Source organism: Haemaphysalis longicornis, unplaced genomic scaffold (assembly GCF_048455015.1).
Source record: "Haemaphysalis longicornis isolate Haplotype H1 unplaced genomic scaffold, Haemaphysalis longicornis Haplotype H1 scaffold_8, whole genome shotgun sequence".
Classification (NCBI taxonomy): Eukaryota; Metazoa; Arthropoda; class Arachnida; order Ixodida; family Ixodidae; genus Haemaphysalis; species Haemaphysalis longicornis.
The window spans coordinates 35,360,949-35,432,439 of NW_027526445.1; the positions used below are offsets into that span (position 1 = coordinate 35,360,949).

The following is a 71,491-nucleotide window of genomic DNA, read 5'->3' on the forward strand; positions in this document are numbered from 1 at the left end:
TACTTGCACCTCTTCACGGCAAGAGCCGACGCCATGTTGCCGCCGCCTGTCACATGCGCGGCACTGTTCCATTTTTTCTCGTTTTCTGGTGATACGAATTTTCGGGTGATACGAATATTTTTGCCGTCCCTTGAGATTCGTATGACCGAGATTCCACTGTATTTCCAAAATAAGGAAACTCGGCTGTTCAGATCACTTTTTTGCATTTGTGAACTTTGTTCAATTCCTGCACGATGGTTCTTAAGCCCATGGGTCAAGAAGTAATTTTCACATCAATGCAATCAGGAGAGTCCGCCTGAAATCCGTGAAAAAAAAAAAAGACAATTCGGCTACCAGCTCATAAAACCGTTTGACGTTTACCCCAATACAAATGGTTTAGATTCCTGCCCGAGCCCTGTAATTACAACTTATCAAAGCACGGCAAACACTCATCCCACAGCCACAAGGTATACATGCAGTTTATTTTAGAGTCGAGCCTCAAAGGCCCGAACTCATCATGACTGTACAGCTGCATTCAAGAGTGGATCTCGCCGACACGCTCACTCCTGCGTCTTGACGTTCTTCAGCTCGCGGAGGAACATCTTGCACTTGGACATGAGCACCTTGATGGACTCCTTGACAAGCAGGTCTGGTGTGTAGGCACCCGTGGATTCCACCGAGACTGCAAACAGGGGAAAAAACATGCACATTTCAGTGTCATTGTCGTATTCCACTGGAACTTCTTTGGGCATAGCTCGCAGCCGAGTAGAGAAGTCCCATGCTAGTTATAATGCTTTTACCCGAAAGAACTTCAAAGAAGGTAGACTATCTTGACAGATAACAGGTAAGCCTTCCCACGGCCAGTGTTGGCAAAAGTGCCTTCTCAGAGACACTTCCAAAAGGCCTTGTCAGGCATGCGTACCTGCCACGTTTGCCGGGATGGCATTAGGGAGATCTTACCGGGGGAAAGGGGGGGGTAGTGGCAACAACAGAATGGGCAACTTTACACACATCATTTTTTTATTTACTTGCAACTTATCAGGAAATGAACTGTTTCTTCGCCCAAACTACCAACAAGCTACACCACTTAAATGTCCGACGTTGCTAACGCCGCCCTTTTCAGAAAGTCCTGGAAATAGTAGTGCAAGTGCAATACAAAACAGCTGGAACTGAACTGTTTTGTTCTTTCGTCTGAACCAACAACAAGCTACACCACTGGAGACTTGCTAAATCTTCAGAACGGCTGTGCTCGTGCATAAATGAAAGCGGCGACGGCGCTGCGTTTCTTTAAACAGTAAACTAACAATGGCACGAACAGGTTCACCGTCTGCGCATGGCCGACTAGGCTTTTTAAGCACTTCACTGATAACGATGCGAACTGGTGTTGGGTTGGATTGTCAGGTACACCCCCGACGCATTGTGGCCATACTGAAAAAAGGATTAAGCCACAGACGGGTGCGTTTTCGGGAGATTTTTGTTTCGGTCGTACAATCGTACAAAACCATGCAAATTCGGGAGTCTCCCGAAAAATTCGGGAAACCTGGCATGAGCCAACACACGGATGAGTATTATATACACCTACCCAGCTGCCACAAGCTTTCACATGTTCACGCTGAAAGCACAGACACAAACACACACACTTTGCTCAATTTCATTGCAGCAACAACATCACCATCTTCTTCACAACTGCCATTATCCACCATCATGACACTGTTCCACACCATCCCCTTTTAAACTGCGATAAAATTCTTTTCACACACTTAGTAAATTGCATCTTGGATTTCTTAGTATCGTGAATTCGCTTCAAGTCTTCATGCCGTGACATGGGACCACAATATGAAGCCAAGCTTCACGTACGTGTGCCAGCATCTTCCTGCATGCCTTCAGCCCTAAAACGAAAGCTTCCTCCTTTCCACTGGTTTTGTCTTCGCACCGATATCCCACTCCCAGCAATCCATTACTGTCATTATGACTCCTACTACTACCAGTAATACTACTATTTGTATTTACTGTGGTTTTACCACAACGTTTACAAAACACATTTTGTTTGGACGCCCAAAAATAATCAATTCATGACACCTATTTCCAAAGCGCACACGCACAGTTTTGAGGCTGCAGACAACACTCCAAATGTGTCCGAAAATTTTGAAACCTAATCACAGACGCTTATCCCGTAGAGCTTATGTTTAAAAGCAATTTCAGCGGCACGTCAGGTCACAGATATCCGCGCTAACACTGAGACAGCTACATCCTTGGGGTGCGGGAGGAATGAGCATGTTGGACTAGGGACCCAGCTGGGACGAAATACATCCCTGCTCAAGTTGAGAGAAAGAAGCGGAGTAATTAAGGGGGCACATGGGTCTTTGGTACAAAGAAATTGCCCAAAAAAACATTTTTTAGGCATCACTTTTCTCTTGATTTGCACAGTTTTTCCTCCAAAAATTCCATAGTTGGAAAAGTAAAAAACATTTTTTAGGTATCGCTTTTCTCTTGATTTGCACAGTTTTTCCTCCAAAAATTCCATAGTTGGAAAAGTACCAGGTACTTATAAAAGCCATAGATGCCTAATTTAAAGGGACAGACAACCGATTTTTTTCGCGTATATGTTCTCTAGCTCATATGAAAGCCAGCATTTTATATAGACCAGCAACCACAAGCAATTTCTAAGCAAATTGGCAGAAATAATTTTAATTTGCCAGCAAACTTCCTGAAATCGGAAGGGTGGCGGTTCATAGTGTCGAAACTTGACACTACAATATGTGTCCCTGTCACGTGACCTGCAAACCTAGCAGCTGCTGTAGCTGCTTTATTTACGTTTATTTACGTATTGAAAACCTTTTAACAGAAGTATTTGTGCAAGGTTAAATTGTATATGCATTTCTAAACATTATTTTGAAATTTTTAAAGACACGCCGCCCGCCGTCGCTGGGTGGCTCTCAGTGAGGCTAACTGAGCCTCAATGCCCAGAATCAACGGCAGCGTTCAGTAAGCAGTCCCAGTGAAGGAGCTTTGGCGATTCTGCCTGAGTCAGGGGCATTTGTTCTGACAAAATATTTGATTCCAGCTTCCAAATACGCCAACAGCCGCTTAAAAAAAAAAAAAAAAAAAAAGAACTGTGGCGCCCGGGGAGAATCGAACTTCCCACCACCACAATGTGAAGCCAGATTCTACCTATCGTCTATCCCAACAGATGGCGCATTCATGCAAAATAGACCGTTGCATTAAAAAAAACACATAAAGGAACAGGAAAGCCTGCGATTCAAACTTTTATGGCTGGGGACACGTTTTAAAATTTGTTTTTTCATTGCGCATACAGACAAAAGTATGTTGCCGAGCTACTCTATGTCATGGTTGCCAACGTTAGTTTTAGGACGAATCCGGCTCGTAGATTTAAAAACTTCGATTTAAGACGTTCTAGGGCGTTATCAGCAATACCGTTTCTCATCAAGGTGCTTGAAGTGATGCCCTTTCATTTGGGATTGAGAATAAATGCTCGACAAAAATCGGTTGTCTGTGCCTTTAAGTTTGGCGTGTTTTTCGGAGAACTGGCAACTCGTGGACCAGTAGGGTTAGAGTGTGGCTGTTGCTAGACAGGGCTCGAAGTTGGGGAGAAAACAGATAACTCAAAAGAAGGATGAGATAAGAAAATTTTGAGAACACAGAATGGATTGGGACAGCACAGGATAACAGTGGTTAGAAGTTTGTGGGAGAGACCTTCATCGTGCAGCAGGCATACAATAATACAAAATCTAGGAGCAGTATTTGGAGCAGAAGAACAAAAAAAAAATGCTGTTTGGATCATATACCAAAAAGGTGCCAATATGTCACTTGGGTGTGAAAACAGACTGGAGCCGAATCTGAAGAGCAGCTGCTATAAATTATACTGCACAAACTGCTTAAACTTTGGTGTTCGAAATGGGCACTCAAAATGGTTCCTTGCTACTCATGCCACCAAAGTTCAATGAGCTGTAAAATTAGTTCCAAGCGGTGCATCAAGAAACCAATTCTCTTATTCTATTCACCAGGGTTCATAGCATTGGAAAATGTAAAGATTACAGTTTTATGACCAACACTGTCCTGTCTATTGTTCCTCGAAAAATCACTAATTATCTCTAATTATTTTGGGAAAACATCGCCCGACTCAAAAAATAATACATTTGCAATCAGTGGGGAAAAAGTACCAACATTGGCGTGTTTCACACAGTTCACTTAAAAAGTAAAGGGAGCTGTTTAAAGGGAACTAGAACACGAACAGACAAGGACACGAAAGTGACAGGAGAGGCATTGACATCCAAACTACATTACATGGACAACCTAGATGCTTTACAACAGCAGACATGCGAAGACGTAGAGTTTATGGCAACAAAACAAAACACTCATTCCCAGGCACATTGTTCCTACTCTTGCGGCAGTAAGATGCTTTATTCTCTTGCCCATTTGTGACCTAAGAACCGTGATGATTACACAGCAACTGATTAATTAACCAATCAGCCTGAAGAATGACCAAAGTATCGTGCATCAAGAATGGACCACAATGAGTTAGCAAGTCCCCTTTGCACAAAAACGAGTGCTGTTTCTGAGAAGTGATCGAGTGATTGATTACAAGCTTTGCACATCTGCCGTAGTACTTGCAAGTTTGCAAATGATTCGAAAGAGATCGTTGGGAATTAGCGCCGGTCGTATCCATATCACGTCTTACCTTCTTTTTTTGGCTAGCGTTAAACAAAGCCCTATGTTGTGAGTCAAGGCACACGGGACTCTAACCACCACTTCTGGGGACACAAGCATAATTTATAGCCCTCCAGAGCTTTTCACATTCAGGCACTGCTATGCAAAATAAAAGTAGCACAACTGTCCAATTTATTATACCCGAACTCTAGAATTATCTGAACGCTAATTTTAATAGAGCATAGAACTTTGAAAAAGCACAGGTTCGACAGTTGCGGAACCCAACAAAACCAATTAAACCCTATGGCTGTCAACTTCAGAGACTAATACTAATGCAGTTAAGAAAGCAACCATTGAGGGAACTACATCGTAGAAAAAAAAAAAAATCACGTGCTTCAACTGCAATCAGCGTGAAGGTTAGATGAGCGCCACGCAGGTCATCTTACCGGTGACCTTTGACCTAGCAGATAAACACATGCACGCAACACTATTACAAAACGTCAAGAGGAGAGATAGCAGCACTCATTCTACCTGGAAATAACAGCCTTTTGCACATTTTATTTACTGATACTCTCACTTTTCACAGGCCGGTGAAAGCGATATTTGAGCGGCAAAGCAAGTGGCGTAAACTTGGGCAAAAAATGTACCAAAAGATGCGATAACGTTGGACGAAAATCGTTTAGATCCACACGACATGATCGACCGATATATATGTCCCAACGAATACAACTCATTGGAAGTGATGACAAACCCTGGGGGGGAACGTAGTGAGAAAACCCAGACTTGGCAGTAGGCCGAGGTTATGCATATAAAATGTTGCACTGCACATACCACTCGAATACAAACTATGCTCGTTACAGCGGATCCGGCAACAACAGACCTCTGGTTACAACAGACCATTTTTGTTAGTTTGTTTAGTCCCCTCACATTTTAAGTGCAGCCCACTTCGCTCGTAACAGACCTGGCCATAGCAGACTATCGGCTAAAACCGACTAAATTTTGAGGCGAAAACTGTTTTGACTGAATGTTAATAGCCGACTTCCGCAGTGCCTGCATCTTGTAGCTGTTTTTGTTTATTTTGGCGAGGAAACAAATATGTCTGGCAACACTGTCGGTGTAGAACGTGTGGTCGGTGAAGCCAAGCCAAGCCAGTGCCGGTAGCCATTTACTTGTGCGACCAGCGGCATGAGCGGCAGGGTAGCTGATTTCACAGTTGGATAAACTAAGCATAATTCACGCTGTCAAACATGGAGAAGAACAGGCTGACATCGTCACAAGTACAGGCCTGTCTGAGCAGACGGTCCGCTAGACAGTCAAGAACTAGGCCGCTGCCGACAGATGCGACTCCAGTGAGATTGAAGAACAGCGCTATCGAATACACAAAGCGGCACACCCAAAGGTCGAGATGGCCCTAGTCACAGTTGTTTTATGTAATAAAGAATTCAGGTTCGGTGAAGTTCAGCATTTACTATTGCCACGTGTGCATCGTTCCCGTTGCGTTTGATGAAAATGGTGAGAAATGCCTCAAACAGGGGATGGTTCCCATCCATCGCGTGCAAACTGCTTCAACTTTCAATTTCACAGCTGCCCTTCATCAGATTATTTCGTATCAGCCGTTTTACAGACCAGACTTAGATCATTAAAATGCGGAAGCTGCCTTGGAGGAACGTAAGACAGCGATCTGAATTGTTCGACAAACAGTTTCTGGTAAACCTGCTTCGTCACAAAGGGATTGAAAAGTGCCTGGCTGATTCAGCTCGCCACGAATGATTTTTATAGCTGGTTGGTGAGTGCTCCCAGTTATATGCTGGCTTTATTTGCTCAAATTAGCATGTGTTTCTATGCATTCGGCCGCATGTGGTGAGCGTTTTCCAAGTGGCGGTGCCAAAAAGCTTCAAAAAGAGTGTTAGGTGGTTCTGTTACCAAGCCTGAATCCTGGGCAGGGATGATGCTGCCCCTGTGTACAAAAGTATGAACTGCATGCAGCATTTATAAACAATACTGGTCAAAGTTCCCACTTTACAATTATACACCCCCCCTTCCCGCCACCTTCGTTCGGATACTGCACACTTCAGATACAGCCAACTTTTTTTTTTCCCCCGGATTCAGAGGGTTCGTTGTAACGGGCCTAATCTATAACGTGGCCTTGATGGTAACATGCACTTGATTTTCGTGACCAGAAAAAAGAAGAAGAATAAAAAAAAAGCACAGAAGTGCTCTTCACACGGCACGCTGTTTAGGTGTGAAAGAACTGCATTTATTATCATGTTAGGATGACTCCCAACCCCCTCCAGTCGCTGCAAATTTTATCTCAAATTACCCATGGGGCCCCCACTCTTTGAAACTCAGGTCGTGAAAACAGAAAAAATGTAATAAAATGCTCAGCGAGAAGCTGTCACAGAGCGGCAACTTTCTGTAGAAGATCGCCCACTGCACGATACCACATACGTGATCTCGCTCTTCTTCCTTCGTCACGGCAAAGTTTGGAAAGCATGGGCTTGCTATCTTGGATTCGTTACCTGAAGAATGGTGCCTGCTATCTGCTAGTGCTTCTTTTTTCTGCACAAGAAGTATTTGAAAGGCCAGACGGAACGCGAGGATGCACACAACCTTTGTACTACCTTGAAAAAACCTTGAACGTGGCATGACCATCTTAGAAAACCACCACGCCGGAACGCACGCCGATCAACGAACACCCGCGCAGCTCCCCTGCCGTGGTTTGAACCGTGGCGACACCGACCAGAGCGGGCGGAAACTATACTGGCAAACTGTTCGCATGGCAACGCAGTGAAACATCCCCCTCGCGAGGGGCACGATGAAATGCAGAGCATTTCCGGGGGCGCACGACGTTAAGTAGTTTGCGTTACGTTAATGTTGTTGCACTTGTGGCAACTGCTGACGAGAGAGCGCTCGTCAGCAGTAATTTGAATGAGTCAAGGATATAAGGCGTGTTCATAGCCTTCCATTCTGTGTCGGCTTTGTGGCGCAGTGGGTAGAGCACCATGTACATTGCGTTCCGCCCGCAGAGTCGAGGGATCGAAACCAGGCGCCGGATGGTATTTTTTTTTATATAGTGTAGGGGGAGGGGTGCGGACTACGACTACGGACGCCTACGGACGTCAACGTGGGTGACATCGTGAGTTACTGAAATGCTCTGCATTTAAAAGCACAGCTCCCCCCCCCCCCTTCCGAGGGTACAATTGCCTCTCACGTTCTTCCCTTCTTTTTTTCCTTTTTTTTTTTTTTTGCGTGTGTGCATGCGTCCATATACGCTGCAGGCAGTAGGTGCCTTTGTTCAGCACAACGAGATAAAAGTGTCACAGATATTTTTCTTGTTATTTCAGTGTTGCTGCTGGCCACACAATTTTTGACGCTTTCCTTGCACAAATGTGTCCTCATGGTTGCACTGCTACATTGATAGTGACAAGCAAACATTAGCGCTGTTTCGGCTGGTACTTGGTTCTAATGCGCATGCAGTTTTAGGGCATAATTTCGGGGGAAAAAGTGCGCAAAGTTAGGTAAACATGGCAAGCCCTCCTCCTTTTTTTTTAAAATCAGACAACTCGCTGCCATTCTGAACGATTTGCCTCATCGCGCAAGTCCTTCTTCAAGGTCATGTTTTTTCCTCTGCTTTCTGAAACACTATTTTTGTGCAACATGCAGCAGCAGCAGCACCGTTCTCGCCTTTGCACTGTTTGGTACAGTTTGACGCAGCACTTTCGGGACTGCAATCATAGGCCATCGTTCACGGGTGAACGATGCTTTTCAAACCTCCCACGAAAGGCGAAAACGACGCTTTGCAGACAACTAACCCCACCTGGTGTTTTATTGGCAACTCATTTTTTCCCCATTTGATTACTGTTTGTTTTTATTTGGCGAACGTAGGCGGCGTCAGGAGTGAAATTTAAACCCAAGGTAAAGGTAAGTTGGGCAAAAATGGCATCCTGTCTGACTGCGCAATGCACAAAGGCAGACAGCTCTTTGTCCACTACTGCTGCTGCTGTTTTTTTTTTTTTTACCCCAGCAGCAGCAGCAATAACTCCAGCAACAATGCGGATTCGTCAGATTTTAGTTCTGATGAAGACGCTCCCATGCAACGGCCTCAGGCTTTGACAGGTGCCGATAGGCAAGGTTCGTTTTTGACTTCCGGCTGTATTTATAAATAAAACTTGCTTCCTATCTGATTACTGTGGTTTTACTTTCCTGCGTAGGGTCTGGACAACGTGCGGCTGGGATGTTTTGCCAAAATGCGCCGCACCGTATCGCGTTATCACCTTTAAGATAACATAGCGCTCATATCAGATTAGCGCTGCAGAGCGCCGCGCGCCGCTTCTCAAGAGTGGTGGATGTTTTTTCTTGCTTTTTTATCACTGAAGTGATAATGATTTTGTGTCAGAACACAACCAGGTATGCTTGGATGCCTATTTTAGAGAGACCAGCTTACTCTCGAGTTGCTTCGCGTAGTGCCACAGCCGTCGGGGCCGTTAGGTTGGTGGGCCCACAAAAATCCAAAATTTGGTGCACAGGGTTGATCTACATATTTAATGGTAGCTTAGGATTTTTAAAAACAACTTGTAGATCTAAGAATTCCTAAAATAATTTTTAGGTTCAGTACAATCGCCTATATGTACTGCGGGTGTGCTTTTTTGCACATTTTTTTCTGTTTATTTGAAACTGTCACTAATTACATGTCCCACAACACTGCTATTAGGTGTTTGAAACAGCAATCTATAGGCTACAATTTCAGCCATAGAAATGCTAAATGTGTCGAGTAGCTCAAGAGAAAAAAATGTTCCGTGGAAGCACTCAAAATCGGCCATTTTTTCACGGTCACGAAAGACTTAATGGGCTGATGATGACCACGATAGTAATAAAAATGCTAAAACCTATGGGCAGTTTGAGCGCTCACAACATTATCAGAACACTGCAGCAGGTTACTGGAGATGAGAATCGACCGGAAAAACTGTACCTCACACACAAGCATTTTTACTTTGTGCACTAGCCATGAGCAACATCGCTGTCACAAGTGTAGACACTCACTAACTGCCCCAGTATCGGCCAGTGCCACTGCGTACAAAAAAAGCTCACAATGGCTTCGCACAAGGAAGAGCAAATGCAATGTGAAGAGAAATGCCCAGGAAAAGATGGTCAGTGGAGGGGACAGGGGGAGAAACGAAAGTGTGTGCCCTCACAGATGAAGTGGTTCTTGACCCGCGTCAGCTCCACGGCATCCTTGAGGTCGTCAAAGCGGAACACGTTGCGGCTGCACATGTCCGCCCTGGCATTGGCCACCCTCGCCACCTTGTGACCTGCGCCAACACACATGGGGGGAAGAGGAGGGATCAGGAAACATTTCTCGCAGCTCGAAAAACAACGAAAAGGAAAAAGAAATTGGTGGGCCCCAGCCACCAGGAGCAAAACATGCGGCTAAGATACAGAGCAACGCATGTGCCGTATTTTCGCGCATGTAGCCCGCATCTGCGCACAACAACACAAAACTCTCTGTTGTGCTCAGGGAGAAAACCAAGAAATATCCCTGAACATCTCCTCCACAAATGCACCCTTTCAGTCTTCGCAAAAAGAAAACACTGAGATAGTATGTTGTGTTTACTCAGATGAATGTACGAGTCGTCGGCAAGCTTTCTTTTTTTAACCGCACGTACAGCACACAGATAGCCACTCTCTTCCAATCAAAAAACCAATGCACCCAAAACCGATATTGTATGTAACGAGGCACGTACACCAAACTGATAACATTTAAACAACTGCTAGGTTATAAAAGGCTCCCCTCTTGCTCGATGTCCCAAGAGACCTCCATAATCTGATCTTCTGCAATGCTGCCGCTGCATAGCAACACATGAACCTCGAACGGCAAGCGTACTCGCGATAAAGATGAAATAACGTCAGGTCGCAGACTGAACAACAAAACTTCACTTTCTTTTTTTTTGCTTTCTACAGTACGCCGGCAGTAAGCCGGCAGTAAGAACAAAATGACGGCAGTGACAACACATGCATCACGGCACACATTGCAGTAAGCCTGCAGAGTTGAAAAATTGGCATGTCGCCTGCACTTCATTTTTACCATCAAAATTATAACTGGTGCAGATTATACGTTAAAATGTACAGTAAGCCGAAGAGACTGGTTCGCCTTTCATTTCCTTTCAAGATGATAAAACTCCCACCAGGTAAATCATGCCCCCAACATTATTCTGCTTGTGCATCACAGACTGTAAGTTGTCAAACACTACAGCCGCAAGAAATCAGTTAAGGGGGCAGACTGGCCTTAGAGCTATATTTTTTATTTACCAACCAATTTTAATGAAACTGCACTGCGTTATAGAGTTTTTTGTGCTGATTTCAAATCTCCTATTAGATTTTTTGTAAGCTGATTATATTTTGAGTTAATTAATGATTAATTGCCATTATTTTGGGACGCAGTTACAAAATAACCACTCCATTCAGAATGGCAATTACCACGTGGCTAGGCAGACAAATGACTAAAGAATACAACATAGGAAGAACTTTTTTTGATTTAACTATTTTTGGTCGTTTTACAACACAGGGAACTTCGCTTCTCCCGCACTCTGCCAGAAATGGCTCGCAGGTGGTGCCAATTGAACACAATAATAATTTTCCAAAGCCTCCATTTAAAAAATTTGTTTCCTATATTGTATTCTCCACACATTTTGGTATCAGAAGCAAAAAGAATTAAATTTGTACCTGCTCTGGGTGCCAAGATATCTGAGGATGAAATGCTAGCTTTGCATTGCAAGAAAAGTGCCGTTTCACCATCGAATTCTGTGCTAACTGAGCTGTAGAGTGCACTTTAAAATGCTATTATAATATAATAACAACAAAATATGATGCCTTTTGATGAGGAAATTTACAGACTGTGAGAAAAATGGCCGTGGAGGCCAAAAATTCCATTTTTGAGAAAACGCTTTTTTTGACCGTTTTTCGGCCCCAAAGACCCAACTGCCCCCTTAAGCACGGTGGCAAGAAGAGCCGAGATACCACGAAAGCTGTACATGGGTTTCAAATAATACTATCTCCAATATATCTTTCGATGCTCTGTATTCACATTAGCATTTAATGCTCATCACATGTTAACCAACCGTCTCAAGTAGGAAGCTCAGTATTATGCAGGGCCGACCTCTTCCGTCACATTAAAGAATTCCCTCTTGTTGTTTCTCTCCAATGCCTTGTAAGCAAAATTATTCGTATGCATGCATATTTGATTCGACTGGCATTCAATTTTTGTTATCTGTAAATGATTAAACAGCAAAGAATTTGATAATTAAGCCCTTCTCACAGCATCCAGCATACCTTTTCCAGGGCAGACGAACTTCCGTAGTGATACAATGGAACCCCGATTGTATGTCCCCCGGTCTTACGATCACCCGCTTTTTACGACGGATCACTCCGGTCCCGGCAAACTCCCCACACAAACAATGCACGAGGAACCCGCATTACGCAACGCCCGGGTGCATGTGGTCTGCTTCGTATGATAAACGGTGGGGGGGGGGGGGGTAAACCTCCACTTTTCCCACCTTTGACACCGTTTCGCCTTGCCGTCCCAACCTTTGTTTCGTAACCCCCCTTTGGTGCAAACGGGGTTACGAAACGGGGTTACAAAACCCCGTTTCGTAACCCCGTTTGCGCATCGTAACCCCGTTGATGTGCAACAAGCACTTGTTGAGCAACCTCAAGCAAGCAAGTGGGTACTGGTGGGCGGGAGCTAAACTTCGACCGCCCCATGCGGCAACAGGCGCCAACGGGCAAACTGTGAGAAGTCAAAGCATCTTGGGGAACAGCGCAAACTAACAGGGACACAAATAAGAAAAAAGTGAACAGGACAAGCGCTGACATACAACTAGATTTATTGGAAAAGACGTAACTACTTATGCACACACAGAATCCTCCTCCCCTACGCCAGTCCAGTGGGGGAGTCCAGGCAGCCCCCGGACCGCAAATTTGAACCTCCCATCGAGCCAAACTGACAAACGCGATACAGAATACCCCATGGTGATGAGTGAACTCCCGCTTTCCTTACCTGCTTGCCCTCCCCTGTATAACTTCCCTGCGACTTTGGCCACAGTGTTGCCTTTTGCCCTCTTGTATTGCTTGTCGGCCATGTTACCTGCCTTCCCAGCTTATCTCGCACGTGCAACGCACAGGGCTGGCGGCTAGCACAGACGTCGAGTAGGAGAGGGGTGCCAAAATTTTAGAAACTTGAGACTCTATCTAGGGGTTTGTAACTAACTTACGCGAGAACCTGCTAAGCAGAGTAATGTGGATACGTTCTTGGCCCGCCTGCCGTGCAAGTGTTAGGGCAGCATTTAGCCATCACACGACACTTCGCACGGTCCATTGAAAATTCCATTGTAGGGGCTCCGCAGTATTCCGTGTCTTTCAGGCTGTGTGACTCGCGCATTGTATGCCTCCCCTGATCACACACTCCTTTCAAGTGATGTGGTGGTAGTCACACCCAGTGTAGGTTTTCTGCCAAATTAAGGACCCGGTAACTCGTGAGATCACTTTTTAAATGCAGAGCATTTCAGTAACTCACGATGTCACCCGCGTTGACGTCCGTAGTCGTAGTCCGCACCCCTCCCCCTACACTATATAAAAAAAATACCATCCGGCGCCTGGTTTCAACCCATCGACCCTGCGGGCGGAACGCAATGTACATGGTGCTCTACCCACTGCGCCACAAAGCCGACACAGAATGGGAGGCTACGAACGCGCCTTATATCCTTTACTCGTTCAAACTACGTCAAGAAGCTGCTGATACAACGCATTCGCTACCACCAACTCCCCAAACACTAAACGTTAACGCAATACACCCACCCCCTATGCGACGCATTTACTCGAGTCCCCCTCGCGGGGAGATGGGCCCAATTTTTCAATGCAGTCTGCTCTAAAAATTTTTTCTTCAATTAGCCAATCAAAACAATTTACAACTTTGTAATGGTGCTATTAAAGGTACGCACTGGAACTCTGCCCCCTCCCTCGAGTTGTAATTTTGCACAAGGAAGCATTTTCATATTCCACTTTCACCACGAATGTGGCACCTATGACTGGGAACTAAACGCACAACGCCCCCCTCCCTATCGGCATAGTAATGGAAACTAGCCCCGTATTCCTCAGCTATTCAATGATTGGGCAATACAACTCCTGCAATGCATTAATCCTGTCAAGCAACCAGGCGGGCTGAAATTCAGGTGACTGAATCTGCGATGTGTCCTCATCGGTGCCGAAGTAGCCGAGAGTTCGAGGCAGAGATAAAACGGTTGAAAAGTTACGGTGGCAGGGTACAACCAATGTTCATTAAAAAAAGTGAACTGAAAGCACTCCATTATTTTGCCTACCCAAACCCAAAGATGCCAACCCTACGACTAGGTAAACCTGAGGAGCAATCTCAACTTCTCTGTTCTTCTTCTTCTCTTTCTTGAAATGTGGAAGAAATTATTGCCACAGAAACTTGGGTTTGTTTACGAGAAGATTTGAAGTTGCAATGTGAAATTGGCAGAGGGGCCCAGAATCCAGGGAGGCTCCTAAACGATTCTGGAGACTGGACCGGTGTCACGGAGCACGCAAACTATCAGCGAGCATAGCAGTGGCAGGTTTTGCAAAACACGATAAAAAAAAAGTGCCCAGAGGAGAACAAAGTGAAAACCCTGAGGGCAAAAAAGAAGACAGCAACAACCAAAGCGCTTCGATAGAGACAAGACGCGCCAAGGTACCGTATAAACCGGTATATAGGTCAAGTTTTTTTCCAAAAAAATCCGCACAGAAGTCACCCCTCGTCTTATACAGTGTAGACCATTTATAACGTAACCGCTTATAGTGCGGGCCTGGATATAACACGGGTTTTTGTGGCCACCGGTTCACCTCCCATAGAACTCAATGCATAAGCATACCGCTTAGGATGCGGTTGGCCGAAGCACAATACTGTTTACAGTGCGGTTTTCTGGCGGGGCTGCTGATCGACCGGCACAGCTGGGACATCGTTTTATGGTAGCAAAAGAAAAAAACAGGGATGAAAGCGGCCATCTGACGCAGTGCGCACCCCTTGCTCTCCTCTAACTTCGAAACACAACAAAAGAATAGGCACCCTTTAGTTCACGCGTACGTGATAACCACAAATGACCTTGACGCACCTTGGAAGATAGCAACCCCCATTCCCGTCCACGCGCGGCAAGTTGTTTCTATTAACCATTAACCGCATGGCCCGTTTTCGCACGATTCAGGCGAAAACGGCGTTGCGCATGCGTTTTTTTTCACGCTCGTGTCGACGATTTTGCGCTCGCGGTGGCTTCTTCGCGTGGCAGTGCATGGCAATGGGAGGAGCCTGACGACTTGCACCAATGGGGAGACACGCACCTAATGGCGGGAGATCCGAAAAGCTCCGACAAGCCGGCTGGCCGCGTCAGAGATGTTTAGGCCTACCACCGCGGTGTTTTTTTGATGGGCGCTTTCACAAGCAACGTGAATGGCAGTTTATATTCCTCTTTTCGCCGATGTTAGCAGCTCTTTTCTTGCATGAGCACCCTCGCTTGCGCTTCGTGCGGCATTTCAGCAAGCAGTTAGAAGCGGTCGCTGGAGCTGCCTGCACCACTTCGCGGCCAGGGCCGACGCCATGTTGCTGCCTCTCAATGCGCCGCACACCACGCCAGTTGTAACCGGGCCGGTGTCACAGCCGGCGTCGCCGCGCCTGCGGCGTGCACCGCATGTTCCATGCGTGCACTGCAATCGCTCCATGCAGTTCACGCTTTAGAACATTGCGCAGATAAGCCACCGCTCCTTCCCTTTCCGAACAAGCGAGCCGCACGAAGCCGCCCTCCAGTACGCTGCGCTGATAAGCAGCCGCCTTCGGCATCGTGAACACAAGATGGGGTTAAAAAAAAAAAAAAAAAAAAAAGTCCTGCTGGCGTTCTTATCACGTTCCGCGGCATCTGTTCACAGACGCTAAAAACGCAGCCACGATCCTCCGAAACACAAACACAACGGAAGTTAAAGCCGTGCTCGCTGTTGGTAACACCGCGCTTGCAGTGACCCTGCAGAGCGGCTGATGAAAATAAAAAAATACGATATACAGACCAGGCCTTTGCTTTTAAGTGCCGTGCGTTTGAGGGATGATAAATAAAGGATGATTTGGGAGTTTGGTGGCAATGTGGTTGGATTCGCGCATGTTTTGGTTATAGTGCGGTACCGCTTATAGTGCGGATTTTTACGGCTCCCGCGACATATGTTATAAGCGGTCTACACTGTATAGCTGGAAACAAAAAATTTTTGTCGACTTAAAGTAAACCGGCAGTGCTCAGCAGGGCAAAGTCAAGAAACGTTCTCATCATAGTCTTACACTCTGACAATAAAAAAAGTATGCAGCAGGTGGCAACGGATAAACTTAGATCCCCCGACACCTTTCAAGGTGCCCCGAAATCTCTTGCGTCATAAAAAATAGCTGCCATGGCCCCGAATCCATCCCCGTGACTTCATACCTACACTGCGAGTCCTCACCACAACAGACTGCGAGAGGAAACTACTCACCGTCCTCTGTTTCGTCCAGCTCGATGACACCGTCGGAGAAGCAGGTCTGGAGGCGTTCCGCCTGTTCGTCCATCACCGGACGCAGGAGTCGGATCTCCGGCAGAAGACGGTACGAGGCAGTGGCTGCGCCGTCGAGAGCAGTAAGAAACGTGACTACTGCAACTACTACCATCACGTGACTTCTGTCGTGACTACAGCACTTCTGTCAGACTTCTACACTCTCGTGACTACTAAACTGTCGTGACTTCTGTCGTGGCTAGATCGGGACATTCTTAGTCGGTATAAAAGATTGCTGCTGAGTTTTATCACTTTAGCCCAATTCCGCACTGTCAAGAAATTTCGTCCCAGACAAGAGTTTTACTTTGTCATTACGAGTACATTACTAGATGGCACATTTTCGAGGATTAAAAATCCAGTTTTTGTAGCTATTGTATTGGGAGACAAAGGGGGGATATCAAATTTAAGAGCGGTGTAAAAAACCACACGATATAAGCAGAACTACCACCAGTTTCTTGTTGCTCAACCGTAACAAACTAAGACTTGGCTTCTGATACTAGAAGATAAATGATATGTGACAACCTGCTTTTGGACGTGCATACATTTTCATTTATGCAAAAAACTGATTGCAGCACAGACATTACACCTGTATGGCCTACACTGGGGAAAAAAAAAGTGTGTATCAACGCAAAGAGATGATTCCAGGGAGAGATAGTTCCGTTGCACACGAAATCACTAAAATAAGAGTCCCTTTGTTGCTTTGAATGCCTGCAATATTCACAACATGGAACATCCATCCAACTTGAGGAAGAGTTGTGCACTGCTACCTCTGTTTTGATGTCAGACCTGCTCTTGACATCAAACGCGGAAAACTTTTCTGTTTAAAGCACTACAGCAAAGGGTTGCTCGTGAGTGGAAGTGGTCATAATTGGGAAGAATGCACCATGTTATGCAAAATGCCTCCGCGATTGAAGTACAGTTCAACCCCTTTATACAAGACACATACTGGCGAGCAGTTTCTGTCTGTCATATATAGGCAGGGAACCATGTTTTCGCTAACTGATCAACCTGTAGTTGAGCGTGCGCACGCTAAGCCTAAAATAAGCTCAAGAGAATGCTACAGCATGTTGCTAAAGGTTCATTCTAATTTATGTTTGGCCCCCAGAATTTATGAAATACTTCTGAATCGTTGCTTACTCCATGACTGCATTTGCACTGTTTTTTTTACAACAGCATCTACAAGCTTTCTCTCTTCTTTTACTGTCTGCAGAAGATGAAGAATCATATATGTTGAGTCCCACAAGCATGATGAATAGCCAGAGCGCGCAGCTTCTTCCGCTGTGTGCTCTGGCTATTCATCACTCTTGTGGGACTCAACATTTATGATGCTTCTTGAATGGGAGCTCTGTGGAGCCCACATGTGCAGTCGCGCTTGTATGCATGGTGGTAAGCTTTGGCCACTTCTGTATGTTGCATTTCCATTGGCGGGGCTTCTCGGCATCGTTTCATAGCTGACTGAACCACTGTGTGTTTGCTAAGTTATAATAAATAGCGACTGCAGGCGTCTGACGTCCCCTTTGTTTCCACAACAGACACAACTGCAGTTAGTGACTGGTGGCACTAGATCTGAAGTTAGAATGTCTGTTACAAGCAAGATCGTTGACCAAAATTCAAGGATAACTTGTCCCTTATAACCAACTGTCTTCTACATCCGATGTCTGTTATAAAAGAGGTCAACTTAATGGGAAAGATAGGGTGGCCATCCATGTGGGTGAATAGTGTCTCTCATACCCGATTGTCTCTTACATCCATGCCTCTTATGACGAGAACCAACGGTAAAAGTAAATTGCAACAAGCACGAACCACTCGCTCAGGTTCACGAACTAAGATGTGCTTCACACATAAAAGTGGAACGGGCATTCGAAACAGGTTGCCATATCGAGATGCGGTCACAGCTACGAAACCTGTGCTGGGAAAAAAAGGGCACTCGCCATGAAACTGGAACTGGAAACATTGACAAAACGTGGCTGACACGACTTACCGACGGGTGAAAACTTTGCGTGGACTTGGCCTGTGCCCTTCATGCAGTGCAGCTTCAGGTCGATTTCCTGAATGCAAGGTAGAGGGGAGGGAGAAATAGACAGTGTACAGTTCATTTATTTTTACAGAGAGTACCTGTACCAAGTTACTCTTTCTCTTCCCGCATCGCAATGGCTTGATTAGCTGTGTTTCTAGCAGCCCACTTACTGACTTCTAAGAAACAAACTAAAAAAATAAATGATAAATAAATGATGAAAGGTGTTTCATCTTGAAAATTCATCAACAAAAAATTGGCACACGTTTTACTCTGTTGTTACTTTCCTCCTTCTTAGCATAAAACTTTGTTCTGCTTTAGCCCGTCAGCTGGTGGTATTTAAATATACAAAACCTCATTCACAACAATAACAAGATTATCACGGGAACAGGCAATTATTTTTGCTCACACAAAACAAAAACCTTGGTTTCAACAAGAGTGAAGCCGTGCTTCACCCATTCGATCCACACCAACTGCTGGTGTTTCATGAACTAAAGCTCCATATGGCCAGAGTCCTTCAATGCTTTACTGGTCACGAAACTGCTCCTTAACTCAATGGGAGAGCTTCATATGCTGCGTTTGGCCGCCGCGCGGTGGCGCCGCCCTCTCGCTGAGGTCACTCGGGCAGCATTGCGCTGGCTCGAACGGCGGAGCCGCAGCAAGTTGTGTTTGTTTTGTACGGGAAAAAAATGTAACATGCATCTCGCGCTCTTGTGATGCGACTGAAGTAGTGCAACGACGATGCCGAACATGTGTTGCGTCCCGGGATGTCGTTCCTTGTACAACGATACCACAGAAAAAGTTTCCTTGTTCTGTTGACCGAGCGACGGGGAGCTGCGTGAGAAATGCACTGTGTGTGAGAATGAAAAAAGCAATGTACCCTTTTGAGAACATCGTGGACCTAGAACTGTGCAAGGATAACTTAAAGCCGGATTTTTCTCATAACAGTCAGGTTGTAGCGGTGTTCATTACCTGTTTGCAAACTTGTATTACCTTGTGCTCAGGCTCTCGTGTAAAAAAGCTTTGAGATGTCCTTGTGCTTTTCCTTTTCATATTTCCGTGAATTATCCCTTAGGGTTCACTTTGTTTGTTTTGTAACCGCGCGTGGCCGATTCCGGTTTCTTATCTGGCGTTTCAACCGGAGCGCCCGTTTGTTGTACATCCCGTCGGGCAATATTGTTTGATATGGAAAGAGTGTCACCTTGTTGCTAACTTGATTTTTGTTTCTTCGACAATGTTCCCGATCCTATTTCCATGGATTTGAAATTAATAACGTTCTGAGAGTAATGCATGCATAGCACACGCCGTACAACTCACTTTATCGACGTTCATCTGTTCACGTCACACTGCGGACTGCTTCTTCGACGTTTGTGTTTCATTCCAGTCTTTTGTAGAGCAGGAGCTCGCTAGCTTTCTGCATTCAGAAAAGCTATGCGTCGTTCTTGGCTACGCGGTAATATTCTGTTTCCTCAGTGTGCTGAACATCGCAGCGCGAGAAAATAAATTTTTGTACGCTGGACCACGCTCTTTTTTGTCCCTTCGTAACATTAAAATTTTTTGTTGCTTCCTGTTTTTGCAAAGATTGCAAAGCGTGGAAGCAGAAAGACACATGGTGCAACATATATCATATATCTCTTCGTGTTTTGATCCTTCGCGTTTCTGCAGCGTTTTTAGAAGTACAGTTAAACCTCGATGTAACGAAACCCTCGATGTAACGAACCACGGAATTTTTTGTAACTTCAAGTGTATGCACACCATGTATTTTCACCCTCTGTGTAACGAAGTCCCGTTTGCCGGAATTTCAATGTAACGAAGTTTCATGGAGAACGAGGCACGATATTTAAGTTGTAGAAGTAGATTTTGGGAGACGCAAGCGCCGAAATGGGGTCCCAATAAAACGCGAACGGCGACACGGGTCGCCCAATGCCGCGGATGCAGCCAGCCACGGAGTCTTTGATTAAGTCCCTTGCCTACAAACTGCGTGGCGTGCATACACGGCTGGCGCACTGTTTCTGTCGGAGCTTAATCGTCTACTGCTTAATCGGCATCAGCGTGAACCGCACGCAGCGTTTTCTCCCGGCAAAAACGCAAAACGCGCCCCGCAAGCCACAGGCGCGCTGACGCAGCCGCGGAGACCACCCGCACGATGCGGGTAGCTCCAGCGACCGCTTCTAACCTCTCGCTGAAACGCAACTCGAGGGGCATATGAGAGGGGCGTGCGAGAAAAAAAGCGGATAACGTGGGCGAAATTTTCATTGTAAAACGTGACACGCGCCGCTTACGAAAGCGTCCATCAAATATCCTCCGCGGTGGTAAGCCTACTCGCCGCTGGCGTTGCCGCCGCCGCCGCAAGCCGCCGCTTTGCACTTCGTTCGAGTTCGCTCATGCTTGTTGGGTTTCGTCGTCCCAGCAAGCATTTGTGAATCTTTATAAACCTTGCACGCGCGTTTTTTTTTTTTTTTTTTTTTTCACACTGGCGTCCGCGATTGCGTGCCGGCGGCGGGAAGTGACTCGCGCTGCGCGCAGCGGTGGGAGGAGCCTGAGCAGTTTCGCCATGGTTTCGCCAATGGGGAGGCGCGCACCCTACGGCGGGAGCTTCGAAGCGCTCGGGGATGCTGGCTGGCTAGACGATAAGGCCGCCGCGAAGGATATTTGATGGGCGCTCTCGTAAGCGGCGTGTATGACGTTTTACAGTGAAAATTTCGCCCACGTTATCCGCTTTTTTTTCTCCATACCCCTCTCGTTTGCCCCTTGAGTTGCGTTTCAGCGAGCGGTTAGAATCGGTCGCTGGAGCTACCCGCATCGTGCGGGTGGTCTCCGCGGCTGCGTCAGCGCGCCTGTGGCTTGCGGGGCGCGTTTTTGCGGGAAGAAAACGCTCCATGCGGATCACGCTGATGCCCGCGTAGACGATTAAGCACCGATAGAAACAGAAACAGTGCGCCGGCCGTGTATGAGCGCCACGTTTTCTTTTTCAGGAAACGCTTCACGGGATGAACACTTCATTATAACCGCGAATTTCAATGTAGCGAAATTTCAATGTAACGAAGTAAATTACGAATTTTACCCACTTCGTTACATCGAGATTTAACTGTATGTACCCACTCATTGAAACGACAATACTATTGAGCTATCTCTTTTAGCGTTCTGTGCATTCCAGAGCAATCAACAGATTCATTAAGCATAGTCTGAACAACGCGTACTTGGTTTCTTTCAGTTTTTTTATTGTATTATCGATAGGCCCGCAGCAGTACGTGACTACGCAGCTACCGTATGTGTGGTATTTACAACTTTTGCTTTAAGAAAAGAAGCAATAGAGATTTAAAAATCCGTAAACACGACGGCGCAGCACTTGTTCCAGAGCACACAGAAGACATTGCCATTCGCAGCTGAAGTACGTAGGTAATTTACTTCGAAAAATAAAACCCCATTGAAGGCAGGTATATACACTATGACTGGACTATTCATCACTAACTACAGTCGAATCTTGCTACAACGAAATTGACGGGACGTGCGAAAAATTTCGTTGAAGCGAAAATTCGTTGAGGTGAAATCTGCCCCAACACACCACGGAAAGGCCAGAAAAATAGCCCGGTACATTTCCGCAACACTGGCAGCATAATACAATGTTTAGAAAAAGGAGTGACGCGCAAGAACTCATGTTTATTTGGATAACAAACATACCAATGGTTATCTGTTTTTTCACCGCCCAAAGAACGCGTTGGGGGTGAAGATATGCAGGCCCAAAACGTATCGCTGTACAACAAGGCGTGCCCACCGAGCTGATTACTTGCAGATAACTGCTAGGCCGTCGGAAGCCCCCCTCTTGCTTGTGGTAGGAGCAGTGCCATTATCATATCCTCCGACAGGGCACGGCAGCTGCTGACCTTGGCAGGCAAGACGCGCGCGCTTGCATTTAACATGACCGCGCGCCCGCGACTAAGATAGGATGACTAGGCTTCAAGACCAAACACGCAAACATGATTTTTGCTCTTGGCTATGAAGAATGGTAGAAGGAAAACGGCAAGGACAGCTGCTCACAAATGACGGCACCGCGCCAGCAGCGGAGCACATTCATGCAATTTCAACTGGATACGGATTGGCTGTAGCTCTGGGGCTCCACCTTGGCGAAGCGGGCCTGCGCCTCGTGTAAAGACGGCCAGCCACATCGTTATCACCATCAAGCAATGGCGTGCGCCTATGAGTTATTTTTTTGTTTTGTTTTGGGTGGCGGTGTGGTCGCAACGCGCATGTTTTCGGTGAAACTAAGCGTCCTGAATGTATAAAAAGTTACAGATAGCTGGCGCTATGCTTATTTTATTGTAAAATAATTTTTTGAACCCAGCCCAAATCATCTAAAATTTCGTTGAAGCGAAAGCAAGCCAGACAAATGGTTCGTTGTGGCGAGGACTTTGTTGCATTGACTTCTATGGCTAGCTGACGGGGAATTGGAAATATTTCGTTGAAGCGGCGTTCGTTGTAGCGGGGTTCGACTGTACTACGAATAAAAACCCACTTAATCAGCGCGCAGACACCAAAAGCAGCGAGCGTTTGCACGGCAAGAGCTGGGCAATGCGCCGCACGCGGCTGGATGCCCTTCGTGCGGTGGTGGCGCCTGTAGTGGCGCGCGCGGTCCCTATATGAAACGAGCGCCGAAGTTTCGTGACCAGTAAAGCATTGAAGGACTCTGATATGGCCCAGGAGGTCTGACTTACAGAAAAGCTCTCTACAGATGGGCTGTTGGGACCTAAACACGGTCAAAAATTATTTTCTGAAAAATGGCATTTTCGGCATCCACAGCCATTTTGCTATCAGTCTTCAAATTTTCTCATCAAAAGGCCCCGTATTTTACTGTAATTTTCATTTTAAAGTGCACTCTCCAGCTCAGCTTGCTCAAAATTAGATGGTAAAATGGTACCTTTCTTGCGACGCGAAGGTAGCATTTTGCCAACTGGTATCTGGGAACTCATAACAGGTACAATAGACCCTATGCAAAATGCGCCCCGCCATCTCACGTCGACTCCGGTAACTAGGTCCGCCATTTTGGTACGGTCGTTTGAAACCGAAACCAATTAGCAAAACATAGAAGTCGGGCATTGACCGCTCTTGTTGATGGGCTACAATGCCGGAACATTGCTTCGTGCCGCAGTGCACGCAATGCGGAAATACCGGTCCAAATGAAGAAAAGGTACGTGAAGTTCCACGCCCTTGAACGAACTTTCTGACGCGGACTATGCCGGCGCGAGCAACCTTTGTGACACGCCGGGCGGGGTGCACTGGGAGCGAATATTTGTCGTTGGTTCGCTAAGCGCGGGATCCCGTAGTCGCTGTCCGGATGAAAAATACAGCTGAGTTGGAGTTCTGTGGTTCAACCTTTGTATTCTAAACGAAGCCTGAGCGTGCACCACCTATTCATGCGACTGACAGAGGCGCTCGACCGGGAGAAGTGCCACACGTTGCCAAAATTAGGCTGTTTCTTTACTCGTCCCTGTGACTCTGCGCCCGCGTCATTTCATTGTTAAATGGTACCGCTTAGCCCCTACACGAGCCTTAATCTTACCTATGGCTGTAAACAAACTTTTCTTGCCGCACTACGCCGTCACGGGGCGGTTGAAAATTTCTTCTGTGGCGGGCGCGCACGGTATGGGAGTGTGTTGTTGGTTTCTTTTACGTTGCATTTAGCCGCGTGCCGGTGCAGAAGTGGCGTACCGTGTTTTATGATGATCTAACGGTGGAAAATTCGAGCTTTTGTACTTGGTTCCTGATTTGCCGGGCTGAAAGGTTTGTTGTTACGTCAAGTTAACTTGGTGCCCATTGTCATTTCAGCCGCGATGTATTTACTGTCGAATATTTTGCGACTAAAATACACACTCACTCCTCTAGTTTGTCACATGCTGCATGCATGCCTCCGACGTAATGATAGTGGCCATTGGTGTAGGTAGCTCAGACAATTTTCAAGTTTTATTCGAAAAAAAGAAAACGGCCAGAGTGCATCAGGCCGCCGCGCATCAGCTTGAGTGCTTTTGCATTTGTTGTATCCACAGTGAAAATCCCAGTAAATTAAACTACTTCGCTGATTTATAGCGCGTGCAGTATAGCAAACTGTGGATATAAATAAAACAAAGGGAAGCATTCGCGCACCCCTGCATGCCACGGTCTAGTAAACACGACGTTGTCCAGCCTCTGCGTGCTCGCGAGATGACCACGGCGAAATGTGGCATGAATGCTTGCTGGTAGCTGATAGGTGACCCTTCAGGTGCCATGCCAGTCCTTGTTTCTGTCACTGTGGGGGGTGAAGCCATCACAACTGGGGCAAAAAACCCATTCCCAAGGCTACCAAGTTTTCTCCAAAGCGCCTGCACGGACTTTGTTGCTGCTCGCATTGCTCCTGTACTCGACCTGCATCGAACAGACGCATTGGCAAGGGAAGGGAGGGGCCATTTTCTCGCGGGCTTCTCCAGTCAATGTCTTGGGCACTCGCTGGCTTGATGCCCTGCTGTCTCGGACGTCCGCACTGTTGCGGCAGCTCAGTGCACGCAAGCTCCGGTGGCGCCTCTTAAAACCTTCGGCTTGCAAAAGGGCCAGTAGGTGTACAGCAGCCAGAATGTGACTCCATGCTTCACTGCAATCCGCCGGGCACTCGCACGCTGCCTCCACAATCGCCCCACTGTCTGTCTCAAACGTGAGGCACACAACATAGGGCCGGCCACTTTTCTTCTGGGAGCGAAAGCAGCTGCTGAGCACATGGATGAGGCCCAACCTGCAATAATAGTGAGAGTAACAGTAAATAGCACTCAGGGAAGAACGGACTAGTCCGCTACAGTTTATAGTAAAGGGACAGAGCAGAAAGAAGTGGCCGCAAGGAACGGACTCAAAATGACCAGATTTTGTGTCTTGCTTAACACTGTTGCAAGGGCAATAATCTACACCTCAAACAGGAATGATATCAAAATTGTTTGTCAAGTTCGAGCGTGCAAGTATCTCTGCATGCTTTGTTAATGCATTTTCAAGAGAAGGAAGTTTAACATTTAAAAACCTCACCGTGGGTAATGATACCAGTACCGCATAATCGTGTTCGTCATAACTTAAGCAAGCAATAATATGATTATCTGGAACTCACTTCTACAACCTTTCGAGATAAACAGGTAAACATTCGGGCTATACCAGTGACTCTTCGAAATAAAAAAAAATCTTCTAGTTCAGTGAGTTCGAGCTAACGAGGTTTTACTGTATTATCTACTCGTGCACACCAAAAACATGCGCTTTAGAAACAAACACAACCAACCCACCGCCAAAAAAGGAGAAGAAAGACACACAAACAGATTTTTGCGGCAGAACATGCGCAATAAATAATGAAAACACACACAAAAAAAATTCCCCCGCATTTCCCCGAGGGGGAGAATGTGAAAGTGCGAATGCACGGTTGTCGGCCTGCTTGCGGCGCTTGCGCTCGGCCCCCGCAGCCCACCGCCTCGCCGCCTTCTCTTCCATCTCTTCCATCGGATTTGTAGTATCACGTGTACACCACGCAGTTATCAAGCCGCTATAACGCCGCTGAGTCGCCAACGCACGCCGCTGACGACGTAGTTTGAATGCGTTAAAGATATAAGGCGCGTCACTAACACTGATATCAGCGTCGCGTCCGTGGCTTGGTCGGTAGAGCATCGCGCTGCGGCCGCAAAGTCCTCGGATCGAAACCTGGCGCCGGATGCTGTTTCTTTTTTAAATATAGAGGAGCACTGCGGACGCCGCCGCCGCCGCCGCCGCCGCCGGTGGATGGTTTGGGGTCGCTTATAAAGTGCATACATATAAAGTATACATATACTTTACATATACATAAGTATACATAAAGTATACATAAAGTATACATAAAGTATACATAAGTATACATAAGTATACATAAAGTAAGTATACATAAAGTATACATAAAGTGCATACATATAAAGTGCATATAAAGTGCATATAAAGCGCACATACGCCTTGGATTTTCTTTTTAAGTGCATTCGCACTTAAAAAGAAAATCCAAGGCGTATGTGCGCTTCTGTAGTTGACTTCGCCGCAAAGCGCGATTGCTTTGCGGCAAACGCGCGGGCAGACGACCGTCACGGAAAACGGCCGCAACCTTTCCGTAAACTTCTTCGCCAAAAATCATCCCGTAAATTCGATGTACAGCATTTGAAAATACCGAATCCACTCACTAGTGGTACGGTCTGGCGATTGTCGCTTTCCTCTTTCAAGGTTACTGCAACAGAATCGCCGCTACGCATTTGCATGATAAACAACGGTGAACAAAGTGCTATACAAATGCCCATACCGGTTAAATCGCGTCAAGTAAAAAACAAAGAAGGATTTACTTACTGCGAGTCGCATGTGTTTGTCCGCACCGATGAAGGCGAGCAATGCGCCTCTGTGGCTAGGCGGCATGCCCTGCTCCGCTACCGCTCGGATGGGTCTTTGGCGCGGCACCCCGAGTGGTATGAGTCTTCAGACACAGTCGGCAGCGCAGACAAGTCCTTCGTCCACAATGCGCGGTCGGGAGCCGGAAAACGCCGTCCAGTTTGAGCCATACCGCGTTACCGTCACCTACTCTTCCACAGTAAACAATACGAGACTTCCCGATCGGCGCCCGTACCAATATGGCCGACGGTCTCGTTTACATCAGTGTTGCTAGATCACCAAGCAATTTCGCATGGGGTCTATTGTAATCTTTGTTGGTTCTGATGCCTAAACGTGCGGAGAATACAATGCTGAAAACAAATTTTCATGCGGAGGCTTTGGAAAATTATTATTGTGCTCAACTGACACCACCTGTGAGGCATTTCTGGCAGAGCGTGGGAGGAGTGAAGTACACTGTGTTGCCCGGCCGTACCCAGAAATTTTTTTCGGGGGGGGGTTATGAATTTTGGGAAGGGGGTAGTTTTGCTGAAACAACAGTAACACAGTAACTAGTGTTTATGTGCTGCCTGGAAAAGATTTCGGGAGGGGTTTGAACCCCCAAACCCCCCCTCTGGGTACGGCCCTGCTGTGTTGCAAAACGACCAAAAATAGCTAAATAAAAAAGTTCTTCCAACGTTGTATTCTTTGGTCATCATGCTTAGCCATGCGGTTTTTGTAGTTACTCATTAATTATCTAAAAAAATAATCAACTTGTAAAAAATCGCATTGAAGATTCGAAATCAGCACAAAAACTCCGTAATGCTGTGCAGTATCATGAATATTGGTTAGTAAATAAAATGAATACCTCTGGCCCCTTAAAAGGGTTTAAAGTAACCCTGTAGCAGATAATGCTGCATTTTCCAACAGAACTCCACCCAGGTGGCTCCAGCTCTATGCAGTGTGCTTCTCCCAAGGCTGCCAGGCACACGAGAGGTGGCCCATAGAGTTTCATACCAATATATGGCAGAGGGAAATCTGGCGCTGCATTGACGGGCCGCCGTGGGCGGCGCCATTGCCGCTAGCGACGTTCCTCACCTCCTTGGCTTGGTTAGCCACATGGCTTCTTTTTAGATGCGACGCTGAGAGCATCTCTTGTCGGCGGCCCTGACCTCCCTGCGTGCGTCCGTCGTCGTCGGCGTTTGCACTCTCCTCCGCTCACCCCCTCTCCTCTCCGATAGCGAACACTCTCTCGCGAGGGGCATTGGATTGGATTGGCTTGGATTGGATTAAAGTGGATTGTGTTGCGTCATAGCCATGGCACTCTCTCTCTCTCCACGGTCTCCTCCTCTCCTTCGGGCGTGCTGCGCATATAACCGGTGTGCCGCTCTCCGGCAGCCTTTCGGTCGACGGTTGCTCTCCGCTTGCACTTGAACCCCCCTCAGCGTCGCATCACACCAGGGTTCCCGCGAGGGGAGGTGGGCGTAATTTTTTCGTCATAAAGCCAAAAGGGGTAACATTGTTTTTTTTGTTCATCTTCCATGAAGCTTCTAAATAATCCCTGACAAATAAATTTTTCTGGAGCTTTAATTTTATAATAACAGAACAAATTCGATTAACTTTCTGCAGTAATATTGTTGCATTTTTGCAGCCAAAGCCAAATTTTGCAGCCAAAGCCAAAGCTGTCATGTGCCTGCCCGGTACATGACAGCACGCTCGCTGAAGCGCGGCTCCCCTAGACAGTGGCGCCAGATTTCCCTCTAGTATACGCCTCGAGCTTCGCGATCACTGCGCCGCCTGCCGCCGCTTCTCCGCGACGTTGACGGGATGTGCGCTGCGTGGCTCGTAGGGGCTCTGCAGTGTTGTGGCTCTTTTTCACTTCTTTCACCTTTCCGCGCCCTAAAAAAAACTTGATATGGTGACGTCTATAAGCAAAGAGTACATTTAGGACACTTAAAAAGCAGCTGCGTCTTCGTAGAGCACGCGATCACCTGCAAGAGCTACCCGGGAACGCGGTTCTGCGCGCTTCGTCGCCGCACTTCCGGGCGTCGGCGACGGCAGCAGCATATCAGCCATATCACCTCCAAAACATCAGGCACAAATGAATTCTGCTCTTGCCTCGTTTGGACCTGATCCAGGCACAATGAGAGGTTGGCTTCATTTTGCAGCGTGGACAACGAATGCGGCTTCATTTCGAATACCATATTTACTCGCGTAATGATCGCACTTTTTTTCCAAAACTATGATGCAAAGTTAGAGGTGTGATCTTTACATGAGGTAAGTTTTTCGGGAAAAAGTTTCACCGCAGAAAACGCAAGTTGCAGGTCAGAATATTTACGATAAGTCCCATGAACGTAATAAACATAACAAATAAAAACAATAAAAACTCCACTGACCACCGAATGAGACCGAGTGATGCAAAATGCTGTGTTTTCAATACGGAAGCGGCCGGAATTAGTGAATTACGGAACACGCCGGAACGAGTTTGCTGTGAGCTGAGAACGGTTGACCAATAAGTGGCTGCTGCTGTCGCAGTGTGGGACATCAAAACACAGCTGCCGACACAGAAAGCCGAGCGCGTTTTTTTGTTTTGTGAGTACATTATGTGCATTTAGTGAGGGTTTCTTTCACACCAATAATGAACTCACGCTTGCAGATATCGCTAATATCATGAAGTCCGCAGCAATAACGTAGCCATGTCCGCTTTGAAAGAGGAGGAAACTAACGTAAGTACGACCATCGTCGTCTAGACTTGGCACACATACGACATATGGCTGCGGCAAGTTCAGGTTGCTATCATTGCGCGGGAAATAAAAAGCGTCATATTTTGACGACGAACTTCAGGGGTGCGATCATTACGCGAGTGCGATCATTATGCGAGTAAATACGGTATATACGCCGCAAAAAAATATGTTTCGGAGATGTGATTAGCCAATCCTGGACAATAACTTATGCCTTTTATAAGAATATAAACCATGCGAAAATGTTAAGCCTGTACGTCATTAAATATGTGCCCGCACACGCCTTATAGCAAGAACCAAGGCAATCTAATATGAAACAACGGAAAAATAAATGATGGGCAAGTGCGGAAGAAACATAATAGCTCTAACAGAAATGAGAAAAAAAAAAAAAAAAAAAACAGTGCAGCTTCTGACATGTTAAAGACGTTCGTCAAAACTTAAGGCAGGTAGGGCTGCACTGCTATTTTGTGAGGCATAGGTAAGGGGTAGGGGAAGGGGACGCTGTGTACAAATGCGGAGCGGAATCGAGCAATGGACGTTTCAGTAATCACACACAAATCTCACGTTCTGTTGTTTTGTTTTTCGACTTCAACGAACAGCTGATCGTTCGGTGGACGCATTTTTGGAAGTATACAGGGTAGGCAGTTCACAAGCGATGAACGTTTTCGTCGGAAGAGGGCTGTATGTGATAAGGCCCTCTGATAAGGCCTGCAGTTTCTCCTTTATTCTGCAGGCTCCCTTCCCTGTGCCATGTGGCGATATTTCGAAGAAGAATTTAGTTGCGGACGCCGATTATATTCTAAGCCCGTCTGCGTGCTGCTCGCATATGTAGCAGATGAATGTTTGCGGGCGCTCACCTTACGACAAGACGACTCTTTGCCATGTGCTAATCCCCGAGTATTCTTATGCATTATCCGTCGTACTTACGTTGAATATTCCTGAAATTAACACACACTGGCTTGTAAATGGCGGTGATCAATATCTGAGGTATATTATTGGCAAAAGTAACTGGCGTGCTGCCAGGTATGAGTGTTCCGCTGAATATGTAAGCACGCAAAACTGATGTACATCGTAGTGTATACCCGTAGCATGAACATCTGAGGAACCGGTGGTTACGGAGACACTGCTAGTAAATTCGGGGCAGTGTAATTACAATCAGCTTCATGCGTACGCTGTTTCCGCGACGCTGGCCTGCGACACACACCTGGCGCTTATACAGACCGAATATACCACACTAAGATTGCGGCAGAAACATTTACACTCTCGTAAACACACCCCATTTGAGAATAGAGTGACTGCTCCACATAAACATGGATTTCAAACGCCCACAAACGCTAAATCTCAGTCGTGAACATGCCGCAAAAGCAGTGGCGGCACTGGGGAGTGGGGTGCGGACTCCCGTGGCTGCTTTCGAAACGGGCCGCTAGGGGGATTTCAGTGGCGCCCCTACAGGCCGCGCTCGAGGCGTATATATTAGTATGAAACCCCAATGAGGTGGCCGGCACACAATTCTGTTCAAGCGGCTGGCAAGACGGCCACTTGTTTCCCGGCGACAACGTCTCTTCCGCCTTTATTCTGGAGCCAAAACTGTCGATTTTGGGTCGCCACCAGCAGCGCACATTTCCTGTGTCATGTTTTTATACCTTGCACTGTTTTTAGACAGACTGCACGGAAAAAGGGTTTTTCAAGGGGCCGAAATTTTCAGTACAATTGACCTTCAAATTGCTGGCCGAAAGAAAAAAAAATTAAGAAAAATACCATCCTTATCTAGAGAAAGTTGAGAGAACCACAAAAGCTTTGAAGTGGTTCCAACCTTCGCTACCACAATAGCTTTGAAGTGGTTCCAACCTTCGCTAAAAGTGCACCCAATCGATCATCAAACCACCTAAGCCCCAAGTCACAAAGAAAGAAAAAACCCCCGTGACAATTTTTCACGCACCAGGTAAACGCATCTACAAACAATCTGAATGTATATATACACACCGATATGTGGTTTATGAGACGGAGGTATGCTATTGTACTCCTCCTTCATGATCAACGCATGTATTGTCTTATCTAGAGCCGTTCCTTCACGATTTTCAAGAAACTGTTTTGACACATTGGAAGTGGCCGGTTTCACATACGCGCCATGTGTCCAGACATCTTATCAAAGTTTTTCAGTCAACTAAAAGGTCTATAGGAAAATGCATTAGTTTTTTCGAAGAACGCCATCGGTCCCACTATAAAGCTGTCGCATTAAAAAAAACCCCTGGGTTGCTGAAATGTCAATAAAAAGACTTACCTGACCAGGCCTGAGCTTCGCCAGGATGATGTCATCGTGAACAGGTTTTGGCGGCTTCTCGCCAAACTGCAGGCAGACGGAGAGCAACAAATCCCACCTGTCATTTCAACACCCTCGGCTTTGTGCCTGGGCAACACCAAATTCTGTCACTCGAAAAACTGGGCTTACTTACAATTTCGAGCTGTGATCCGAGAGGTATCCACTTGAGGTGCTTTGTATAGACTGCACAAAAAAAGGTTGAAATTGAAGCGACGCGAGCCAACCTATAAAGGAGCCACGAATAAAGCACACGCATCCATTTCACTCAAAGATTCAGCACTTTATGGTACCCTCAGTGCTTGTACGGAAGGAAAACATGCTTTATCCTTCGAGAAACTAAGCAATTTAAGCCAAACGTGAAATTCTCCCACTGCATAGCATTTTGCAGCCTGCCAGCATTGTTGTGTGGGCACTTAAATTGGACTGCTACAATGTTAATTCCACGTAGCAGTCCAATACGAATTGGAGCCGAGTCCGACACAAGGTCATGGCAAAACGTGATTGATTACAGTTGGCCTTCCTAGATAGCACAGCGAGGCCACTCGGTAACTGCTACCATGCTCAGCTTACATCTGGCCAGCCCCGTACACGTCGTTTTTAGTTACGGTTCATAGTAACCGTTCGTTCTGTGAAAGGTTCAGTATGGCTCAACAAACAGGCCCATGTAAGCAACAAAGTCCCTCATGCCGGTTGTCCCGTGTCGTCGCAGACATGCCTAGTGCACCTAAAGGTTGTCGGCACGACAGTGGCATTTCTTGGAGTTGGTGGTATCGCATGCGAGCGTGCATGTTCACAAGTTTATTCAAAATTTGCACTGTTTAACTCTTTCACTACCGCGCCTATCAAAATCGATCAATTTGATCGATACTTTTGGGAGCGCCTTTTCATAGCGTTCCAGGCGTTTCTTGAACAAGTAAAGCTGTTCGGAGTTAAATCAGAAAATGGCCTTTCAAAATCAGTTTTGTTTTCATTTTTGCTACGGAAACGGGATTTTTGACATGCTTTTGAATCACCTGGGTGTGGAAAAGGGGCGTGGTCATCGTACGTCACAGGTACAAACGAAGAATGCGTGCAACTCGTAATTACTCTGCACCAGCGCTTGTTTTTTGCTATCAGGGCGGGAATGGGGAACTAGCAAACGATTTTGAATCGTCAGGTTCGCGCTCTGACAATAATAATCCCAGAAATCGGCTGCAAATGTCAAGCAGTGCCTGCTTGCAGAGCTAGTTTATGATTTTAGGCAGTTTTATTGCCTTTGCGCACGTTGTTCTAAGTACTGTGGTAGTTCTACTTACCCCAGGACCATTCGCAAACAGTTTACAACAGTTTCAGTTTCGTTTCTGCATCGCAAAATTCATATTTAGCGCTACTACGCAGTTACCCAACTTCAAGGCTACCTGCCATGGCGCCTGAAGCGTCCGCGACTGATCCTCGTCCTGATTTTCCCCACCCTAACCCGATTTCTGCGATAAGAACTTTGGATGTAAGTCAAAAGGTCACACCCAGTCGCCAGATATCTGTTCCGCCGAGGACAGCGCTTCAAACCGGCCTTACACTGCCAGCTGTTCGCCTTCCAGTTTCGTTTACATGCGAGGGTATATCCGGGTGTCTAATGTTGCTGCTTAGTTGAGCTGTCTATTCGGACGGAGTCTCTGATAAGTTTTTGTACTGTTTCATTTGAAAAATGTTAGGTGACGCTGCAAAGAACGAGGCTCATTTTGCTTATCTTTTTCAGCGCACAACTGCTACTCGGCCAAAGATCGCAGGGCACGATTCTAGCTCATAGTACCTCATTTTTGCGAGCAAGGCTACAATTGCCAGTAAGAAGATGATAATAAAGCTCAGCTTTATGTTTTGAGAGATAACTGACCGTGAACGACAACAAGCATCAGCCACGGCGTTCCGTTTTCAACTTCATGCATGTTTTTTTCTGCATCGCGTGCTTGTCCCAAATATTGAGCTCACTGTAAATGTAAAGTCAGCCATTGACAAGATGTTTTTACGTTATGTGGGGGCAAATTGGTGCCTCTGATAATGAAAAACCGCCAGATTTATTCCAGGGAACCATCCGAAATTGCACATTTTGAATTGGAGGTTGGGCTTCACCGCATGACATGAGCACCGTGCATGCTAACATTTTTTTTTAATATCTGACAAACTGTTCCCCGCAAGTCGACATTTTTTAGGGCGTTTTTGAAATGTTTTCCTACAAAATGTATATTCTATTTTTTTTTCTACTATCGGTGGTTTGATATACACAACTCCTTTTTTATATCATTTTTTTCGACAACTTGACAAAAATTTTGGTTTTGATATTTTTTTTACAACTATGATATATAAAAAACCTTTAAAAAACTGGTAAAATTGGAAATGCCGTTAAATAATCTGCATTTTGTGCTCCTGCAATTAGTTTCTAACTAATTTTTTAGCTGGAAAAAAAAATGTCTTCTTGGACCCCTAAAATTAGTCAATTTTCCGTCGGTAGCGAAAGAGTTAACCCCCGCACCTTATTCTTACTGCTTTCAAAAAAAAAAAAATATGCAGTAAGCTCAAAGCACAAAAACACCCATTCTACAAGCATATGTAATTTCTCTTTAGTTTCATTCACATTTTGATGGCCTCACCCAGTGACAAGCAGCCCATAATATGCTATCACTTCAGGGCAGGAAAGTAGCTGGTAAGTCGCATGCCTATTTTCCGTTTTCCTCATCACACAGTTAGTTGATTTGAGCGAAGTCTGCGTTCACTAAAAGTGGCATCACTGTTGTTCTAACGAGGCAATCTTTCGAACGAACGAAACTGGTACTTTGTATTCATGGTCCCTATGTTAGGACTAGGCCTTGGAAGAGGTGGTTGAATGACAACTCCAGGAGGGAGGGGGCATCGTACCAACGTGGTCCCTGTAAAGCTCGTCCGGTGTGGTGCCGTCTTTGGGAGCGTGAGGGTTCCGCGTGCACTTCACCTTGAGCTCAAACTCGACTGTGTCCTCAGGAGAGCCATCACTGCCTGCGAGGGCAACAAAGAAGAACGTTGTCGGTCAAATTCAGCAACATCTACTTTTGCTGAAACATCAAACCTCTCCCTTCGACAAAAAAAAAAAGGAAGGGGGGGGGGGTTGGAAGGGAGGTGCATGAAATGATCGATTGACAGATTGTGGGGCTTAAGTGGAGGCACTTGGGTCTTTGGGACCAAAAAATTGCCCAAAAAAGCATTTTTTAGGAATCACTCTCCTCTTGATTTGCACTTTTTCCTTCAAAAATTTTGTACTTGGAACAGTACCAGGTACCTATAAAAGCCATAGAGGCCAGATTTGAACAAGAAAATAACAATTTTCCCATAATTCCCCACTTTTTTGCCATGAGCGGTATCGCAGTGACACAAAATTCTTGAGAGGTATACATCCCTGCATGTAGTGCAGCTAGGAAGATCGCCTTATTTGCACTGTGAAGCTGAATGTTTAAACCATGAGATATGGGAAGAAGATTTTGCATGTTGTGTTTCAGTGGCTGTTTAATGAGTGTTATTTATAATTGATTAGCAGTGGTAGTCCAAACTTAGATGTTAGAATTGATGTAAGCGTGTACGTGATTGCAAAACAAAAAAAAATTGCTTCCCATATTTCATTGTCAACAACTTCTGGTATCTATTCATGTCTTGTTGGTAATCTTTTGTCGAATAGAATTTTTCCTATTGTTCTCAAGAACAATCAAGAAACTTTATTTAATTAACTCAGGAACTAGTTATCTCACATCAAAACTAATTAGATATTTGAAATCAGCTAAAAAACTGAACAAGCCCACGAAGTTTCATGAAAATTGGTTGGAAAGGAAGAAAAAGTTTTAAAGACCAGTGTGCTACCTTACAGAGGCGAAGCGACTCCTGGGCTGTGAGGCACCCCATAGTGGAGGAGGATTCCAGATTAATTTTGACCACCTGGGGATGTTTAATGTGCACTTAAAGGAGCCATGAAGACAAAATACAAGTTGGGTTTATTAGAAAGACTGCTTAGTCCCGATAGCAATGATACCAATATCATCGCAATCTTTGAACAAATAACGGAGATATGAAAGAAAACGTGTGAAGCAGCAGCGACCCCCTAGCCAATTTTCCGCAACGTTTCTACGACGTCACGGAACCTTGTTTGTCAATTGGCGGCCGCCTAACTGACCTGTCGCGACGACACACGACTGGGCGTCTGTAAGGGGGCCTCTAGTTCCATTTGACCGCATCACTTGAATTCTAACGTGCAGTTAACGCACTGAAAATTATATTTTATTGTTGGCCCGGATGATGTCATTCTTGCTCATAACACATCACCGTGGCGCAAAATTTGAAAGTTTTTAAATACTTCTTGCTTTTTTTCGTTAAAAAACCTCTTTTGTGGCTGTATAGGAGCTGAGTGATATACTGAATGCTACTTCTTTCAAATTAAACGAAGTTGTATTTTCTCTTCATGGCTCCTTTAAATCTCGTACACACGGACAATTTTTGCTTTTCAGCTCCAACAGAAAAGCGGCCGCCGCAGCCGGGAATCGAACCTGCGACCTCATGCTCAGCAGCACAACGCCTCAGCCACTGAGCCACCGTGGCGAGTTAGAAGAAGAAAAAAAAAAGCTTTCATTTAGCTTTTGTTTCAAGCTGTACTGTAGTTCAGGCTGGGAAGCTTCCGATGTCTATGCTGAATCCCATACTCCACTTAGCTTAAAATCAGTGGCTGCATAAAGAGCCACGCAAGCATTTGCAGCTTGGACCAAATGTGGAATTTCGTCTTTCGTGTCATCGCACTTCAGCCAAACAGAAACTACTCAATGCAGACACACATGAAATGCACAGAAAATTACACATTTCATCCAAACTACAAATGCTTACGTGGCTCTTTACGCAGCCATTGATTTTTCTTATGGGATAAGTTGTTTGCTTTTTTTATTTTCCAGAGTGAAAAAGGTGAAGTATTCCAACCTTTAAATGTTATTAAGCCGCGAGTGTCACCCATGTCACAATTACCATCCAAACCTAGTTTCGTAATTTTACGCCTGCGTTCCTGCATGCTTGGCCATTTTGAGCGCAGATGTTGAAGACAAAACCCCCGGGCTAGATCAGTAATAAAAATAAGCACACCACCCACTGCTTTTACGGTCGGAACAACAAGCCACAATTCCACTATTAGTTCAGCTAGAGAGCTGCAGCGCTATGTATACAGTGCGATGCAACACTATTCAAGCCCCTTCGACATTTTTCTTTTCTTTTTTTTTTTCTTTCAACAAAACACTCACTAATTTCGCTTTGCACGAAGGTTACAGCTAATGGTCCAACTTTTTTGATGCCAAGAAAAGGAACCGTGCTTACCTGGTTAATTAAAAAGCCTGATAAAACAATTTCCCCTACGTGACAATTATCCACAGTGACCGGAGAACACACACATCATGAAAATGACAGCACCATCTCCCTTTGCTAAGACAAACATGCCATTTTGACGGGGCGGGCCATTTTGTTCTGGTGAATACAAAGGGCACCACTTGTCATGTGTCAGGGCACCCCCCCGAGAGGGGATGCATGAAAACCCCCGGAAAACAGTAAAGAAAAGAACAAAGGAACAGCCGTTTGAAGTTCGCGCCAGGAGCGCGCCAATCAGCAAGCGCCAGCGGCGACGCACCGAGGAATCATGGGCAAAGGTGGCAGCGCACTGGTCGGCCAGTCAGGGAAGGCCACGCATGGGACAAGTGGCGAGATGGCCATATAAGGACATACAAGAGGGGAAGAGCCAATGGGAGTGCGCCACGGGAGAGCCCAGAGGGTATAAAAGCGGGGCGCACAAAGAGAAGGAGGAGGCAAGAAACCGAAGAAACCAGGAGGCGGCCGGAGCAGGTGCGCTTCAACGAACGAACCAGGGGGACGCGGCCAGGCCATCGACCACGCCATCTGAGCCTGGGCGGGAGCGGGTCGACTTCGCATCGGCACCGTCATCCTAGGTGCACCACGAACCTGCGTCTTCGTGGCCCCAGCGGCATCAGTCGGACACCAGCGGCCAGCGTCCACGCTCCGTCGACGTTCGTCTCGACGGCCCCGAAAGGCTACGTTCGGGCCCAGCCTACGTGGAACCTCCAGCGGCAGCGGCTACCAAGGGGTAGCCACCGAGGAAGCACGCCGCCGAAGGGATGACCGTGTGCGTCGAACGCCGGCATCAAGGACCTCCAGCGAGAGCGGCTACCAGGGGGTAGTCACAGAGAAAAGAAGTGAGGACGCGCAGAGCTCACGCCGTCCGAGGAGTGACCGCGCGCCTCGAACGCCAACACCGACAAAGCGAGACGACGGCTACCACCGAGTCGCGGCCACGCAAGGGTGCGACACGTCAGCGCCGACGACCGGGGTAGGCCAGTCCAATAGGGACGCAATCATAGGACACAACTAGGAAGTTGTGGTTTAGTGAGATCACCTAGAGGGTGATAGAATCAGTTGATTCGGACGAATTGCGTAGAACTTTATTGTAGAGCCTTTCGGGTTGAGAGTTGACTGGTGTGTTTGGATTGTTAGCAGAGGTGTGAGTGTTTATCGTTTGTGTGTAGTTGAACTATTGAGTGCTTGTGCGTTAGGGTTTTTTTTTTCATTGCGCATTAAATGGGTGTTTTGCCCAACTCGTCAACGGCTTCCCTGTGTCCATTGCTCCGAGCTGGTTAAGACCACCCCACCATCTGTTCACGTGACACCACTGTGCTATCATACACATTCATTGGTCACTGCGCACAGGGCATCCGCACATGAAAATTACTTCTACTATTAGCTAGCTTTCGAATGAACTAGATAAGTGTGGTTTCAATAACAGTGGCAAAGGAGTCAGGGCTAAAGATACCACCATTGAGCAAAACTTGAGCGTAAACATACGAGTGCCTCACCAAAAATCAATTAAGAAGTGGCGCAGCTAACGCTGCAACACCTTGCCTTTATCATCATCATCATCAGCTTGGTTGCATCCTGTGATGGAAGCCTTTCCCCGAAGATCTTCAGCCATGCCTATCATTACACTGCTAATGTCTCCAAGAGGGAAAACATTAATTTACCCCAGTTTGACTCTGCTTGTCAAGGGAACAGCAACTGCTTTCATCGATCAGAATAGAGCTACGGCTAGCTTAAATTAGATAGTCGATATATAATGGGCCTTAGCTGGAGCCAAGAAAACTGTCCCAGGTTGTATTTGTGCACAGGACACTGCACAAGCACCACATGCGACGCTCTGTTTCCCTTACAAGTTTATTTAGAGTAGAGACTGAACGAAATATTTTTGAATACAATATCATTGCTTTAGAGTGCACAAAGCTTCTAAAACACACACCCACAGAAAAGAAGCAAGATCACTTAGGTGCGGCAAAGATTTAACATATCTGGGTGACCATGCACTTTTGCTTTACGAGAAACCGGTGCAGAGAAATTTAAAATAAAAATTAAACAAGGGGTAAAAATAGTGCAACAAAGATTTGGCATACATTGCATGAAGAACTGCAGGTTCCCTAATGTGCTGGGAATACTGGACGTATCTTTAACTGGTCCCTCCAGTTTAAAAGACTACGAGTAAGTCTTGGCTGCGACGTCGTCGTACTGCTTGCGCCCTCCGCGATTCAAATGCAGAGACGCTGTCACTCACCGGAAAGGCTGCTAACAGTTAGGTAATCAGGACACGCGGCACGCACAGAAGCGCGTTAGGCCGCATCTCACCAGGGACAAAAGGGGCAGCTTTCTTTTACTTTTTTTAGGGGGTGGCGACCACAGGGCAAACGTTACCGCAAGACGAAGGGGTCGTTTTGGTAACCAACTTGCTGTAGGTCCCTGGTTGGACCCTGGCAAGTATTTTCCAAGCCCCACAATGGGTGGTTCCAGTTGTCCTGTACATACAGGCTTGTACTATCGGTGTCATATGAAACGCGAACACTAAAATATGAACCTGAACACATTAATTGCGCGATTTCTCTCCGTGCAAGCCAAAATGACGTGTGGCTTAGTTACAAAAACAAAGTTGGGAAAAGTGGATTTCCAAACATACCAATAGCAAGCCATTATATGAACTGTACGAACAGTATTTTTCAATTCTGCATGTTCTGGTTCACATTTTCGTGTTTGCATTTCATTTGATGCCGATAGTACATAAACAGCACCAGAGTTAGCGTACACATGTTTCGGGCAAGGATTGCAAAAGTTGGGCTTTCTTGCGCGGCTTCAGTGTCGTGCAAAGAAGCCAGACCAAAGGAAATTTTGCAAAATATGCCAGCACAGCACAGACGAAACGCAGGCGAGACGGATGAACAGAAATGGCACTAACATATACACTAACTTATTTTGCGAATGCTATGAACCAACTAACTTAGCAGCAAGTTTTATGAAACGGAAAGGCATTCCGCGTGGAAAAGCCAACATTTATGGCTGTACTATTAAAAAGAATACTTCAAACGGTAAAACTGCACTGAACATTGAATTGAATAGCAAACACTATGCATGAAAAAGCTGAAGTTTTCAATACTCGCACACCTCTAATTCAGAGGTAAGACCCACACACCGTGTTCCTGGAATGCCAACTGTCGGGCAGCACTGGAAGCCAGTTTCTAGTTCATTCTCATTTTTGCACTTCAATGCATTTTAAAAGAGCGCTTGGCCACTGATTAGATCAGGAAATAGTGAACGCAGCTTGATGAAGTGATCAGATTAGCAATGCTGGCATGGCCATATGTTGGAAAGAGAGGATATCTGCCCAGCCAGCCGTGCACTACGTCCCCATACCAGTGGAGTAATAGTGTAATCTCGCACACTCCAGACTGGCCACTTCAAGAACCACCACTGTCAAGGCACCCTCAAACACATGCTCACTTAGTTGCTATCACCATGATCGCTTCGGCAGCTCAATTCTTCTTCCGCTTGTTTGGTCTAAAGCTTCATTCCCACATTTCACACCCTCAACTTTTCATTTCCTCATTCTTCCAACAACAATACACCAGAGCAAACATCCCCAACATTGCCACACCAAACGCTACCTTGGATGTATCAGCAAACATTTCTTGCTATCTTTGACCCTGCCCTTTTATTTGTTAGCCCTTGTGGAACCTAACAGTCATTTGAACTTCACATTCAGAGTGACCAAGTCTTCCCATGTAACTTCACACGTAGCCACTCTGTCGCGAATTCCTTTTCTTGGTGCAAATATTCCAAGTGTTTCAATCTTTTTCAAAAATTATTATTAAGGTTAAACGAGTTGAAGCTACACGTGTGCTACGAGTTACGCCATAGTGGATGGCTCCGGATTAATTCTGACCACCCGCGGATCTTTAATGTGCGCCGAAACATTGACACACTGGTGCTTTCACTTTTCGCCTCCATTTGAAAAGGAGACACTATGGCATCAAACCTGTGGCCGCAACTTTAATTTCTGCTACCGGCATGCCCACAGTGCTGTAATGGTGACACACCAACACTAACAAGAGCTATCAAGTGCACTGTTACCACTAGTAGAGTACGAGCAAATACAAAAGCGTTTGATTGGCCATATCGAAAAAGGCACATACACATCTCATATGTGCAACGTGAACGCAATCGATTTTGGGTACACGTATTAGTAGTTATCACGGTCACCACAAACTGTAATTTCAGAATTAAGGCCCATTTCATGCAAATATTGCGTCGAACATTTCTAGCCGCTGGATGCCTGTAATTCCGAGAAAAAAATTTCAGGGAAAGCGCACGGTAACTTATGACGGACTGGTCTCTCTGAGGTGAATCAGAATGTGCGCAATACAAACTACAGACCAGCTCTGAATGCATTATCGTGCTCGATATAAACTGTAACGCAAAAGTGCCAGCCAGAGCCATTCCCCGAACAGTGCTGGTATTGAGTATAGCGACCCACTTGGGAACTAAAGTAAGACGAAGCTGAGAAACTACAAGGACCTCCGAAATTGACCCCGTGTTTTACTGTTTTCTTGCCTTCGTAAGCACTATCACAGTACGCCGACACATGCGATGGACTGATTTGTCTCTAATTCACAGCGCTGAACTGTAAATAGGACCCTTAGAGACAGCTCTAAAATGCACTCACTTTAAGGAGCCACTGGCACATTCCACATACAGCAAAGCCAGTGGAAGGGGCATGTTGACTACAATAGCAGTTAAGCTTGGAGATTATCAAGATGTTGTAATGCCTCTTCCACCAAACAAAAAAGAAAAATTTCCAGAACTGTGCACGTCACTGCATCGTAACCACAGCATATAGCTGCTTACTGCCGGCGATGTGGGAGATGTTTGGGACGTTTAACCCTTTCAGGGTCACTGACGTACATATACGTCCTGTGCAAACACCTTCAAAATGGTCAATAACATATATGTAAGTCATCGCTTGTATGTTTAAAAAGTGCGCCTTTTTCGCCAACTTCTCTTGCTTGGCATGTGCTGCCACACTGAGGAAACATGTCAAATTATTTTCTTGCGCCAATGACTCTTCTTTTCATTTTTCCATGATTTACTTCAGCAGTGCGCCGGCTATCGCTTGCGCATCCGGTAACGGGGGGCGCGCTGGGTATTGCCCACCGGGCGCCTCTCGTTTCTTGCGCCTGCGAAACTGATCAGGCTCTTTTCTTGTTTTTTTTTTTTTTGCATTTTATAGAAGCGATGCGCCGTCTATCGCTCGCGCATCCGGCAGCACGGCGCACACGGGAGCAGCGGCTGGTTTCGGTATCCTCCTCCGGGCGCCTCCCGCTTTTTGCACCCGTGAAACTGATGTCTATCTGATTTCGATTCACTCAAAAGGTGCCGGCTTGTTACTTCTTCGTTTTTATTTAAAAATTTTCTTCTGTTACTCAAGAATAAACCACATGTATGTAACAAGACAATCGATTTTTTTTTGTCACTTATGGTCACCTTAAAAAAACTACGACATTTTGCTGTCGAAATAAATTCATCCGAACAATTTAAATCAGCAATAAAAAAAAATTGACCCTTGGGGGTCACATTTGACGAAAAAATTCGACCCTCAAAGGAATAATAGACCGGCAGCATGCCTAAGTGCATCACACTGAAGCCCTATGTTTCACCCGCATGCTCTTCTCAAATACTCCTGCACAGGCAATTTCAATCAGATCTAATGGAAGGAATCAATGGTGTTTATCGCAACAGCAGAGTTCTCCTTCTTTGCAATGTCGAGTGCAATGATACACCATGCAGCATTGTTCTTAAAAGTGATTTCGCTGCCACATGGTGTCGACTGTAGTACTGAGTGTGACTGAGTGAATGCATTTATCCTGAATTAAAGAAACTACTAAACTCCTTCGCTTACCAGCGTCTCTGTACTCAAACATTCGAGGGTCGATGTCGAAAGGCACAAGCCCGATTCGATGCGCCAACACCTCGTCTTGAACGATGCTCGTGTTGTTGTACAGGTACACCTTGTCTGGCGCCATCGTTGGAACCTGCAAGGCATGTTGTCAGTTCAGTGGGAAAACTCAAGGGGATATTCGTGCTCGTTCAAGTCAAGTACACACCTCGGCAAGCAGTATCCTGCGAATGGCATTCGCGATCGCTGGGTTGAGGCCGATCATGTCGAACTCCATGGTGGTGTCATCCAAGGAAACAATCCCAACTTTGAAGCCCTGGGAAGCCAACCACGGTAAGCATGAACACGCATAGAATTTTAAAAAAAGTAACCCCCCGTAGCGGAGGGCTCCAGATTAATTTTGACCACCTGGGAATCTTCACAACGTGCGCCGCAATATTGCCACACGGGCGCTTTCACTTTTAGCCTCCATCTAAAAAGCAGTCACTGCGGCCAGGAATCGAACCCGCGTCCTTCGGCTCACGTGCACAAAAACAACAGTAAGCACGCGGTTTTGTTAGCTTAGCAGTTGAGAAAAGCTCGCCATTTGGCACAGCGCTATTTTTCGGTATTTCACGAGTGAAAAAGACGACGAAGACTAACACTTCGCAAGTGCGCCACGACCGACGTAACCACCCAAAACGCGTTAACGTCGTACCTTGCAGAATGCTTTCAGACTCCAACTGTCATCGACGCCCGCCATGGCTCCGCAGTGGTCAGCGGTCTCAGTCTGCAAAGATGAACCAAGGCCGCGGCAGTGCATGAGAAAAGTAACTTTTGGCGACGGATAACACGCTGTCAAAAAGGACGCGTATCCGCAGCGCTAAACCAGCCACTACTCACGTTGAGCAAGTCGTGTTCGCGCAGATGAACATGGGTACGCATTCTCTGTAAGTGCTCCATGGCTCTACGCTTTTCCCGAAGTGAACCAACTCAGATGTAACCACTATCGAGACATGCAACAAGCAATCAAAAACGCTAAGAAACGCTCCGCATTGAGTCCATTTTAAAAACACACGTGCAGTGCCGGCGAGAGAGAAGTGAAAAAGAAGAAACAGATCAGTATGTGGACAAATGACTCACTAATGTAACTCGCATCATTCGAGTAAGTTATGCTTGCAGCGCCATCTATTTAACTTCCGCCGCGAATGATTTGGGGGTTGCGCTTCCGGTTTGGGCGGCCAGCGAGCTGGGAGGCGGAGTTGTTGGTTCGGTGCGGTAGCCGGTGTGCAAGTCACTGATTACTCAGGAAATATGGTGAGAACGCGATTATTATTGCATCCTACTGAATCCTAAGCTATTAAGCGATGTGTAGCGCGCTAACTGGCCCCAATCGAGGCGAAATCCGGTCCTCTTACTGCCTTTCGCTTTGCCGCGGCACGGATTGTGACACCCCCCCTCCGGGTTGAGCCGTCTGCGAAGAAGCTTTCTGCTCGAAGTTGTTGCTAGAGTCTTTTATTTTTGTCTCGTTTCAGATACGCTTCATCTTGATTCAGAATCGGGCCGGCAAGACGCGGCTGGCCAAGTGGTACATGAACTTCGATGACGACGAGAAACAGAAGCTTATCGAAGAAGTCCACGCCGTCGTGACGGTCCGAGACGCTAAGCACACCAATTTCGTTGAGGTGGGTGCCCTTACGGCTGGCGGTTTCACCTTTGTCGCTCGTTATGTCGCCGGGTGCGTCGTACGTTGTGTGAAACATTACTTTGTGTGCACCCTGAAAGGATCGCTTTCCACCTTTCTAGTTTTGGTTTGCCTTTTTTCATTTATTCTTCTGTTTTGTTTCATTTAGTCATCTTTTTGTACCGGCAGGCGCGTATGTTTCTCTATGCAATGGTTAATTGGATGAAATTACGTTTCGTCACCGTGTCCAAGTTTGGATTGCTTACCATACTTCTTTACTCACAGCCATAAAATATTGACCGTGTTGCAGAAAAGCTTTAGTGATCGCCTCGATATTCAGCTTTCAATTGTGAGGTTGAAGTGAATGCCAGTAACTGCTAGAAGTAAGGATTAGACCCCCTGCAAATCAATTCTGGAAAACTGAAGGCATCACATAGCGTTAGTGGAAAGAACAATGTATATTGGACACAGCACGTACAACCGTCGGGCAGATGGGGAGCTTAATGTAATTCATACAGATAATTTAATCAAATGAAAGACCTTCAGTGGTTCTTCTAATAATTGCATCAGTATTGGAGGTTTTACAGTTTCTATGTGTAATATAATGCATACAAGTGTTTAATCCAATTACAGACCTTCAGTGGGTCTTGTAGTAAGCAATTATAGGAGTTTTTGCATTTTCTATTTTGGAAGTAAGGAAAATGAGGAAACAATTAGTTTCAGTGTACTAACACAAAGTTGCAGTGTGCCCCAAGTTAACCCGGGCTGTGATGGTGATATTCCAAAGTTCTTGGAAGACCTAACTAGCCAGTTTTTGAACTTTTTGGCAAATTAATATTAGTCGATGTTTGAAAGTTTCAGGCCGCCGCACTACTGGTCGTGCGCGGTGTAAATAGAGAGTTTTAGTATAGCGGAAAGCACCACTTTAGCGCGCCCATAGCGTTAGCGGGCACGCTAACCGTAGCATAACGAGGCGCTATCCGTTCGCGATTGCGGCCCGCAAAACGTTAACGCTACAGCTAAAACGCTATACTAAAACTCCCTAATAATCCTTTGTTCGTTTGGTTCATCCGAAAAACTTGCATGTCAGAATATGTCGTGCCAATTTTAATGTTAACTTTGAAAAATTAATGCCTACCATAAAACAGATAAATGAAAAAATGGCATCTCACGAGCCACTTCCTTGCACTGCCCAAATTGATTGATTGACTGTACGGTTTGACGCGCCGACACAGCACAGGCGATGAGGAACGCCATAGTGGAGTGCTCCGGATTAATTTTGGCCACCTGCAGGGGTTCTTAAACGTGCGCCGAAATCTCGAGCACACGGCCGTTTTTTCTTTTTGCCTCCATCAGAAGCACTGCCCCTGTGATCGTCCTCGCAAGACTAGTGTGTAAAATTGTTGATCGCTGGCAAAACCACGAGTGAAGGATTGTGCAATTGTTTCGATGCCTCTGGTTTCGTCTGATAGCACCACATGAATGCAGGCATGGAGTTCACACTGATTACTATCTTTGGTACCTCATTATTGACATCTTTGCTGGCATTGTGTGGTGGGAAATCAGAAACTGTTGGTATATTTGTGATCACTTTTAGTACAAAACAGCATCCTTCGGTGTTGCTATGGAGTTAAGTGCGGAGTTATGTGAATATTCCCCCGTGAAAATGGAAAGAGCATTTCTAGCAAGAAATCATAATTACCAGCTTCATTTCTGACTAGATTATTTAAATTCTAGCTGGAATGTCAGCGTCTAACTACAATAATTCTTAGTCTAGCTAAAAAGTATTATTTCCAGCTTGCGGGTTTTTTTCTTCTGGCTGGACTGACAAATGCTAGCTGGAAGTAAATCTCAATCCATCTAGAAATAAACCAGAAACTGAATTTCTAGCTATAGGAAATTTCTGGTTCAATAATCCAGCTAGAAAAAAACATTTTCACCTGGGCGGTAATGACTAGATCCTTCAAGTAAAACAAAAATGTATGTTGTTTTCGTCATTTTTTTAAGTAGACTACTTGGAGTGGTTCATTTTTAGCATCATAGCGTTATGAGCCTAAGCATGGCTTTGCTGAAGCATACAAGACTTTCCCTGGAGGATTTGCCGATGTATGTGTTGTAGAGAAATAAGCAATGTTTTGTGATACATGAAGACTAACCATGAATGTCTTGGGATATTGTCAGTTTATGCCAGTCAGGATGGCCACTTCGCACTTTATATTCAACGAGCCGTGGACTGTGACCACTTGCACTGGGCAGTCCTTGAAATGGGTCTCAATGGGGCTTCGGAAGTTAGTGGCTTCCAGTGGACCATGGAGACAGTAATGTTGGGAGTAACACTCAGGGACAGGAAACAAACTTCCTGGGTCAGGGAACAAACTAGAGTTGACGGAATCGTATTGTGCCAGTAAAGAAAAAGAAATGGGCTTGGGTTGGCCTTGTAGTGAGATGAACCAACAACAGGTGGCTCCTCAGGACAACAGAGTGGATACTGAAAAATGGGTCTAGAAGAAGGGGAAGGCCAATTAGTCGATGGAGGAACGAATTAAGGAAATTCAGAGGCAAAGAATGGACTCTGACAGCATGGGACAGGAGCGGCTGGACATCATTGGGAGAGGCCTTTGTTCTGCAATGGACTTAATGGGCTACTGTGGCTGATGATGGAGAAAAAATCACCGTGGGCTGATATTTTCTCTGCGGGAATGCTTTGAAAACTTTGTGAATTGCAGCAGTCACCACTAATGAAACTGCTCCACCGTTCTTTCCCCTCATTCCTCTTGTAGCTTTTACGAACCAGCTTTCTGTAGTTTGAAGCATCATTGAGTGCTGGCATGCCTTGTCCATATCCCGTGCGGCAGAAACTGAAGTAACTTTTCTGTGTGTGTTTCACCTGTCTGCCAGCATGTTGATCGGCGGCGCCCATCATTCTTGACCTATTACAAAACTGTCAAGTGGGTGAGCTGGTTGCCGGAGAAGGGAAAGATATTAAACCAGCGCGGTAAGGACAGCACTTAAGGAAGAGGAGACACGCGACTAGCGCCGGGGTAATTAAAACCCCTTATCTTGTCAAGCCAGGCTTTTCTGTGCCCGTCCCAGCCTCACATTTCTACCATTGGGGTCAACATCTAGTATTACGAATGTGTGAGACATACAGCCACGCAGCGATGCTCTGGAGGCCAGTGCTAATTAGCTGTATCATGCTGTGCTCTGTTTTCTTTCTTCCTCTTTTAATTTCATCTCTTCCCTCGCACTCGATGCTGGAGAGAGGGAAGCGCTGTACCGCAGCAGCATGACTTGAAGGCTGCCACTGCACTTCTTAGTAGTTCTTGAAACCGGTTTTGAACCACATTTAAACTTAAAAGGGGACCAAATGTAACTTTGTTCAATTTGGAAGAACTAGGCTTCACTGCCTCACTCAGCCCCATTCCAGCCATGAAAGACGTCTATTAAACCAAAAAAACGCAGGATGTAGTATTAACAACATTCAAATTTCGCGCCACAGCGACGTGTTAGGAACATGAGTGACGTCATGTGGGCCAGGACTAAAAAGATTTTTGTTAGCGCGTTAACTGCATGTTACCATTGAAGTGATGCAATCAAAGAGAACTGGAGGTCCCAATACAACACAGTCATGTTTTTTAGCAGTGGGTTAGTTCAGCAACCGCCAATCGCACAACGAAGATTCTGTGACGTCGTTGAAAAGTTTCCCGAAAGGGGCCAGGGAGTCGCCACTGCTTCAAGGAGCCGTGAAGAGAAAATACAACTTCGTTTAATTTGAAAGAACTAGTATTCAGTACCTCACTCAGCTTCATTACGGCCACAAAAGATGTTTTTTTAACGAAAAAAAAAAAGCAAGAAGTATTTAAAAACTTTCAAATTTTGCGCCACAGTGACGTGTTATGAGCAAGAATGACGTCATACGGGCCAACAATAAAACATAATTTTCAGTGCGTTAACTGCACATTACCATTGAAGTGATGCGGTCAAATGGAAGTAGAGGCCTCATTACAGATGTCCAGTCATGTGTCGTCACGACAGGTCAATTGGGTGGCCGCCAATCGCACAAAAACGGTTCCGTGATGTCATTAGAAAAGTTGCGGGAAATTGGCTAGAACGTCGCGACTGCGTCGCACGTTTTCTTTCATATCTCCGTTATTTGTTCGATGATTGCGATGATATTGGTATCATTGTTATCGGGACTAAGCAGTCTTTCTAATAAACCCAACTTGTATTTTGTCTTCATGGCTCCTTTCACATGTGTTCGTTAGTATCTACATTATTTGTTCTCTAAGTTTGTGATAAGATTGGTTTCGTTGTTATCGCGATACAGCCAAACTTGTATTTTGTCTCCGTGACCCCTTTAAAAAGCACCAGACTTGCATTGCACGCAACCCGCATATTTGATGGGCAGAAAGAACATTTGTGTTTGTGCTACTACAGTCGAACACGGATATATCGAACTCCAAGGGGATCGCGAAATAGTTCGATATATGAAAAATTCGATATAACAAATATGGGCTCTGAGACCTCACCTATGGCGGACGATCACTCACCGATCGTCGCATTCAAGAATGACAACTAATTCCGCACTCACGACGCAACAGGACGCTTTATTTCCGTAAAAAAAATCGCTGATCTTGGCCTGCTTCTTCGTCCTGGAAATGAAATTAAAGACGCTGGTCTCGATCTTCTCGAGGCTGCACAACTAGAACATTCCAGCAGTACGCTGCGCCTTCGCACACCATGCACAACACGCACGCGAAAGAAGAACAGCGCGCACGTACTACAAGAACTTTGAAGGTAACAATTCCAAAGCTCTCTGAACGGACTCCAACAAAGCGCTCGCGACGGTCATCTCCGAGAGAAACAGTGATCTCCGAAAGGTGCGGGGCAACTCGCCAAACAGCAGCAACAGCAGCAAAATGCAAAAGAAGGAGGAGGCCGCCAGTGCCTCCATTCCCTCTTCCCTTTCCCGATATGACATCGGGGGAAGAAAGATCCAGAGAGAGAGAAAAAAAACTCTTTTTCGGCAAGCCGGGGAACGTACGTAGCCGGAAAAAAAAAGGATGTGCGCAGTCGGGGCCTCCCTACCTCGCACTGTCACATTTTCCGAGCGTTCGGGCTTGTGTGCCTAGAGAGATTTAGCATACCGGGCTCCGTCCGCTAACGCTACGGCGGCCGGTAGCGGGGCCCGACTGGGCAAGCGCAAATTCGTTCCGGTAGGGGGAATTAGTTCTGCGAGCCAGTCTTCGCCATGCCTGCGCATTCCTCAACATTCTCCTCAACCTCAATCGGGGGAGCAGCGCAGCGACCACCGAAGAGCACCTTCCAGCTCGCGTGGCGTTCGATATACCCAATGTCGGGAAAAATACGGTTCGATATAAACGTACGAATTTCTATACTTTTACACAGAATTTTCAAGGGGATAATTTATGACTTCGATATAGACAATAATTCGATATACCCGTGTTCGATATATCCGTGTTCGACTGTAGTTTGTATCAGCACTGCAGTGAAACACTGAGCATGAGGTTCAAGGGACTACCCGTCACGGTGGCTCAGTGACCAAGGCATAGTGCTGCTGAGCACGAGGATGCGGGTTTCGATTCCCGGCCTTGCGCTGCTAAGTACGAGGTCGCGGGTGCGATTCCCGGCCGCAATGGCCGCTTTTCTGATGGAGGCGAAAAAACGCCTGTGTGTACGAGATTTCGGCGCACGTTACAGATCCCCTGCAGGTGGTCAAAATTAATCCGGAGTCCTCCACTACGGCGCGCCTCATAGCCTGTGTAGCGTCAACACGTTAAACCTCATAATCAATCAATCAATCAGCTTCAAGGGACTTATGATTGATAGATGACTGCTAGGGAATGTTATGCTACAAGCGGAGTGAAGTTTGAGGCCTGGTACAAACGTGAACATGTGTCCCTGTCACTGTCAGTTCCACACAGGTATTTGTCCTGTTTGTCTTTTGGATGTGTGCAAAGCATGTAGCTCCTGGTAACCCACTGGCTGGGCCTTTAGTTCCATTGTGGAGGTCCGTTGAAGACGAAGTTTCGAGCATGTGTGACTCTCATTTTACTTGTGAAGGGACAAAGAAAGTTGGTACAAAAAAGGAGTTACGTTCACTTCATATGTGCCACTTGGCTCAGTACAAACAATACCATATTACGGATTGAAAAAAAAAAAAAAAATGTACCTCAAAACCTGTGATGCTCTCATCTGTTTATCGAAACTGTGAGTAGATCCCGATTTCGGTAGGGCTACGGGAAAGGTTGCGGCCATCTGTGCTAAGGTGTTATTTTGCTGTTTATTGCTTTGGATGTCGTTTTGTCGAGGACCAGATCCCAACGAAAAAACAAGGGAGGAACAACATACGAGGAGATAAAAGTAAAAAAATAAGCGGGATACAACATCTAAGAAAAAGATAAATTCAACATTTAAAATAAACTTCAGGGTGCTGGTACCCTACTCTACACGGCCTTCCTATTTGTTCATTCTTTTTCTTGGTAAATTGCAAAATGCCCGATTCTTACGTTGAGAGCACACATCAAAGCCAGACATGGCTGCGGCGTAGCTTTTGGAATAAAAAGTGATCATCTGGTGCCATTCGATGTGCGGTAGTCGAATGCCTTGCCCCTCCCCCCATTTCTGAAAGAAATAAGTAAGGGGGGGGGGGGGGGGTCCTGCACTTTTCCTGCACAAAAATAGACTAGTAAAACTGGTTGACAAATTTCAAAAACTTAGCCTGCACACTGGGAACTTGAGAGTGATGAAAAAGTTAGGCCACGTTCTCTTGTTTCTTCTCTGTTCCTTTAGCTGAAAGCCCGTTTTCTCCTCGTGGACGTCTTCTCCTTGAGTTAGGCCTCTTCTGCCGCAGTCTTTCGTGACAGGGCCTGTGTGACGTGTTGTTCTTGCGCTGTTGTGCAGTTCCGCAACTTCAAGATTGTGTACCGGCGCTACGCGGGTCTGTACTTCTGCATCTGCGTGGACGTGCACGACAACAACCTGGCCTACCTGGAGGCCATCCACAATTTTGTGGAAGTGCTCAACGAGTACTTCCACAACGTTTGTGAGCTGGACCTCGTCTTCAACTTCTACAAGGTGAGGAGTGGCGACCACCACGGGGCGCTTCTTTCTTTCTTTCGATTTTTTTTTCTTTTGTTATCCTTGAAGGGGCCCGGGGTGTGTATCTGATGTCGTTTGATGTTGATCTTCACGCAGTTTGTTTGCTTTACATTGGGGAGAAAGTGTTGCAAAGAAATGTTTTTGGGTGCAAAACTTGCAGAAATGTGTGCTTATTACGAATTACATAAATTTTAGAACTCAGCAGAATGAGAAGCCTGTGGAGGTGTGCGAAAATTGGGCCTTCGAGTACCTCGCAAATTGTGCTTGCTGTTTTAATTAACTTCACAGTCCACTTTTCCAGTTTCGAGTCTACAAATGTTCAAAATTTATGAGGTAGGCCCCTTTGGGTTGGCTTTCTCGCACAACTTGGAAGCTGTGCAAGAAAGCCGGGTGCATGTGAGCGTTGCAGTTTTAAACACTACTTATGCAAAATTTATAGGCTGAAGAGAAGCTTTGTACAACAGTATAGTGTCACAAGTGAATAATCAAGGGTTATGACTTGTTGCCAATGCTTGCTGTAAGGTCATAGCAGCCAATACCCGCGCGACAGCATCTTTTCAATTACTTGAGCGACTGCAGTCAGTCAGATGTACTTCCTTTATTCACAACAAGTTGAGGAACCCGCATTCCTTTATCGCAGTGTGTGCCAAAAAAATAGTTCCACCTTTTTTCCGCCTCATCTTAATGGTTTCTTTTTCTTAATTTATTGTTCCATATGCTTACCATTCATACTCAGATGTGTTGAGTCCTGACTGCCAAGGTGCACTGTTGGGCGATTTGGTAATTCATTTTAAAATTAGCTACAGCGCAAATATAAACAAGCACACAGAAAGATGACGGGATAAGTGCTGACTGCCAACTAAATTTAGTAAGAAAAATCTTGCACCTTTTTTATGCATACTTCACAAGAACAAAAAATAAAAAGAAAACATTGTTGTAGTTTATTTTTATTTTTACTTTAATTCTTTTACTTGTTATTTTTATGTTATTTTTGTAATTTGTTTATATTTGTTGTGTAGCTATTTTAAAAATCACTGCCAAGGTTTTTTTTTTTTTTTTGTTTGGCTATCGTTTGGAATTTCAACGTAGACACAATAATAAAGCAAACATTCGTATTTGACAATTTCGCCATTTGTAGTTTATTCGCAGCCCCAAATTTGACATTCACACATCTCTACAAGCTGGCTGTTTCAAGCAGCGTAAAGATTCATGGGGAAAAGAATAAAAATAAAGTGCACAACATAGCAAACGAAAAAAAAGAGGAGGATGTGACAGGAATTTTCTCAATCGCGTAACATGGCACGCAGTGTCCTCCACAATGATTTGCCAAAACGCTCGCTGAGTTTGGTGAACGTTCTTTGTTTTTGATCGTGGCTAAGCTCTTGGCTTTCACGCCGACAGCAGTGCTACCACTCATCAGCACCACACACAGGGCATTGCAGCGCAATGCAAAGGGGGCGATTGCTAATACCCGGCTGTGGGAGAGAGGGGCTGAATAACGTGCTGCCTGCGATGTCATTTTGCCGAACACAAGAACTGGCAGCTTCATCACACTTAGTGAAGTGCCACATGGAGCTGACACTCAACCCTCCGCGGAGGCTCCAGTGATGTTCTGTGCAGGGAATTTTCGCCTGTAATTTTGGCCAAAAGGGAAAAAGGGGAATCTTCATTGGATGTAGGGAGTTTTAGGAGTTGTGGAGTAAAAAAGAAAAATTATGTAAGTATAACTGGACTTTGCATCATTTATTTTACTTTGTTTTCTTTTAAGAAGTTCCCCTAACACTTCATCGGATTGATGTTGAAATATCCGCAGTCGCGCTCCCGCAAGCAACAAGCATCCAAGACCGCTTCCAATACAGTTCATAAAACAGGAGTGAGCATAGACGAAAGAACACTCCATGAGGAAGAGCTACTAAAGCGTGAAGCAGCGGCAGCTGAAGGGCTGAAGCCTGTTTGCATGCATTCCTGCACAATATACAAAAAAGTGTTTCGGGTGCGCCTTAGTCAGCGTGCTCGCAGCCAACAAGAGATGGCGCCAGAGTACCAGCACTGAGCTAAAACTACCTCGATTACCCAACAATGTCTTGTTCTTTTTCATACGGGCAGTTTTTACTCAGATCTTTAGCATGAAAAGCAAGCATGGTGTTTGGTTCGGAATGTGAAAAGCGGAGTTATTGGCCGCTGAGCGGCAGATGTAGTGGAATTTAGTTCACGCTGAAACTCTGATTCTCTGAACGGCGTCTGCATCCAGAAGGCTACGTAAAGTAGACATAGGTGGTGCCCAGCACCGAACAAGAATCCATGTAAGGATCTGTCAGCTGAAGAAAGAGAATGCAGAGAATTTTACAGAGGAATTCTTGAGAAACCTGCGGGGAAAATATGCTAAAAATAGGGAAGTTCTGAACTGAGAAATGGGGAATTTCTCGCCCGAGTATGGAACATCACTGGGTGGCTTGGTGGCTATTGCGTTGTGCTGCTAAGCCCAAGGACATAAAGGGTTTGATCAGAAAGATATAACAGTTGCGTTAGGACTTCAGCACACGCTAAAGATCCTCAGTTTGCCAAAATTAATCTCCATACCTGTCTCATTGCCTATGTGGGGCTTTGGCACGGTAAACCCCATAATCTGAATCTTAAGCTGGCACTTCGAAGTCTGTCTGACTCTCCTTCCAGCCACACGAATGCGTTCAGGTTCAACTTTTTCAAGTGGGAATGGGTTGGCAGGTCATTGGCGGAGACATTTAGCAGCCATGGTCTTCCGTTATGACTGGCTTTGTGCACCGCTTCGCAGATTGCAACATTTTTTAGCAAGGTTTGTAAATGCAGAACAAGACATAACAGCGGGAAGAATAAACGAAGACGTACAGCCACAAGGCAAGCGTATTTGCAGTATTTGTCCGATGTGTCTTGTGAGTATTTGTCTACCATTTGTGCTGTTATGCCTTGTTCAACCAAGTAATGTGAGCTTGCCCAATGACATATTCCTCTACTGTGAGTGCAGATGAATACAGCATCTTCGAGGTGGCTGCCATAAAAGTTTTTACATAATGTACTGGAGTGAAGAGTGACGCTGCAACCGTGTGTCACCGTGGGAATTATGGGAACAGTGCACGCTTGCATTTTCTTCGTAATCAGCTTGGATTGCTTTATTTTAGTCGATGAAAAACGTGCAGGAGGGAAAGATAGAAAAAAGTGGTTATTTACGTAGGTTAAAGTTAAACACGCTAAACAACAAGGAATGAAAATAAGCTGTATTTTCTTCAGTTTCATGTTGTTGTTGTTTTTTTTTTTTTCCTTTTCTTTTGGTAGCCTACATCATCATCTGCAATTGTGTCAACTGTTGTTTCTCAGCCCCAAGTATTGTAAAATGGATGGTTGATCTTACTTGCCTACAGGTGCAGGATTGAGGGGCAGGAAATACTATAAAGCCAGGATGAATGGCTGGCTTGTTTAGATAGCAGCACCTCCCAGTAGTGTAACAGGCAGCTGTATACAGCATTCTGAAATGCAGAAAGTCCAAAGGAAATTGGTCAGCGGTGCAAACTGGCAGTTGCAGCAGGGCATCATGGGAGCGTATGAGAGGCAGCGATACGCAATGGGGAGTGCACGAGAAATTGAGAAAGGATTTGAATTATGAATGAAATTAAAACGTCCTTGCAAGGAGGGGGAAACTGTGAAGAAACCGGTTCGAGTGTCGAAACACTGGTAGGGCACAGGAAAAACTTTCTCGGGTTAACTGAAAGCTGTTGTTTACCTACTGGAAGAACCTTATGCTACTTGGAGAGTTGGAGTTCTGCTGAAAATTGAGTGCTCATGTGTGTCCATTGACATGTCGAGGGAGAACTCAAATTATCTTGTGGAAATGTTCAGTATTTATAAAACTTCATTCTGTTATTCCTCCAATATATAGCCACAGACCCTCATGCTCTTAATATCTCTTGCACTTTGCAAAGACTCTAAGCTGTCGGAACAACATGCAGCTTACTTCACTTCAGAAATTGCCAACTTGCCAGTTTGAACTCAAGCTGTGTCTATTCAAGCTTAGTACAGTGAAACATCGTTACAACAGACACTCAGGGGACCCAGGAAACGTGTCTCTTGTAACCGAGGTCTCTCTTGTATGCAATGTTGCTATGCTCGGGAACAAGTCAAGAACGGCAATAGCTCATGTGTGGTATTGCTCCGCCTAAGCGACGGACCCGGATGTCAACGGGCACGCGTGTTTTGAAAGGAGACTGCTGTGAATGTGTGCTATCGTGTGCCTTTCCTCACGTCGTTTGTTTGTTTGTCGTCGCTGCAGTGGTTTATAAGCATCATAAATAAAAAAAAATGACTAACACTGCCCTTGCGGCGTCCAAAATATTCCCAGTAACGCACTACTTGCGCCGCGCGGAGTAACATCCGGCTGCAGTGACGAGGCACAGTGGCAAATTCCGTTGTTCTTAACTCGGTAGGTTGTAAATCTCATTTCCCTGGCATACAGATGGCACACAAAGTGGCCGACAGCACAAAGAATAAGAAGCAGGGCAGTCGAGTTAAACAAAAAGATTGGTAAATTTGGATCTGGGTGGGGTTCGAACCAAGAGCCTCCATAATGTGAAACTGTCAGGAATGTCCATGACCACTGCAACTTAGCACGTCTGTAGCTTTTTAAAGGTGAACCTGATGAATGCATTGCGGCGTTGGACTTCGAAATGTTTGTTGGAGACTGTCGAGGCCTACGTGAGTTATTTGCGCATGCCTACTACAGAAGTCCGAAACTAAAGGAGCGAAACGCTGCCTTGTCCAGTCATAACGCTGCCGGATACCACGGGAGCCTGGACTAGACAAGTTCAACCATGCGGGGTTGAACACAAAACAGCATTCCCTCATCAGACAAGGATTTGACAACCATGGTTGAGTACATTTGCTAACGGTTATACAATCACACTGTCGGCCTTCAGGCAGTCGACAGGCGTGGCTGGAGATCTTTGGGAGAGGCTTTCGTCCTGCAGTGGACACAACCAGGCTGATGATGATGATGATTATTATGAACTACAGAAGTAGCAGTTAGAGTGGTAAAGTATGTCCCTGCTAAGGTTTATCTTTTCGTTGCAGTGTGAACGTAGGTTATGTGCCGAGTCGTGATAACACGTTTCACAGCTGGACGCTCACGCTTTCTCAGTGGCCGCATTGTAAGGAGTGCTTAGGTGTCATCTCGTTATGTTCGGCCACCGTGCAGGTGTACAGCGTCGTGGACGAGATGTTCCTGGCCGGCGAGATCCGGGAGACGAGCCAGACAAAGGTGCTCAAGCAGCTCCTCGTCTACAACTCGCTCGAGTGAACAACAACGGCCGCCGATCATTCGCCGCGCTGGATGTTCTCCTCCTTCTGCCACGCTCCCCCTCCCCACCTCTGACGTGCGCGCAAAAGGAGCGAAAGAAAGGCGGGCGACGGAACTACATTCCTTCGACACAACGCTTCTCCCACCCTGGTAGTAGTGGGCGAGGTGGAGACTGTTGCCTTCTTGGTCGTCTTAGGCAGGCGTACGCTTTTCTTTTTTGAACCGCTGCCTAGACCCTGGGCATGAATTATTATCCTCCCCCACCTTTTGCTCTCGTTTCGATACCAGTGCCCGTATTTGTGCCAATGGCAACAGCAATACTCCCCGAATTCTCCCGGACGCCTATCGTACTCCCCCATCTTCCATTCTCGATGCTCTGAAGTGCGATGCTTGCTTTTCTTCCTTCTTTCTTTCTTTCTTTTTTTTTTTTTCTCGATGACCCTGTACGTGTTGTCTCTCCTTTCAGAAAGATAGTCTGTGAACCGGAATGTGAGAAGCGATGAGGAGGTTCCGACACCAAGAGGTGTGTGTAAAAGATCACGTGACATCAGGACGTGGACGGCGTTGTACTGCTCTTTCCCTACTTGTAACTCAAACATTATCAACCACTTTCCTCGTTTGTTTGGTTTGTTGCAGGTTTGATTTATTCCCTCCCCCCCTTTTTCTTTCTCTAGGAACTGTTCATCTATTTAGAATTTTTTTTATTGCAGTACTTGTGCACCAAAAATGAATTGAGCAGGCTGCCGTGATGAGTAATTGTGCGAGACACATACCTCAATGATTGAAAACATTTCAGCATGACTGTGGAGACCTGCGTTGGAAAACGATTGTATTTTGGTCATCCTTATCAAAGGCACGCAAACTTCACTTCAAAAGAGGAATCCTGTAACTGTCAGCGACGTTGTCATCTGGGACCTTAACGTTCCTTCCCGTCCCCACCTCTTCGTTTTATCTTCTTTAAGTTTAGTTTCGAATTATTTTCGAGACTCCATCAAGAGAGGCAGTTGTACAGAGAGCATTGCTTTGAAAATGGCTACCCGCTTTCACGAGGTTCCTGTTCGAACCTCAATTACCATTTCCTCACCACGTCCGCTTTGCGTTGCACGGAGAGGGAAAAAAAAATAGAGTTTCTGCACTTTCACGTAGAGGAGGAGCAGCTGGTTGAGCAGTTGTGGATACATCGACCTAAAATGTAGCACGGTGCGAGTGCCTGGTTGTTGGAATCGGTGTGTTGGCGGTTTGGCGCTGTAACGGCTTGTGGGAAGCAGAGAGGGATGTGGGTTGTGTTTGTGTCGTAGCATTATTTAAATGTGTAACCCTCGTAACACGTTCTGTACATAAAGTGCTTACCCCCTATTAAGAAGTTGTGCTGTTTCTTTTCTTCGTTCCTGCAGCTGGGTTGACTGGCTATTGTCGCAGCAACACTTTTTGCTTCCAAGCCGTAATACAGCTCGAAAGCCGCTGTATTCTCTATCACTCTTTGCAATTTTTTCAGGGTACATAAATGGGGTTGCCTTGAATTTTCATCACCGAGATAAATTAAGCTGCCCTGCATTGAGAGCTTTTACTGCTGGCTTGTTTCAGGGACTTAAGTTATACCCTTTCCACATGTACACAAAAAATGACGTAAGTGTTTAAGGGCTTGAGATGCTTAGGCTAAATCTCATTGTATATCACACTATAGAGTTTCTCACTAGCTTACCTAGAGTGGCCAGCTACTTGGGTAAGCCACTCGTATGGATATTGGCCTAAAGCAGTTTCTCTGGACAGCGCGCAACTCTGCCATTCAACACAGCAGTGGTCCGTATTTCTGCTCTCTGCCAAAGCGAATTTTTCACGACGCAACAAGTTGTTCTTCCGCTCTCCAGACCCCACAGCAACTTCAATAACAGCATGGAATTGTGGCTCAGTGGTTGGCATTTTTAACTTCATAACCGGTGAGACGAGATTCTAGAACTTGGAAATGAGTTCCATTTTTCTTATCTGCATAGTACCGCATTTTTGTTTGTGTAACCCACACCAAAAATGCGAGAATTTCAGGGGTGAAGTAGAGATGCGTATTGTATGTGAGGTATTTCCTTTGATGCAGCTTCACTGCAATGTGCATTGGGCTGTAATGCCCCTACAGCATTTCTAAGCCTAAGCTTTCTAAGCCATTTCTAACCCATTGATAATGCTTACTTTGCGCACATAGCTCAACAATATATCAATGCGAAAAAAATGTACGCAGCAAGTCCTCTAGTTACGTAGTCAGCTAGGTAAGTTCTTTTGCATAAACAAATGTGTAACATTGCTCGAGGAGTAGCTTTGGTCCATTTTTTAATGTATAAAATGTGCGTTCAGTATGCAGCGATATATTTTTTTATTCATCGACAGAAAGGGGGGGTGCGGGTTATACTCGTGAAAATAAAGAAATGTGAGCACACAGAAAAATTTGACCACAGTGAGATAGGCACTGCCGAAGGCATTTCACCCACTATAAGTGAAGGTTAAGCATAAACTTGATTATCTCGTAAATAACAAATGCTGAAAGGCTACTTTCCTCAAACCCCATATAGTATGAGGTGGGCGCGAAGTGGTTTCAGACTGTGTCACGTTGATGCCTGGCAGCGGGTCTACACCAGGTCTTTCCAGTTTGCTAGCCCACACCCGTACACTGCCGGTCATTTCGATTTTGCAGTGTGAGCCTCTTAGACCCTTTTTTAGACTTTGAGTGAACGCTGGTACAATATAACTCGCAAAGCACGTATCCACTATCTTCTCAAAGAAGAGATTGGGACGGTGGTGGCCACTACACCTGCTTCCTTGGAGTAGGTTCCAAGGGGACATGAAGTCAAACACAAGTTTGCTTGTTAGAAAGACTGCTTTGTCCCAATCACAATGATAAACCATTTTTTTCGCAAACTTCAAACAGATAATCGAGATGTTATTGAAAACAGACGGAGCAGTGGTAACACCGAAGCCATTTTCAGGCGATCTCTATGACACAATTTTGATTGCACGATTTGCGACCACTGACCCGAGTCACAACCAAGAAACATGGTGACCTCTAAGTTCCATTTGATTGCATCACTCGAATTCTGACGTGCAGACAACACAACGATAGCTATGTTTTATGGCTGGCCCCTACTACATCATTCCTGCTCACATTGTCCCTGTAGTGCAATACTTAGTGCTGAATATGTTTTGCATTTCTTTCTATTGAAAATATGTCTATCGTGGCTGTAATGGAGCTAAGAGAGTAACCAAAGGCTAGTTCTTTCCAAATGAAGAAAGTTTTATATTATCTTCGGGGCCCCTTTTAACAGCACCAACAGTGAGCAGGCTTTGCTTTGCTGCTGACGGTAGGCAGTTGCAGACTGTGCACTTGGAGACCTGATAACCAGCTAGACAGCAGGAGTGGCAACAGGAAATTGTGTGTCGGCACCTGCAGGATCCAGACAAGTGCCACATTTGAAGGAAAAAAAGGGCGACTCGCTGATTAACACTTCATGGCCTCGGAGAGTGGGAGGTACCACATTTCCTGGTGTACAAGTTGCGTGTAACAGCCATTCTTTTGAAGGACTCTGAAGACAAGTCATGCCTTTGAGTAGACAACCCCTTCAGTGAAAATTCTGCGCTAAGTTACCCTTTCTGCAATTTGAGCATAAAATTGTGAGTGCACTTGTGCTCCAGAAATGTTCTACGTGTGGCGCTGCGGTGGCAGCAAGCTACTGCTCGAACTGCTACTTTGGTGGAATCCTGAATGGACCTTTCTCAGCAGCGATCTGTGTATGCATGTACTGCCAGTCTGCCATTCTCGCAGGGCAAATGAACTAACGGGGGCATTAGCACTTAGCTGCTTGAAGAGCAGCTACTGCATTCTCGTGCTGCGTCATTCATCCCCAATTTTTCGACAGCTCGTGGTGAGTGCATCAAAACAAAACAGAACAAAACGCGCACAAAAACAAAAAAGGGCGGACAAATTACGAAGGAAAGAGGCAGACACTTTTCAGGTTGCCTGTACTCGCATATAGCTACCAGTGACAGAGTAACAAAGATTAAAAAAAAAAGGCACAGCTAGCACTAGCGGTGCAAGGCTGGAAAAACAGCCTGCACGGTGCTTTAAGTGTTCTGGCTTTCCCAACACGCCGCAATGTTCTTTGGGACTGTTCTGCTTCGCCACCATCACTCTCAACTCATCTTAAATTCTTTTCACCTCCTCCCTCTACTCTCCAAGACTGGCTTGCGGCGCCGGAGGGACCGGACCGAGCGGCCTGGTGGCGAGCTCTGGTGGCTCACATTCGTCAGGTCCTCCCATCTGTATAGATAATTATTTTCCCCTTCAGAACCCCGGACTTCGGGGGCCTTTTTTTCTTTAAATTTTTGTGTGTGTGTGTCAATAAAGTTTACCAACAACAACAGCAGAGCTGGCAACCCTTCTCCCTTTGACGGAGACCCAACTGTTGCACGTCACATGGATTTCTGGACTTGCTGCTGGAAGTTTTTTGACGGTTAGGTCCGAATCGGTCTGCCCGCAGCCTTTCACATCTCTTCCGAAGTGGACCGCGTTAGCACGCGCTAAAACCAACGGCAACCGGTTTCGCAGACTCAATATCTGTGCTCCCCACTTGAGGCGCAAACGCACATGAACTGGTGAGGAGAAGAGCACGTGAGAGCTCACACCACGAACTATGGGCGGAGTGCTGTCACACACCGAGCTGGCCAACGCCGGGCGCTCCTCACAACGTACGCGCTCACACACGTTCAGCTGGACCGAGTTGTCTGGTAATTCTCCATTGTGGAACTAAAAGCTTAAATGGCTCTGCTGTTAAAAAGTAAATAAAAGGGCACTTCACCTGCTGCATTATAAGTCTTGCTGCTGTGGCTTTCTTGTGAAAGGAACAGGTGACAAGTCGGCAGATGAGGGATTCAGCAACAAGGATGTTTCGAGGACAGGTATTTTGACAGCGACAGCTATAAGGGAGAGGGGGGGGGGGGGAGGGGGAGGGTTATGGCCTGAATTTTTAGTTCGCCATGGTGGCCACAAGGAGGATGGTAATGCATAAAGGTCTATTGTATCAGTGCTTTGAGGTGGAAATTCTAGTTTTTCAATTAAACAGAGCAGCATGGCTGTGGGAAATCATTTGTCTATGGAAAGAAGAAAGTTTAGGTGACAAGATACCGTGAACACAGATCTTGAGTGCTAGTTTAGATGAGGAACTGTCAGAGAAAGCTGCTTTCTCAAACCAGCCATTGAAAATGCCCCAGTAGGTATCGTAAACCACTGTTGTGTGCCGGCTAGTACCCACTTCTTTTGCTGTTGTTCACACTTTTCTTGGCTCTGCACTATATAGTGAAGGCATGCCCAAGGCAAGGTACAAAAATTGCACAAAACAGTAGTACTGCCCGGGAAGCTCAATGCAATCAGTACAACGGTAAAGAAGGTAACGCTCCTGCGAGTGATTACTCCATAAATATTTCATCATGACGAAAAAACCTCTGGTCGATTTCGTACAGGATGCTGTGCAGAGTACAACACAAAAAAAAGAAAGAAAGGAAAAAACTGATTTTCTATTCAAACACGGCATTTTCGATTACTGTAGTGCATGTCTGCTATGCAACGTTTGCATGTTATTTGTGTTACCACAGGAGGTGGCCTCTTGACGAAGGTAACCACGGCACCGGGGCCCTCTACTTCCACAAGTTAACATAAGCTTAGCAATTGTTACTGTCTAGCCCTTGGCTGCAACAAATTTGTTTTTCTATTTTATCAGAAAAAAAAAATCCCAGGCCATCTCATCTAATGTGAAGCCTGGGGAGGGGTGAAGCATGCAGTGTATAAGTGGCGCCTTGGCGTTTTTGCCCACGGAGATGACACCGTTGGGAATGGTTGAGGTAGACAGCTCTGTTGTGAAATTCTCGTGTCTTTGAAGCATGAACATCTGTTGTGGACTTGTTCAGGTCTTAGAAACGCCAGAATCCAACACCTCCAAGGCACAGGGCTCCATCCTGGAAGTTAAGCATTGGATAGGGGGACCCCAGTACCGGTCTCTTCTTGGCTTTCTGCATGGAACTGGTGCAGTGTTGTACCTATAAACCTCCCTGTTATGCCGTAGGGCAATCTATTGCATTAAGAAAAAAAAAGGCGTTCAAGCGTGAACCGTAAGCCAGTTTCCCTTTTTTTATGTGCGTTACATTCTAGTACAAGGTGTAAACGAGTGTCCCAGTGTTTCAGTACCCTGACTACATGAGACAATGGTTACGACGATGGCGACAAGAGACGCCGACAACCCAAGCCCCCTAAAAAAAGAAAACACACAATAAATATGCACACCTCCTGTGGCAACGATGGACATTTCAACCTTCAAAAGAGTGCATGAACACCACAGGCTGCACACCCGCAGCGACACGCTTTATTTCACAGGAGACTTGGACAGTTCCTCCACCACATGCTTGGCGAGTTTCACCCGCTTGTGCCTCTTCCGCTTCCTCAGTCCTTCAGCGGCGGCAGGCTCCGGTTGCACTGCCAACCTCTTCTTGGGCTTCTTGCACGACAGCGGGTTGGGTCCGCTGGGCTTGCGACGCTTCTTCGGGGCGGGCGCGTCCTGAAGCAGGTTCTCCTTCCGCTTGAGCTGCTCGATGACCGCCAACTGGTGTGCGGGCGCTTGCGACTGCGCATGCAGCGCCTCCATGCCCTTCTTCTCGCTCTTCTCCGACGGCTTCTCCAGCGTGATGGCGTTGAAGAGGTAGAGCAGCGGCACCCCGACGAGGGCTCGCAGCCGCTCGCTCAGGTCGTGGTCCTGAGTGGCCACCATGTAGTGGTCCGGATTGCGCTTGCGGACCATGCTGTGGAAGCAGTTGGCCGCAGTGATCGGCTTCTTCTCGTGGCCGCAGCGACGCACGGGGAACTGCTTGATGACCAGGGTGGCGCCGAACAGCGTTGGGCCGAGGCTCTCCGTCTCGGTTATAGCGCAGACTGTCGTGCACAGCTTGACTTCATCGGCAAGGTACCTGGGCAGAAGGAACTGACTGTTTGCAGTTCTCAAACGGGGTACACGCGTGGCGCAAGATTTTGTTCCCCTGTGAGTACGCATCCAGCGCCATCTACCTGTTCGCTTAAAACACTTCTTGTAATCTCTTAGGCAACTTCAAGAAAAGCTTCACTGTTTACCTTCAATAGCCTTGGAGTAGAATACAGTAAAAGTTCGTTAATTCGAACTTGAAGTGGACCGTGAAATTGTTCGAATTAAGCAGAGTTCGAATTAGCAGGCGGGCACTAGAATGAATGGACATCGCGCCACACTGCACGGGCAGAAGACAAAGAAGCCACCTCTGGACTCGTTATCGCGAATGAGGTGCTACTACAAGTTTGTGGCAGGTGATTTAATAATGTTTCGTAACTAATAATGACATGCGCCGGAGCACTTGCGCCGCTGGCACGGCGCCCTCGGAAGAAGCAAAATAAGGTGTTGCAGGAGCGTAGCGTGCGCTCTACGTTGTTGTTTTTCTGTTTCGTTGTTTTGCAACTCTAGTAAATTTGGTTTGGATTTGCAACACATTGGAATCACTCTGGGCCGACTTCTCCTGCGAGTAGCGATGGAAAGCAGGGGATCCCAGTTCGAATTAACCGTTTTGGATACTGACGCGTTCAGATTATCAGGAGTTTTCCACCATTGAAATACACAGGGCTCTGCTGGGACCACGTCAGCTTGAATTAACCGAAAGTTCGAATTAACGCGCTTTTACTGTAGTAGGTTTTGGAGTGAACGCCCTGGGTTTGAACCCCAACAATGCCAATTTTTTTCCTAAGGAAAGCTCTCTACGCTCTACTGACGGCGTCAAAAGGCAGAAACACGCTGCAGGATGATTTCACAAAACACTGGTGATGATAAACAACGGCACATCAAGTGCCTTGAGAAAAAAAATGCTCCCCGTGGTCGGAATTTAACCTCAGTCCCTTATGTTATGAAGCCGACGCCTATCTGATTTCACCATTCTGACAAAAGGTCGAAGCCGTTTGGATTTTGGACTACGACTCGGGTTTTATGAGAGAAAGTTTCGCGTTTTACCCAAAGGGGCTTCAATTCTCTGTAAATTGTTCTTAGCTCACTTCTGAGCATTTTTTTTTTCGTGTACAAGGGTGCACTGGTATCATTTCGGCCGGCCCTAGAGGTGGTGCGCGCAATCAAAACCTTTAATTAACATTCTGCATCTCACCGAGGTTCCGGGCTTGTAACGGGATATCGCAAGAGAGATATCATGCATAGAGTTACAAATCATGAACCATATATATTGCACTCCGTGATCGTGGACGAACAGCGAAGCTTTTGAAAGCACGACGTAGAGGTGACCCAGAATTTTGGTGAAAGGCACGAGCAGATTTTGCTTCTCCTGAGCTCTGATGGCGGTCGTTCCTAAGAAAGCCACTAATTAGATACACGCGCACACTTTTCACTATGATACCACTGATCTTGACGACGGCGCCCACTGACAATTCCAATATACTAAAAACCAAAACGTCGTGTTTTGATCTTGAGAACGGTGCTATTATTAACTAATCTGCCCAATACGCATTCTGTTCAAGTGATCGAACACATAATCTTGAGGTCCGAATAAAGTTTTGAACGGCGTGCGACTTCGGCGGTGACCGCGTTCGAACAGAACACACAACGGGAGGTTCGTTTTCGTACTTGTCGCGCTTAAGAGACACGTGGATCTTTTGTTAGCAGATGTGAAAGTAACGAAAGCATAGCTTCATAAGCGTTGCTGAAAACGAAACTGCCGACGCGCTAAACTTACTTCGGCATCTGTTCCCGAATGTTGATTTTGTACTTGAGCGCCGCGGCGCAGAACGTGCCATCGACGAGGATTTGGAACGGAGCGCGGAATCCGAAGGCATTCTTGTAGAACGTGAGGTGCCTCTGAACCCGCTTGTAGCGATTTATCTTCATCGTGAGCTAGGTGATGACAAAAACATTAGCCCACAACGTAGTACACGATCACACGTGCCAGCAAACGTGGGTAAATAATCCGTGAGAATAGCGATTCCGTGGCACAGCCGGCACAGCGTTCACGTCTGAAGCGCGCTGACGATGCTGGCGGCCCCTTGTGTCAAAAATACAACGCCTGCTCAAAAAAAAAAAAGGGGGGGGGGGAGAGTTTTGTACTTACGCATCAGAGTTATCCAGTAACTGCGCACGCACAACATAGAGTTGTTGTTGTTGTGATATGTATTTATTAATCCTAATTACACTCCGTGTCTTGACCTTTGTCATCGCCGGAGGCGGCGGAGGGGGAGATGGGGGAAGGGAGTGTCCCGACTAAATGTGGTCCTGTACGGAGGCTTCTCGAACATATACGAGAAGAGAGCCCGCTTCTCGAACATATACGAGAAGAGAGTCCAGGACCATCTTCCTGTGTTCTGTAGACCCTTCGGGATGGATCTACTCCCGCAGCGTTTGTGGCCTGACTTGAGGAGGAATGAGCGCATGTGCTCGGTTTCTCTGGTCCTTCAAGGCAGGGAAGCTCCATAGCATATGGTCAAGGTCTGCGACTTGTTGGCTGTCAGGTGATTCGCAGAGTTTGCAGGTACCGTCGCCGGGGTGTAGACGAAAGCGGGCCATGATGCGCGGCGTTACGGCAGTGTTCGTCCGAATGCGTCGGAGTGTGACCGTTGCCCACCGGTTATAACCGGATGGGATAGGGTCATCCTCTTCGGGTAGACGAAGTCGAAGCGCTGCACATCGCTCAGCACAATAGCTTCCTCGTAGTCATACTCTACTCGTCAGGCAGCAGCTCTAAAGATGGAAGTGTCGACGCTTGGAGAGCGGGGAAGACGTTCGTCGGTCGCGACGGAGGTTTCTGACCATTATCGGGGTTTCTGACCATTATCCTTCCCCATTCTACTTCGTAACAAGAAAGCTTCAAGTTTAATCATCGTCATCGTTACACATAGGGCAAAACGATATTTCTGCCTCTCTACTGGAGAACTCAGGCTGACGCAGCTCTTTGACGCGACTAGTCGTGCTATCTTGGTTTTTTACAAGGCATTACACGGTTTGCGTTAGGTACCATGTAAAAAATATCTTACCCATTAAACAAACACAGGCTTTGCACATTTTTAACGCCTTTGCCGTCTATCAGTTCCAGCCTTTATTCTCACATAGGTGGTAAAATGGGGAGGAGAGGACGGGGGGCGTTTGTACCTTGGGCTGTAGGATGGTTAAATTACTTTGGCTCTCTATAAAATAACCACTACAAACGCGAGAGTTCCGCTTCAGATCACAGATTCCCATAACTCATAGAAACAGAAGCTGCAAAGCTCACACAGGACTGAGATGGTTTTCGGGAGACTAAACTAATCGCCTCCCAGATGGCAACCAGATCAGCAGCAGTGGAAGTTGTCTGGCGATCTAGTGTGACGATTGGGGTAACGGACATGCTTCTAATTACCACAGCCGCGGTGCACATCCACTCAGTCAAAGAGCCATCAGTGTATACGTGCACAGTTAATTCCCATGTATGTACAGTCACAAAACAAATAAACGCGACCACGGTAATATGCGTCATAACACAGAACTCGCGCGATTTCTGTCCGTGCATGTTAAATGGATGCGTGATTTCATTGAAATGAAAAATTTTTTGGATATGTGACTTTACAAATATACGAATAGGGCCTTATTATTGAACCTCCTTGAACAGTATTTGGCCTTAGGCGTGTTTTCGTTGATATTTTTGTATTCTCATTAGTTTGTCCATGTCTGCACATGTTAAAAACACTAGGGCCACTTGTTTGAGGGAACTGATGGCAAATAAAACTTTTTAATTCCCGGGATTGAAAGGCGGATATAGTACCACAGAGGATTCTCTGAAGCCAATGCTGTGGCGAAACCTGATGGAATAATATGTTGCTAGCGCAAAATACCTACCGAAAAACGACTTCTCGCAGAATATTGTGCGAAGAGTCGTCTGAGGTAGACTCGAGGGGGTTCGCACAAAAGGAGTGCATACCTCGGAAGAACACATGCCTCGGAAGAACACAGAGGTAGTTCATCGTGATAAGCCCAAGCATATTCTGGGGCAAACTTGAAAGCTGTCTAATGTGCATCGGGGAGAAGTTTACAAATTCAAAACGATTGGGAAGCTCTAACGAAGATCACAAAAAAAGAGTTCTGTGTAACTCCCTCATATGGTCTCTATCTCATTCGCGCCACGAAGCGAAGAACATGGACGAGCTAGCTAGGCTTGCATGTTTAGTCTTCAGAGTGGTGATGTGCTTCTCTGCCATTGTGTTCGCTATTCTGTGTTTTGCGCGGTGAACAAGGCTCAATGGAACGTACGAACGTGCCCGATGCCTCTCAGCCCCATTTTGAACAAAAAGAAGCGGAAGAATACGACTACTTAACAACTTATATCTTATTATAACGGCCCCCTGCTGTCAAGTTCGCCCGTTTAACAGGTACCTTCATATATCTCGTCTGGCTCTAGCAGCTCTGTGTGGGCACTGTAATGAAGCCAAGTCCGTCAACCCACTGCCTATTATTGTGCCGACGTTTTTTTCAGAGCACCGATATCTGCATGTCAGTGCCAGCTTACGGGATCCTTTTGATACGGGGTTCTGCCACCGGGATGCTTGCACTGCCCGTTTCGCCTCCATTAAAATTACCAATCGATCCTCATTTTAATAAGGGTTGTTTACTCTTTCGTTAAATTTCCAGTCATTTTAAAGCAAAGCTTTCTAGCTCTACCAGCCAATGGTTCTTTCGTGGCGTGCGGTTCAAGGAGCTTGTTACGGCGATGGTGGCGGAGGAAAGAGGGGGAGGGGGGTTAACTCACGGAGCACAGTGTAGATAGCGCGGCGAATGGTTACCCAGCGTTTCCCGCGCAGGTGCTGGCTCACAGCGGAGGGTGCACCGGCGTGACGATTTTGTCGTCTGCTTTAGTAAGCACGGTCGCTTTGGTGGTGGTGGAACAGACAATTTATTGGCCTTTACAAGAGGAGGGGGTAGGAGAAAGGAGGCCCGGACTGCGGCTCAGGGGAATCCGAGTGCTATGGACGCGGCCTCTGCTTTGGGCCTGGTTCTCATTCAGCGCCTGGGGAGGGGAAGGGCGCTTATAAGGCGACACATGAAACAAGAGTGAAGGGAGGCAGTGCGAGAGAAGACGCATTAGTTCGCGTGGCGCCCTCCTCCTCACCATTCGAAAGACGTTCCTCGCCGTTTGCTTCCGCCTACGCACGTTCGTTAGGGGCGCCACCCACGCGAATTCAAGGTAACGGCTGGGGAGGGGAGGGGGAGGGCGCTCTTTGAGGGCGCTCCAATAGGTTTGAGCAACCTTGATTGGAAAAAAGCAGAGCAAAAGGTTTCCCCCCAGACAGCAGTGGGCCCGGACGGAATACCAATGCAACTGATAAACCTACTTGGACCTAAAAGTAAGGATTCGTTTATGAGGGCAATAGATAAGGTGATAGAAACCAAACAAATACCAGAGGACTGGTTAGAAAGTAGGATGAATTTAATATATAAAGGCAGAGGAGACAAAGCCAGTATTGATTCATACAGACCACTCACAGTAACGTCAGTGGTGTATAGATTCGTAATGCAGGCGATAAAATCAGAAATTCAAGCATGGATGGAAGAAAATGAAATACTTGGGGAACTGCAGAATGGATTTAGACAAGACAGGCGACTGGATGACAATCTGTTCGTGATAACGCAGTGCATTGAAATTGCGAAAGCACAGAATAGACCACTATGGATTACGTTCTTGGACATTAAAGGGGCATATGACAACGTAAACAGAGAACGGCTGTGGAGGATGCTGAAACTCCAGGGATTAGATGACGAGTTAGTACAGTTCCTTATAGCAATCTATAAAGACAATAGAGTGCACCTTACTTGGGAAGGACAGAAATGCGCCCAGCAGGTCAACATCCATCGGGGACTGAAACAGGGATGCCCTTTGAGCCCAATACTGTTCATGCTTTACATGGCAGGGTTAGAAAAGAAAATGGAAGAAAGTCAAGTAGGGTTTAGCCTAACCCATATGCTGCAAGGCGAAGTGGTACAACAGCATATTCCTGGAATGTTATACGCAGACGACATTGTTCTTTTAGCTGATAACCAAACCGATATGCAGCGGCTAATAAATATTTGCGGCCAGGAAGCCACTGACCTCGGATTAAATTTCAGTGCAGAAAAATCAGGAATAATGGTTTGCAATGACGCTACCACCGACGTAGTGTCTATCCAGCAAGGCGAATTACCTAGAGTGAAAGAATATAAATATTTGGGAGTGTGGATAAACGAAGGGGATAACTACTTAAGTACTCACGAGGAGCAACTTAAGGTTAAGGGAAAGCGAAACGCAGCTATAATGAAGCATAGAGCTCTGTGGGGGTATAACAAATATGAAGTAGTAAGAGGAATGTGGAAAGGAGTAATGGTTCCGGGTCTCACGTTTGCGAATGCTGTACTCTGCTTAAAATCAGACGTTCTATCAGGCCTTGAAGTAAACCAGAGAACGGTAGGACGTTTGGCCTTAGGCGCGCATGGAAAAACAACTAACGAAGCAGTTCAGGGAGATATGGGCTGGGCGTCGTTTGAAGTTAGAGAAGCTCAGAGTAAAATATGCTTTGAGATGAGGTTGAGGGCAATGGATCAACGAAGGTGGGCAACTAAGGTTTTTAGGTACCTATACTTGAAAAGCGTGGACACGCAGTGGTTAAGAAAGACTAGAAGGCTAACGATGAAATACGGAAAGAACAGTGGGGAATCCAAAACAGCCAAGGTAACCAAAAAAGAGGCAAGGCAGATTGAAACGAATAAATGGAGGGAAAAAATGGAAGCTAAAACGTCGTTAGAGATGTACAGGGCTGAGAAGATGAACATCAGAAAGGAAAATTTCTACGATAATTCCCAGGGCAGTGCTTTGCTTTTTGAGGCTAGAGCAGGTTGCCTGCGAACTAAGAGTTTTGTGGGGAAGTATTCACAAAATGATGGGGTATGCGTGGTCTGCGGAAAAGAAACAGAAACTATGCGGCACATCGTGTTAGAATGTGAGGGTATCCATCCAAATCTACATGAAGGGAATATTGGGCTTTCAGAAGCCCTAGGATTTAAGGGTATCACAGAGGAAGTTACCTTCAAGGCTGTCGAGGGGACGAAAAGAAGATTAGAATGCTGGTGGACGAAAAGCAGAGAGGGGAATATTGCCTAGGACAGTTACCACCTGTAACAGGAAAAAAAAAGTATTTTGTGCCTAATAAGCTTTTTGTGCCTGCCCTAAGCAGCGCTAGTATTAAACCAAAAGTGTAAAACATATGTATATTAGTCCTTTTTGGTAAGATGACATGTCATCACCCCGATACAAAGGGGAAACCAATAGAAATCATCATCA

General features: G+C 46.1%; 3 protein-coding genes across 3 annotated transcripts; 1 reads left to right on the top strand and 2 right to left on the bottom strand.

Moving 5' to 3' along the window:
• Positions 1–442: 442 nt before the first annotated feature.
• Polr1c (RNA polymerase I and III subunit C) lies at positions 443–44,122 on the bottom strand. Its single transcript, XM_077681204.1, has 11 exons — positions 43,887–44,122; positions 43,702–43,773; positions 43,213–43,320; positions 43,008–43,140; positions 34,592–34,708; positions 31,836–31,885; positions 31,664–31,729; positions 18,239–18,305; positions 16,201–16,323; positions 9,840–9,956; positions 443–661 (listed from the first exon to the last, which is right to left on the bottom strand). The coding sequence occupies exons 1-11, from the start codon at positions 43,944–43,946 to the stop codon at positions 540–542; spliced, it is 1,035 nt and encodes a 344-aa protein (XP_077537330.1). The 5' UTR covers positions 43,947–44,122; the 3' UTR covers positions 443–539.
• Positions 44,123–44,181: 59 nt separating this feature from the next.
• Ap-2sigma (adaptor protein complex 2, sigma subunit) lies at positions 44,182–58,475 on the top strand. Its single transcript, XM_077681205.1, has 4 exons — positions 44,182–44,300; positions 44,519–44,668; positions 51,592–51,765; positions 57,011–58,475. Exons 1-4 carry the CDS (start codon positions 44,298–44,300, stop codon positions 57,110–57,112), a joined length of 429 nt encoding a protein of 142 aa, XP_077537331.1. The 5' UTR covers positions 44,182–44,297; the 3' UTR covers positions 57,113–58,475.
• Positions 58,476–63,467: 4,992 nt separating this feature from the next.
• Positions 63,468–66,152, bottom strand: LOC144149571 (rRNA-processing protein UTP23 homolog). The gene is made up of 2 exons (XM_077681206.1): positions 65,894–66,152; positions 63,468–64,105 (listed from the first exon to the last, which is right to left on the bottom strand). The coding sequence occupies exons 1-2, from the start codon at positions 66,043–66,045 to the stop codon at positions 63,508–63,510; spliced, it is 750 nt and encodes a 249-aa protein (XP_077537332.1). The 5' UTR covers positions 66,046–66,152; the 3' UTR covers positions 63,468–63,507.
• Positions 66,153–71,491: the final 5,339 nt, after the last annotated feature.

What these genes read in the sequence shown, in the direction of transcription:
- Polr1c (XM_077681204.1), bottom strand. Translation starts at nt 43,946, where the DNA reads ATGGAGCACTTACAGAGAATGCGTACCCATGTTCATCTGCGCGAACAC. An exon ending in GCGAACACGACTTGCTCAAC is followed by an intron (nt 43,774 to 43,886) that starts GTGAGTAGTGGC and finishes TCATCTTTGCAG; the next exon opens with ACTGAGACCGCTGACCACTG. An exon ending in CGAAGCTCAGGCCTGGTCAG is followed by an intron (nt 18,306 to 31,663) that starts GTAAGTCTTTTT and finishes CCTTGCATTCAG; the next exon opens with GAAATCGACCTGAAGCTGCA.
- Ap-2sigma (XM_077681205.1), top strand. An exon ending in AGCACACCAATTTCGTTGAG is followed by an intron (nt 44,669 to 51,591) that starts GTGGGTGCCCTT and finishes GCTGTTGTGCAG; the next exon opens with TTCCGCAACTTCAAGATTGT. An exon ending in TCGTCTTCAACTTCTACAAG is followed by an intron (nt 51,766 to 57,010) that starts GTGAGGAGTGGC and finishes GCCACCGTGCAG; the next exon opens with GTGTACAGCGTCGTGGACGA.
- LOC144149571 (XM_077681206.1), bottom strand. Translation starts at nt 66,045, where the DNA reads ATGAAGATAAATCGCTACAAGCGGGTTCAGAGGCACCTCACGTTCTAC. An exon ending in ATTCGGGAACAGATGCCGAA is followed by an intron (nt 64,106 to 65,893) that starts GTAAGTTTAGCG and finishes CCTTCTGCCCAG; the next exon opens with GTACCTTGCCGATGAAGTCA.